This window comes from Sorghum bicolor, chromosome 10 (assembly GCF_000003195.3).
Source record: "Sorghum bicolor cultivar BTx623 chromosome 10, Sorghum_bicolor_NCBIv3, whole genome shotgun sequence".
In the NCBI taxonomy this organism is placed as follows: Eukaryota; Viridiplantae; Streptophyta; class Magnoliopsida; order Poales; family Poaceae; genus Sorghum; species Sorghum bicolor.
In genome coordinates this window covers 57,898,201-57,968,299 of record NC_012879.2, presented here as the reverse complement: position 1 = coordinate 57,968,299, position 70,099 = coordinate 57,898,201, and the positions used below count along the sequence as shown (strand labels likewise).

General features: G+C 46.2%; 6 protein-coding genes across 7 annotated transcripts; 1 reads left to right on the top strand and 5 right to left on the bottom strand.

Moving 5' to 3' along the window:
* On the top strand, positions 9,418–10,249 carry LOC8063772. The gene has a single exon (XM_002438851.2). It carries the CDS (start codon positions 9,528–9,530, stop codon positions 9,804–9,806), a length of 279 nt encoding a protein of 92 aa, XP_002438896.1. The 5' UTR covers positions 9,418–9,527; the 3' UTR covers positions 9,807–10,249.
* Positions 10,714–16,107, bottom strand: LOC8063771 (probable serine/threonine-protein kinase At1g09600). The gene is made up of 6 exons (XM_002437432.2): positions 15,484–16,107; positions 11,919–12,236; positions 11,604–11,825; positions 11,437–11,519; positions 11,285–11,345; positions 10,714–11,127 (listed from the first exon to the last, which is right to left on the bottom strand). The coding sequence occupies exons 1-6, from the start codon at positions 16,090–16,092 to the stop codon at positions 10,714–10,716; spliced, it is 1,707 nt and encodes a 568-aa protein (XP_002437477.1). The 5' UTR covers positions 16,093–16,107.
* Positions 18,290–21,160, bottom strand: LOC8063066 (probable serine/threonine-protein kinase At1g09600). Its single transcript, XM_002437431.2, has 5 exons — positions 20,692–21,160; positions 19,678–19,995; positions 19,366–19,587; positions 19,168–19,250; positions 18,290–19,076 (listed from the first exon to the last, which is right to left on the bottom strand). The coding sequence occupies exons 1-5, from the start codon at positions 20,860–20,862 to the stop codon at positions 18,422–18,424; spliced, it is 1,449 nt and encodes a 482-aa protein (XP_002437476.2). The 5' UTR covers positions 20,863–21,160; the 3' UTR covers positions 18,290–18,421.
* Positions 23,498–34,671, bottom strand: LOC8061641 (probable mitochondrial intermediate peptidase, mitochondrial). 2 transcript variants are annotated; one of them, XM_002437430.2, is made up of 17 exons: positions 34,295–34,671; positions 34,120–34,201; positions 33,971–34,023; positions 33,833–33,887; positions 33,470–33,608; positions 33,332–33,386; positions 32,270–32,474; positions 26,840–26,935; positions 26,577–26,696; positions 26,330–26,455; positions 26,020–26,175; positions 25,445–25,561; positions 24,961–25,083; positions 24,813–24,880; positions 24,552–24,687; positions 24,286–24,451; positions 23,498–24,192 (listed from the first exon to the last, which is right to left on the bottom strand). In XM_002437430.2, the coding sequence occupies exons 1-17, from the start codon at positions 34,438–34,440 to the stop codon at positions 23,954–23,956; spliced, it is 2,082 nt and encodes a 693-aa protein (XP_002437475.1). In that variant the 5' UTR covers positions 34,441–34,671; the 3' UTR covers positions 23,498–23,953. The 2 variants fall into 2 exon arrangements, with proteins under 2 accessions (XP_002437475.1, XP_021304795.1); XM_021449120.1 differs by lacking the exon at positions 26,840–26,935.
* On the bottom strand, positions 36,199–38,993 carry LOC110430912 (protein YLS3-like). The gene is made up of 3 exons (XM_021449121.1): positions 38,510–38,993; positions 37,545–37,571; positions 36,199–36,627 (listed from the first exon to the last, which is right to left on the bottom strand). Exons 1-3 carry the CDS (start codon positions 38,826–38,828, stop codon positions 36,515–36,517), a joined length of 459 nt encoding a protein of 152 aa, XP_021304796.1. The 5' UTR covers positions 38,829–38,993; the 3' UTR covers positions 36,199–36,514.
* On the bottom strand, positions 40,672–46,079 carry LOC8065093 (U4/U6.U5 tri-snRNP-associated protein 2). The gene is made up of 9 exons (XM_002437429.2): positions 45,579–46,079; positions 44,601–44,845; positions 44,415–44,499; positions 43,809–43,994; positions 43,540–43,710; positions 43,240–43,452; positions 41,768–41,939; positions 41,509–41,680; positions 40,672–41,423 (listed from the first exon to the last, which is right to left on the bottom strand). Exons 1-9 carry the CDS (start codon positions 45,888–45,890, stop codon positions 41,330–41,332), a joined length of 1,650 nt encoding a protein of 549 aa, XP_002437474.1. The 5' UTR covers positions 45,891–46,079; the 3' UTR covers positions 40,672–41,329.

Below are 70,099 nucleotides of genomic sequence, written 5' to 3'. Positions count from 1 at the left end.
AAAAAAGACATCATAAACATCGGTAGACTAGAAAGCACCGAGTTTATTAAAACTAAACGGCCTCCTGTCGAGAGCAATTTTCCTTTCCAACCACTGAGTCTATTTTCAATTCTATTCTCAATTATTTGCCAATCTTTATTGCTTAATTTTCTAGTATGCATCGGTATGCCTAAATAACAAAAGGGGTATGTCCCAATATCACATCCAAATAGTTGCGAATAGAACACTTCTTGCTCTTTTGCTTTACCAAAACAAAATATTTCACTTTTATGAAAGTTTATTTTAAGTCCTGATAGTTGCTCGAAGGTAGTAAGAACCAGTTTCATATTTACTGCCTTCTCAACATCATGGCTCATAAAAATCACTGTGTCATCTGCGTACTGGAGGATAGACAAACCATCTTGAATAAGATGAGGGATGACCCCTTCTACTAGACCTGCTTCCTTTGCTCTAGCAATCAAAATGGCCAACATATCCACCACTATATTAAATAGTATCGGGGACATTGGATCTCCTTGTCGTAAACCTTTTTTTGTTTGGAAGTAGGATCCTAGATGATCGTTAACCTTGATATTAATATTCCCGCCTTGCGTGAACTGCTCAACCCAGGTACGAAACTTTTGTGAGAACCCTTTCATCCTTAGAGTTTGTTGTAGGAAGCTCCATTTTACCTTATCATATGCCTTTTCAAAATCTATTTTAAAAATGATCCCGTCCTGTTTTTTTGAATGTAACTCATGTATTGTTTCATGGAGAATTACCGCTCCCTCCATGATATTTCTTCCTGGAAGAAAGACTGTTTGAGTTGGTCTAATGATCTTTTGGGCAATAGTATTCAGTCTATTGCCCAAAATTTTTAATTTCATCCTTAATTTAGTTTTTTATTTCATACATGATTCAATAGCTAACATAAATTATACGATTTCCATGTACTCTTTAATTCCTATTTGCCTAACTTGGATATGAGGGAGTACTGCTTAGCCACCATCAATCAATCCAAAAGCATAAACTCAAAAACTTATCCAGCTTGTTATATCTACAAACCATAACCAAATAGTACACGGGTTGTCTTTAATACAAGGCAAAATTTGTTACGGGATACTGAAATTGACCTTCTTTTGTTGGTGGACATCGAAAATGACAAGATTTGTTGAAAGACATCTTACTAATGGACACCTAATAAAATATTCATTTATGGCTTCGAGAAGAGAAAGGCAGTGAGATATCCTTTATACCTCTCTCTTTCTTCTTCCTCTCTCGTATTTTTTTGCCCCATGGGTTAACCGCGACCTAGGCAAAGGTGGTGTGGTTGTGGCCTCGGCTAGCACCCGTGGCGAGCAAAGAGACGTGCTCGCGCCAGTGAGATGTGCTCAGCTAGGCGGGTCCACACCTGTGACTCCTGCGTGCTCACCGCGGTGGTGGCTGGCAGCGGTTCCCATGCCCAAACCTGCACCTCCTGCCTACTGTCCAGCTGTGGGCAGCCGGTAGCGGAGCTCGCGCACACGCCTCATGCGTGCTCACTGGCAGTGGCGGCCGGCAACGGTGCTCCTGCCCGGGCCTGAGCGATGAGTGGGGGAAGAAGAATAGGGAGTGAGAAAGAATATAGAGGCAGAGGCATAAAAGACATTTCACCACTCTTCTCTTTCATAAACGCCCCTTCATAAAAGTCATAAACAAATATTTTTATTCGTTCCGGTGCCTAACAGTAAATTCAGCAAATCTTACTGTTTTCAGTGTCCACTAGCAAAGGGACGTCACGTAGTAAATTTTGCGTTAATACAATGTACCCTTACTACCCCAAATTAGCGTTAAGGATTGCGTGATTCATTACATCAATAGTTAATTAAGGGAGAATAAATGTCCCAAGTCATGAACGAAGAGGAACTAACAAATTATCCAAAAGAAAGCCAGATAATGTACTGAACCGACACAATCGACTCCTCTAAAGGCAACGATGGAATGGAGCTTTGAATCACAACAATGGCTATATATGACAGGTTCGTGCAATGTAGGCAGCCAAAAGCAGACGAGAGAGACTGCTATTGATTTTGGTAATTTCTTTCGTGAAATGCAAATGGACACAGGAACAATAATGGAGATATAGATATTAATGGGCAGGTTAATTGTTTGAATCTGACCAAAAAAGAAACACATATAAATGCTTGACAAAAAGTTTCCTTGCATCTCCCGGCTTGCTACTGCCTGAATGAATTCATTGGCCCGCGCCAAGATGCCAAGGTTCCTGTTCGATTCAGGCGGGTTTGAAACTATTGCAGACATAATAAGAAAAAAAAAACATGCGAGCGGATGCTAGACATTGTACAATAATTCTTGCAGTAGCATTATTAGAATGTTTTGCTCACATTGTCCTTAATACTACTTCTTGTCAGCATCCATATATCAATATATGCATATACTGGTATACCTCCTCTAGTGTCACAACAGTAATGGTTAATACAAACACAAAGCTGATAACAATGATCTCCCTCCCTCATACCCAGGATATTTCAAAACACTTTGTATGTTTGTTTTTGCCTTTTCTATACCCTGGCAGTTTTATGCCATATTTGTCAAATTGAAGAAAAGTTCTATACTGCACTTTCTTTTTGGAGAAACTCTGCTGATCCCTCAAAAGAAAATTGAAGAAAAGCATTTTTTTTTCTTTTACTCTACCGTACCTAATAGAACTCGTTTTGCTTTGTTTGATTCATCAAAGGTAGCTAAACTATCTTTTTGGAACTGGTGAACATCAAATCATTTTTTACTGAACCACAAACCTTAAGAGCATTAAGCTGAATTTTTCCATATAGCAACCCACGGGCAGTCAGCCCAGTATGACGTTGGCGTGTTGAAAAGAAAATGAGTTTGCTCCTCGCTAAATATCTGAATAATACTTTTCCTCAGTCTATCGTGTAGGACCTTATCTTCACTTCTTCAGAGAGTCTTTAATTCAAAGCTCCAAAAACAATCTTTATTTCATATGTGGGATGTCACTCAAACCCCTTGGTAGCTGTCTTCCAATTTGGTACCAGAGAGCATGACCTTTGGTTTCGTACCTAATGCCAAGAATCTACTTTACAATGATGCTGACCATAACCTTTGTTCATCCTTTTTTGGATTTTTGGGCACAACATCATGAGAAAAAAAAAATCATGTCTCTGTTTCAATAGGATTTTGTTATGCTATTTTCTAAGATCGCTAAATGTTCTTATGCAAGCCTTTGCTTTCTTGCTTCAAACATTGCTTTGAGATCACTCTAAAAATATCTGGATCGAGGTTTTGCTCAATCCAAAAATTTATACACATCAGTGTGACAATTGTGATTTCATTGTCCTGGTATGATGAGTCCTGTATTTAGACCGACGATTTTATTATCATGTACATTTGATTTACTTTTGACCAATTTTTTTCTTTGGGCACGTTGCAGGGAAACTCCGGTCCCATTTTGATTCATGGAAAAAGAAACTTCAGCTCATGCCCTCCTGACAGTAAGAACATTCGTAAGGTATATAATCTTCCAGCCACATTTCCTTCTCTAGCAGTATTCGGCCTTCCAACGTGTATACATTGTTTTACTTGATTGCTATTGCTTGATAAGGAGGGATAAGTACAGTTGTCACAGGAACTGAACACCATCTTCAGATTCTGACAGACCATTCCACGTGCATGAGTATATATTTAAAAGTAGTGCTAGTATGAAGTGACGTGTAATTGGTATAGATGCAGATCTGGACCTAGATTCCTATTCCTAGGAAATACTAGTGCCAGTTTCATGTCAGGCTACACATTGCTAGCTCTTACATTATGTGACGAATTTAGAAGCTTCAGTTCCCATTTGTTTTGCAATGAGAGGCATGCATGAGTCTGAATCGCTGTGTATGCATGTAAGTATTACCTCAGATGGATGCAGGCAACAACAAGGGATCCAGTGGACCGGGAAGTGAAAAGAGTTCAGGAGTGAAAGGGAGACTCTGATAGCTCAAGGTAAGTTGGTGCTCTCTACCGTAGTGTCGTAAGTATTCACATATAGGAGTACTTCGCTCGCTCTAGGTCGTGTTCCGAGGAGATAGAAAACCTGAGGCTCAAAAAAGAAAGAAGGATAGCAAACATGTTCAGAGTGTGAGGGGACGGTTTCTTCCTTCCTTTCGCAAAAGATCTCGCGTCGCTCGACACTCGACAGATATCAGAGTGCTTTTGTGTGTGTGCGCGCGCGCTAACGAAAAGTAAGGCCTTGTTTAGTTCGCAAAAATTTTCAAAATTTTCCATCACATCGAATCTTTGGTCACATTCATAGAGCATTAAATAAAGATAAAAATAAAAATTAATTACACAGTTTATCTGAAATTTATGAGATGAATCTTTTGAGCCTAGTTAGTCCGTGATTGGACAATGTTTGTCAAATAATAAAAACGAAAGTGCTACAGTAGCCAAAAAAAACCAAAATTTTACCAACTGAACAAGGGCTAAGAAACGGGTGGATCATATCCGGCCGGAGCAGCAGCAAGCAACAGCGGCGAGAAAGTTGGGTTGTTGTCGTGATGAGCTTGGAGCCTTGCCCTTCCTGGAGCCCCTTCCCATCAAACACCTACAAGTGGCGTCCGACGCCGACCCAGTGGCCCCAGGCTAGTGGACTCCGCCGCGATGTTGCCGCTGACGGCGACTCGGGGGACATCCTGCCGTGCCGTGCCTCGGCTTTCCAGGCGACAGCCCGGAGCTTGGCATGATCCTCTGCTGACTGCTGAGAGGATCGGATCTTCCGGTGGATCGATCCTGCTCCTGCACGGATAGAGCATCCGCGTCCATGCTCCATGCTCCGTACGTACGCAGCGGCAGGCAGGCCCAGCTGATCGACAGACTGAGTAGCTGATTGATGGGTGTCGCCAACTCGCCATCGGTTGGCTGGGCCACTGCCGGTCGTGTCCGTCCGTCCATAAGCCATTGTCGTTCATCACAAAAGAAAAGGATAGGCGTGGAGGCCACTGGGTTTTATCGCTTGAACGCGAGGAACTCACTGCAGAACGTTCCTACATCCGTCGGTCGACAGAAGGAATAATATTTCATTTCACGGCACAGAAAACACACCAGTCATCTACTCTAGTACAGATAGGAATATTTAAATTTAATAAGACCGGTTGTTCCATCACCAGTGGGATGCAGATGCAGCAGCAGCCTAGACGGTGTGGTTTGGTTCGTGACGTGGAAAGCCCAGCAGCGGCAGCGGGAAACGACCGGCCGGTGAAGCTCCCACGCCGCAACGACGGATCGGATCGGAGAGCCCCAAAGCGTCGAGAGGCCACCGGCAACTCTCACTCGTGGATTTCGCACGAAACAGCGCAGAATCTCCCGTGATCGGCCGGGCCAAACGCAAACCCCTCTTCCCCGGCCCGCTGGCCTTGCAACCAGTTTTCCGGCGCGGAGTTTTAGTTACCCGTACGCGATACCGTAGCGGTACTAGTCCTCGCTAGTCGCGGGCGGACTCGTGGCTTTTCGTTGGTCCGGTAGCGGAAAACGACGGCGCCGGCGCGGCGGAGAAACTGCTCGAGAAGGGCCAGGTATTAGGCGACGGCGGGAGTTATAGTAGCAGTACGGTAGGAGAAAGCGACCGATGGGGCTGGGCTGGACTGGATGCGACGGGGACTAGTGATGGGTTCGGTCGAGGTCGACGAGGCAACACCACACCGATGGATCGATCGGGTGCATGACATGAGTGAGTGGGAGACGCGTCGATCCAGCACCACTCGCTGCATGTCCGCTGGTCCGTGGCGGCGTTTGCGTTACCGGATCAACCGATCGCTACCAGATCTTCCCCGTGTCGATCCGTGCACTGAACCTGACCGGGATGTCGGCTTGCAATTGCTCCGATCCCCCGGACGCACCGTGGTGGATGCGCTCTCTCTCTCTCTCTCTCTCGCCTTTGTTGGTCTCGGGGACACCGTACACTGTGGGTGGAACGCACGCACGCACGCCGTTGCTTAGCAATGCCATGCTTTACCGCGCGCGGGCGACACAGATGATCGACGACCGGTCCGTCCGTGGATCCAGGCATTCGTTCGTCAGCACCTTTGCTTGATTGCTTCGCCATCACTTTGGTACAACTCTCTGTTTGTTTAGTACTCCTCCTATATACTTGTATATACCAAGAAGATCTAGCACTAGGGACCTGTTCGGAGATCGCACGAGCCATGCTTTGACGGACCGTGCTCTCACTGACCAGTGGGTCCACGGCCACCGATGTTCCGGAAGTCGCCGGCTCGACAAGTCTGAATCTTCGCCGATGCGCAGGAAGCGTCGTGAAGATCGGCCCGGCGGGACCACGGCCGCCGTGGTGCGCGCCCAGCTGACCGATCCGGCATCCCGGGGTCCGGCGCTCCGGCCTCAACCTCGGGGCAGGCAGAGGCAGACGCAGCTTGTTCGCAGTTGGGCCAATCGAATCGGCCCGGGCCGAAAACGAGAGCAACCGTCTGGACGGATGGCGGCATCGCCCACGTCCATCCATGCCAACACCACACGTGGGTCACACGAACGGGTACGGTGTAGGGACGACCGGACGAGCGTGCCGCCCCCACTCCCTCGATCGACCTCTCTCAACATGCTACACAGGCTCTTCTACAGCACAGCACAGCACAGCTCAGCTCCGCCAAGCCAAACAATGCAGGATCCCTGATAGTCGAACGAATCAGTGGATGGCCGGCAGGATCGCGGAAACACGCCCGGGCTTGTCCAGTATTGCGGAACGCCTTTCCCCGACGATTATCTTTAGCATTCTGCCCAACTTTTTTTAAAAAAGACTGGCCTTTTGTCATGTAACGTGCGCGCGGTACGGACTGTGGTTGAAAATTGTAGGGGAGGACAACTGACATGATGAGATGTGGCCATACGATTCAGTATTAGGCATGGGAGCCTTTCAAGGAATTCTTAATAAGATGATCAAACGTTTAGATCCATGGAAAGGCAAGTACATGACCTCAGGGGGGAAACTGATTTTAACGAATACTTGTTTGAGTAGTTTGCCCATGTATGTTATGGGTTTTTATTTTCTACCAAAGGGTCTTCATGCCAAGATGGATACAATTAGATCTAAATTCTTTTGGAGAGGAGCAGATGACATCTTCAAATATCATATGGCAAAGTGGATGGCAGTGTGCAGACCTAGAGACCATGGTGGTTTAGGAATTATCAATACTGAAATCATGAACCAATGCCTCTTAACTAAATGGATTTGGAAAATTGAGATTGGATCAGATGAACTGTGGTGCAAACTACTTAAAGCTAAATATATACATGCAGGCAATTTCTTCTGCTCAAACCAGAAAGGGTCTTCTCAGTTTTGGAAAGGTTTACATAAAGTGAAACACTTATTTAAGTGGGGTGCAGAATACAAAGTTTATAGAGGTGATAGGGTCAGATTTTGGCATGACTCATGGGTTGGGAACATGCCACTAAAAACTCAGTTTGCAGCTTTGTATGAGATCAATGAAAATCAGCATGATCTGGTTTGTGACATTTGGGATGGAGAGGAATGGGGTTTAACTTTCAGAAGAAGGTTGCAAGGCACTTGGTTGGAGGAATGGGTAGGCTTACAACAGATTTTAGAGGGGGTTCATTTTGATTGTACTAAGGAAGATTCTGTTAAATGGGTGGTAGACAAATCAAATCATTTTACTACTAAATCTCTATATTACATAATAACCCATGGGGGGGTGAGGGATCGGCTTTGTGGCTTGATTTGGAAGAGTAAAATTCCTCTTAAAGTCAAAATTTTTCTTTGGCAAATGTATCATGATAAACTACAGGCTGCAGTAACACTAAAAAGGAGAGGGTGGCAGGGTAGTCCCCTTTGCTGTGTCTGTAACGAACATGAAACTGTTAATCACATTTTCTTTGAGTGTTGCTTTTCACAATACTTATGGTGTTGTATTAGAGATGCTTTTGGGTGGCATGATTTCCCGACGTCAAAACAGAATTTCTTATATGGTTGGCTGCCAAGGAGGCTGGGAGTCCCCCAAAGAATTGTGTTAATTTTCTTTGCTGCTCTTTCATGGGCAATCTGGAAAAATAGAAATAGTATGGCTATTCAGAAAATCTTTCCTGCAAATCCTAATGTGGTTCTGTATAATACTATCAATCTTCTTCAGATGTGGAGAGAGCTTATGAAGGATGCCGACAAGATATACTTATCTGAGATGGTGGAGATCCTTGGGTCCTGGATCAGCAAGCGTGGCCGTCTTCACACCTTTAATTCAGACATTGTTATCTTGTAATAAGTGTGTGTTGTTTAAGGAGTTTAGCACTAGCAGTGTGAGCTAGCTTCTTTCGTTTTTTGCAATATGGTAAACTGGTATCACCAGTCTGTAAAAACTTTTATTGCTTTCTCAAAAGCAGAGGTAATCTCCTTTCAAAAAACAAAAAAAAAAGATGTGGCCATACTATTTATTATAAACAAAAGCGGCGTATTTGTGATGCCAAGGATGAAAAAATATACAGAGGATTTGGAACGTCAGACTAGTTTAAGTTTCACTTATAGATATAATAGTATCAATGTTTATATCTCCGATTGGTTTAATTGCTATGAGAATATATTTCATACTTGATCTAATAATATTAATTTGGCATCATAAATGTTTGTAGCTTCTCATTAAATCTAGTCAAACTTTTAGTTGCTTAACTTCACGGGAAGTGAAAGTTACATTCCTTTTGGATGGAGGGAGTAGATAGAGTTTATTGTAGAGTATATAAATGGGTATTGTGTTAGAAAATGGTTAGATAGAGACATACTGTAAATATAACTAATTTGATTACATGTACATATTATATTTGTACACAAAACTCTCAATATAATATATTTTCTTTGTTCTAAACTATAGGGTACAACATAAAATTTTAGACCGTACTACAACACAAGTTGATGGCCTAGTGGACAAAATCGGTAAAGCATCAACCATCGTGGAGAAAAGAACTGACCAAACTTTCTCCAGTTTTAATCAAAACCATAGACAGAGGACAAGGACAATGATCACTAACCTAGCTAGTGGTTGAGATGCGTACCCCTGGACCCTTATGGCAAAGGCCGTATATTCTTCATATGCAAATTAATAATTAATTAAACCATGAAACTGTTTTTGTCCCAAAAGGACTAACACAAAATTGTTACTATGAATTATGAACTTCTATAGTGCATCCTATACAACCTTTAGTGCTCCTAAAACTTTGTTGAAAAAGGCCGTAGATTCTTGCGCTAAAACTGCAAGGAACCTGCATGATTATGATTAATCAAAGGGACACGACACGAGCCCATCAATCCATGCTCTCCGGTCGTAAAGGAGAACCAAATGGACCTGCTTTAGCAGAGCTACAAAACACAAGGTGGTCGATGCAAAACCGCCTAACAAATCAAGTAGAAAACCCCACCCCCTTTATCACGTTCCCCACTCTCAATTAGTAGCTTCATTCATTCATCACCCACCCCCTCCCCTCACTCATCATCTCCAGCACACACACACATCCAAGAAAGAAGAAGAGGAGGATCCATGGAGAAGTGCAGGTCGGTGCCGCACGAGCACTCGTCGGTGTACTACGGGTGCGGCGGCGGGTACGACTACGAGGACGTCGGCGGCGGTCCCGGGCAGGCGGGCAAGTCGTACAGCTTCAACGGGCCGAGCGGCCGCGACGACCCGGAGGCGAAGCGGCGGCGCCGGGTGGCGGCGTACAACGTGTTCGCCACGCAGGGCCGGATCAAGACCACCGTCCGCAGCAGCGTCAAGTGGCTCAAGTCCAAGTTCTCCGACATCCGCTACGGTGGCCTCTGAACATGAACACTCAACCTGCTACCTGCATGCAATCCATCCTACTCCTACTCCACCACATATATATGCATGATATATATACATGCATGAGTATATCATGATGCTCATATGAAATTACATATGCACGCATAAGTATATGTGTGCTAGCAAGGCCAACGGCCAAGCTAAATAGCTGCTGCATATATATATGGAGGCAATACTGTGTACATGCTATGTTTAGATGCATGTGTGCGTGTATGAACTGTGTGTGCGTGTGCATGGTTGGTCTCAAGTCACTGTGTGCTTGCTTTCCAGATCGGCCCGTGTGTTTTCAGTTTGCTTTTACTCTGTCAGGAAAGAAACGGTGGTTGGTTGTACTCTGCTTGAATCTGCAAATCAAGTTGTATCATCAGTCCTCCCTCTAAAAAGAAAGTTGTATCATCAGTCATCATGCCCTTGCTTTGATCTGATTTGCTTTTCAGTTTCCACCACAGTTGTTTGTGTTTTCTGTTTTGCAAGTGGAGGATTTCAGTTTCAGACTTTCAGTGGTTGAAATTCGGCCTTGCTGATCTGAATTCCGGATGGTTTATTTCTCTGGCAAAGGCGAAAGCCGAAATCTCTCTTTTTGATCGTTGAAAAAGGTGCTCTTGAGCACAAACGACGCAGGCTATTGGCAGCAAAGATCGATCAACCAGCTCGATCTGAATGAATAATAAAACTAATGGTTCATCTTTTCTGAAGAGATGATTATTGGTACATGTAATGATATGAGGCATCCGTGCCCATAATTCAGAGGATGCTCAAGCTCAACCGGAGAAGAACAGCCGCGCGGCCGGCGTACTGCTTGGAAGAAGGTAATTCGTCCGATCTGTGCAGCGCCGCGGCGGCCGCCTCGAAGTCCGACACGAAGGCAGCCGACCTGCTCTCTGGTTCACGGTGCCGCCACCGCCGCTGCCGGACGACAGCTCGCCTTTGGCCTACTCTTCCTCCACGCCGTCGTCGCCATCATCGTGGTCCGGAGCCGCGACCAGTTGGTGGTCCTCGGCTCCTCGCCGTCGTCGTCGCTGCCTGAGTGGTGGGAGGTGTTTGCCGTCGGCACCTGCTTCTGATCTTGCGCTGGCTTCTGAACCGGGCTCGCTTCCTGAACGACCCGGCTACCCGAAAACTGTTTCGCGATTGTGCTGGATGAGGCGCTGACGATGTTTTTTTCGTCGTGAGCGCTGGAGGAAGCATTAGCAGCACCTGCTGATTCTTGGCCTGGATTTCCTGTGTTAATCACTGGTTCTTGGCCTGAGTTCGCCGTGTCAGTCAATTCATCATCAGTCCATTCATCACTCTCCTTCTCCTGGTCATGGACACGTGTGTTGCAACAGAGCCCAAAGACAGAGCACGCAGTCAGGATAACAATGGCGGAAGCAGGGATCATTCATTTGTTCCAGCAAGAGTTTAGTTTCGTACTATATGTAGTAAATATAAAACGGGCCTAAAAATGCTGGGTTTACCTCGACCAATTTCAGGGGGCCACCTGGAACACGAATGAACTTCAGCGATAGCGGTCTCCTCCTGCACGCAAGATCAGAGAGCGCTCGTCAGCCAAACAAAGAGGCGTTTTCCGCAACTTGCCTGGGTGGTTCTCCACGGCCACGGTTCTCACTTCCTCGGGTCGACGCCCTCCTCCACCTTGTACACGACGGGGAGCTCCGAGAGGTCGCACGGCAGCGGCGGCGTGCTGAAAAACTGCAGCAACGGCAGCAGCAGCACTTGTCAGCAGGGAGCAACAAGAACAGGAGCGAGCCAAGAAGTAATCAGGTGACGACGCACGGTGCTCTGCAGGGCCTGTCCGGCGGTGCCGCGCGCGGCCGGGTCGAACGCGAGGAGCGTGGCGAGCAGGCCGATCGTCGACGGCGGCAGGTCCCGGAACCGCTCGGCCGTCGTGGACTTGTACGTCTCGGGGGGCTTGAGCGACGGCGAGAGCTCCATCTTCCGCCAGTAGTCGTCCGGCGGCGACCCGAACAGCTCGAAGATCTTCAGCAGCTGATCCTTCTGAACGCACCAAACAAAGCAGGGGCAGCCCCAAATGTCCTATCACAATTTTGCAGGACGAGAAAACGAGAACAAGATGAGCTCTCAGCTCACCTCGCCACTGCCGTGCATGAGAGTCTTGCCGAAGAACATCTCGGCGAGGAGGCAGCCGGCGCTCCACAGGTCGACGCCGACGCCGTAGTTGGTGGAGCCCAGCAGCAGCTCCGGAGCGCGGTACGGGAGCGAGACGACGCGGTTGGGGGCTGGCTGCCAGCGACCGGCGCCGTAGTCGCTGGAGAGGCCGAAGTCGCCGATCTTGAGCACGCCGTGGCGGTCGATCATCAGGTTGGCGTGCTTGATGTCCAGGTGAAGGATGCCGCGCTCGTGGCAGTGCTGCAGCCCCTCGAGCATCTGCTGCATGTAGCACTTGATCTGAAACCGAGCGAGCATTGACAACCATCAAAAGAAGAGGTTTCAAATGTGCTAGAATTTCAAAAAATAAAAGTAATATTGACATTCAAGGAGCTTAGCTTATATAACTTTTTTCTCGATCACGCTAAAGGTTTACGCGTCATTGTACTGAGATAGAGAAAAAGTTTGATCGGCGCCCTAGGTGGTCATAAGAGATATACATGGACGCTCGGATCCTCCCTGATATACTGAAAGCTATGCTGATCAACCTGAGTTGCGGCGTTAGCTAGGAGAATATGCTCGGGCTATCGAGCGGCAACGATGCTGTTTGTGTGGACCCACATCACCGTCCCATGGAAACCACTCCTATCTATTACTGGGGTCCCCGCTGAAGATTTCATTGTACGCTTCAGAACTGACGTCAAAGGAAACATTATCCCGCTAGTTAATTCCATACGCTTCAAGATAAGGTATTCACCTCTTTTGTATGTCGGGATATATGATATGATCTACACCGCTATCCATATACTCCTCTTGGGAAGCGTGGACGGCGTACATCTGTAGTGGGCTGTGACATCGGGTAGCTCAGGAGTGGTCGCGGCAGAGGTCAGGGATAGAGTACGGTTGATAGCATCCTAGGCAGCTACAACCGTCGCATCGCCCAGGGGTGGCTGCCCTGACCAACACTTGGTCAGGATGTGTCTCGACTGGCACTTGTGACGGCCATGGACCTGCCCGTACTGGATTAGGCGATCATTGAGGCTGGCGGCGGTGCTCGTGGCCCAGTGCCGGCATCCATGGGCTAGGAGGCTGCGGCGACGGTGGCTTTGTGGTCTATGTGCACATTTCAGGTGGACTAGGACTAGGTCTACTTCTACAGCTTTGTTTTGTTTTATACTAAAAAGTGATTGTAAATTTTATGAGAATCATGCATTGGGCGTTTCGGAAGCAGGTTATCAATGATAAACTAAATTTTACCTCTAAGAGCATATGCCCTCACAATATGGACCATGGGATTTGCACTAAGATTCGTGTCCGCCTTTTTCTATTGTCTCTTTCTTGCTGGGCACGAATCTCAGTACGAATCTTGTGGTTCACATTGTGAGGGCATGGACGAAAAAACTGCTTTTGGTGTTTGCAGCTTGAGCAGCAGAAATAAATTGGAGTACCTCTCACTGAAATTGGCTAGTTCACATGTGCCACAAATCATAGATGTGACCAAGACATGTGCAAACAATATGCCAAACATAATCGCTGTCAGACAATGGACAACAGGAAGGTTGATAGCGGCCATGTTCGTGTAGAAAGTGACGGTGGAACATCTTAGTGTTCCACGTTTGGATACATAGGGTGTGTTTGGTTCGTGTCCTCTATAAGCCTGGCTAGTAAAATTAGGCCAGGCTAGCCCAAGCCTGCTTGTAACAAGCCAGGATGGACTTGTTTGGTTGTATGTATCAACTAAGCTTGGCCAATAACTAAATGTGTTTGGTTGTCTAATTTGCACTGCATACAATTACCTGTTCTTTATTCTAGTGAGCTCACTCCCTCTTAGACATTTCATCGAACACCTGGTCTCCTCTACTGTGACTGAGCTGGAGCTGAGCCTTGCTCGTTGGTGCGCACCTCGGCGAGGATGAGCCGCCCCCACGGCGCTCCGTACGCGACCCGCCGCCCGCCCGCCATGGCAGACCACCTCGCGACCCGGCCGCCACTGAGCTTCGCGGGCGCGTGCTCCTCTCCAAAGCCCAGAGTGCTCGGGAACGGCCATGGCGATGCGGTCCGCTGCGCGGCAAGCCATATTCTCTCCCCCGCTCGGGCCCCGCGGTCTTGGCCCCTTCCTCTGTGGTCGCTCCTTGCCTGTCGCTCCTCGCGTGGAGCCGTGCCGAGCGTCGAGCTCCGCCACCGCGCCGGCCGTCGAAAAGCACCTCCCTCGAGCTCCGATGATGGACTGGACGGACAACCACTATCGGACGCTCGCACGGCTCATCTCGCGGCATGCCTGGCTCTACACGGAGATGGTCGTCGCCGAGACCGTCATTGCCGCGCTTGGTGGAGCTTCGCGAGCAACTGAGCTTCCCGAGAACCGTGGCAGCGGCAGGTGCAGGCGCGCCGACGCGGAGGCCACACCCCGCGTGGCGGGGGGCGAAGGCGGTCGAAGGAGACCCCGCCGCCGCGGCGGAGGAGCAGCGGCACCCCCCTGCACCACCCCTGCAGCGACATCCCGCCGTCGGCACCACGATGCGCATCCCGCCGTTGGCGCGCGACATCCCTCCACCACCCCCTGCAGCGGCACCACGATGCGCATCCCACCGTCGGCGCATGGCCGCCGGTCGCGTGACGGCGACGTCGGCGCCGGCTTCCTCCTCGTCTTCGTCGCCCGAGATGTCGCAGGGGAAGGAGAAGGAAGATGGCGGAGCTCGGAACCACGGGAGCATGCGGAATTCGGAGATGAGCAGTCACCGGTAGGTGCCGAGACGGTGACGGAACGACCACGGGGAGCTGGCTCGGGCCTGGCTCCACTTGAACGGCCGAATCGGCTGTTCGACCCTAGCCAGGCCCTGAGCGTACGGCTGGCTAGATTGGGCCTAGCCCCGGAGGCCGAACAAGCAACCAAACAGACTAAATTTGGCCCCAGCGAGCCATGGCCAGGGCTGGCCACCAACCAAACACACCCATAGAGTAATATGGGGATGTTCGAGACGGCTCTGTTCCACGTTTTTCAGTTTTGATTTATATTTTTTAGCCAAACAATTTTAACTCCACGCACTAAATTTAAGAAAAAAAGTGGAGTTGTGAGAGCATCTAAAAAGGTACTCCACAAACTCCAATTTTTTATGAAGCTGTTCCACGTTAGAGTTTGTGGAGCAGAGTAAATCTTTACGAAACACACTTAAAGAGTAATTAGTCTATGATTAAACACTAATTACCAAAATAAAATGAAAACACTATAGTATTTGTTAAACTTTTAACACCATAACCAAAAGTGTATTTCCCAGACGGTGGAACATCCCAGTGTTCGATCTTCACGGACACAAGGTGCGCAACATGGCCGTTGGATGGGTGGGTCAAAAGGGGAAGGACAAACGACCACAGGCGCCACAACAAGAAAAAGGCGGCGTATCCAAGGCGAGTGATGAGCCGTGGGCGTGGGCTCTCTTCTGGCGATGACGGCCACCCGGCCGCCATGGTCAGGTGACCGTCGACTCCTCGTCGTCGTGGTTCATGATCTCCGAATGAAAGAAAGGAAAGGGGAGGACGACAACGATACCTGCGGCTCGGTGAGGCACTTGCCGGAGCGGAAGACGAGCCTGGCGAGGTCGTCGTACATGAAGTCGAAGACGAGGTAGATGCTGCGGCGGGAGGTGGCGACGCCCTCCAGCTTCATCACGTTGGGGTGGTCCAGCCGCCGCAGGAACTGGATCTCCCTCGCCATGAACCGCACGCTCTCCGACTCCGACCTGTTGAACTCCACCTTCTTCAGCGCCACGATCCGCCCCGTCCCGCGCTCCCGCGCCTTGTACACGCTGCTGTACGAGCCCTCACCGACCTTCTCCATCTTCTCGTACGCGAAGACGCTCTTGGGGACGATTCCCTGCAGCGTCTCGCGGGGCACGTTGTTCAGCAGCCACGTCGGCCAGCCGTCCACCAACTCGTCCTCGCACCGCGGCGGAAGCGGCGGCGGGGTCGCCGACGTCGCGGCTGGCGCCGCCTGTGCTGTGGCGTCGGCGTCGGCATCCGGCGTCTTCCCTTTATTAGAACGTGCCCCTGTCTGATTGCTAGAACTATTTTGGGAGGATGTTTCTTCAGTGGTGCTCGCTTGGGGCGCCAGCACGCCCATCACCGCCACCAGCGCCGCCGCCGTCATCCGCATCGCCATCTCACTTCTGTAGAGGGTGGCACTAGATAGTGGACTGCCTCTCCTCTACTCTCCGCAAAACTGATCCATTTCCCTTCCAGCGTCGTCTTCTCCAATTCATTAACGTCAACCAGCAGTGCTTTGGCTTCTTGCGTCAACACAGCAGTCTTCCAGTCAGCACCAGGTAGCCTGTGAGGCCTTGTAGCAATGACCCTCACCTTGTTCAAGCAACTCTTGAAATCTGGGACATTATCCCTCGGACACATAGTACTCCAATTTTGCAGCATGGGTGTTACCTTCAGTAACAGCACGCATCCATCCTTCCAAAGAAGACCCTGAAAGCAAACTGTTTCTCAGTTTACAAAGCCCCCACAGCTCAGCGGCACAGAAAGTATTAGCAAGTAGCACCCACAAATTTCTTATTACTCAACCACATAGTTTCTAAAGAAATAAAATCTGATCCCACCTGTCTATTTTAAACTTCATACATAACAGCCCACAACTTTTTATAGCATCCACACAATCAAAGAATAAGTTTGAATGGGTTCAGCCTAAAAGGCTTCAAATCCAAGGCAAGTCAGCAATTTTATGCAAGGGTAACATCCTCCAATACCGCAGGGCAATGGCGCCAAGGCGAGATGCAGCTGAACAGCAGTAGACAGCATTTCATTCCCAGCTGTTTTCAGGTTTTCTTTCCTGTTATTTTCTGCTTGGTTTTTGCCAGTGTACAGTTTTGTCTTAAGTTGTTCAAGTAGAAGTAGATGGTGTTCGGTCTGTAAAGTCGAGTCTGTAAATTTTCGCTTCATTTTGTCTTTCTATCGTCTAATAAAATCATCGACAAGCTTTTGCTGTCCCTTCTAAAAAATGGATTCAGCCTCTGAGCAAAACAAACAAGAGGGATCATCAACTTTTCTCCTAATGCTTAAGTTATCTCTAGTTAGAAGCTTATTCTTAGAAAGCAGCCATAAGAAAAAAAAAATGAACCCTTGGTGGGACCTTTGAAGCCCAAACTGCAGGAACATGCACACGAGTCACTGTTCGTTTGTCTTATAAGTGCCGGTCAACAGTGTTTTTCTCTCACAATAAATCCGTACTTTCAACCATGACTTTTCAGACCAGCGAACATATTGGTACAAGGATTGGGAGGAATACACTCCCTGGGAGTTAAACTACCAAACAAGAGAATCCTCTTCTTCTGTAAAACTAATGGTAGATGCTAATTGAACTACTTCTAACCAGAGGTTAAACAATCTATCATCAATACATCTTCTTAAGGCACAAAATATCAGTTAGCATTTATAACCCATTTTACCATTAGTTTAACTTCTACCATCCCAGAGAGTAGCAACTGTTGCATCCTTTCAATTGACGACCAGAATGTAAATCTCCTCAGTACTAGATAGCCAGACTAGAAGTTCCTAACCAATAATCTTTCCAAAACTTACACTTCTTTCCATTTATTATTCGCCATTTATAACCCATTTTGGCCGCAGAGGCAGCCCACATCATACCCTTAAAAGCTCAGAAGCTCCACAAGTTGAACTGTAAAGATGTTTGGCCTATCAGTCTCATATTCAAAATCTAAAAAAACTTGCCATAGCAAGCAGAACACTCCATGAACAGCAGTAGGAGATTCGGCAGTCACCGTCTGGAATTTGCCAACGGTCTTCTTGAGCTGAGAAACAAGGAGAAGCCATGGGCTCTGGCTCCTGTGGGCTCCTCGGTACAAAAAATGCTTCGAATGAGCATAGGCGTGAGTTTGAGTCATGGACATGACTATACTCATCACGTACTAGTGTGCTACTACTCTTAGTAAAATCGATCAAGCCTCGTATATATAAAAAGTGGTGGGATAAACTTATTGAAAGAGAGTGATGGACCAGAATTTGAAAAAAAAAGAGAAAATTTTCCTTTTAATATTAATTACGTCGGCAAAATCAAGTTGATGAACCAAAGTTGTGTCGTCATGCCCTTGCTTTGATCTGGTGTGCTTTTCATTTTCCACCACAGTTTGTTTGTGTTTGCTGTTTTGGAGGTGGAGGATTTCAGTGGTTGAAATTCGACCTTGCTGGTCTCTGGATTCGGATGGTTTATTTCTCCTGGAAAGGCGAAACCCGAAATATCACTCTTGATCTTTGAAAAATGGTGCTCTTGAGCACAAACGACGCATGCTGTTGGCAGCAGCCAGCAAAGATGGATCAACCAAGAACTGGATGAATGAATAATAAAATAAAACTAATTATTCTTCATTTCTGAAGAGATGATTATTGGTACATGTAATGATATGATGCATCAGTCTCCACAATTCAGAGGATGCTCATGCTCAACTGGAGAAGAACAACCGCGCGGCCTACAGGTGATCCACAAGAACGTACTGCTTGGAAGAAGGGAATTCGTCCGATCCGCGCAGCACCGCGGCGGCCGCCTCGAAGTCCGACACGAAGGCAGCCGACCTGCTCTCCGGGCCGACGCGCTTCACGCTGCCACCGCCGCTGCCGATGCCGGACGGCGGCTCGCCACCGGCCTCCTCCTCCTCCTCCTCCTCCTCTCCGTCGCCGTGGTCCGGAGCCGCAACCAGGTGGTGGTTGACGTGGTCCTCGTCGTCGTCGCTGCCTGAGTGGTGGGAGGCGTTTGCTGTCGGCAGCTGCTTCTGATCTTGAACTACCATCTGAACCGGGCTCGCGTCCTGAACGACAGGGCTAGGCGAAAACCGTTTCGCGACTGTGCTGGATGAGGCGCCGACGATGGCTTTTTCTGATGATGCGTCGTGAGCGCTGGAGGAAGCATTGGCAGCAGCTGATTCTTGGCCTGGATTTCCTGTGTTAGTTACTGGATCTTGGCCAGGACTTACACGGATGGTAATGTCCGACGGCCGACTCCGCATGGGCTGCGCCTGCGCCTGTTTCTCAGGAGGAGACCCGCTGTTGATCTCCGACTGCTTCTCCTCCTCGGCTTTCTGCTTGCCGTCCTTCCGCCTGTGGCTCTGCGAGCGCGCTCTCCTCGGCCTGCACGCAAGATCAGAGACCACCCGTCAGCCAACGAAAGGGCCTTCTCCGAAAACGTGCTTGTCTGGTTCTTCAGGTCCACGGTTCTCACTTCCTCGCGTCGACCTCGTCCTCCTCCTTGTACACGACGGGGAGCGCCGAGAGGTCGCACGGCAGCGGCGGCGTGCTGAAGAACTGCAGTAGCAATGGCGGAAGCGCTTGTCAGCAGGGAGCAACAGGAACCGACCGGAGCAGGCCAAGAAGTAAAAGTAAATGAGGTTGCTTGGTTACTCAGGGCCAGGGGACGCACGCTGTTCTGCAGGGCCTGTCCGGCGGTGCCGCGCGCGGCCGGGTCGAGCGCGAGGAGCGTGGCGAGCAGGCCGAGCGACGACGGCGGCAGGTCGCGGAACCGCTCCGCCGTCGTGGCCTTGTACGGCTTGGGGGGCTTGAACGACGGCGACAGCTTCATCTTCCGCCAGTAGTCGTCCGGCGGCGACCCGCACAGCCTGAAGATCTTCAGCAGCTGATCCACCTGCAAGTATCAAAGTCCCACCACTATTTCTCAAGAAATTTGCATGATGGAGACGACGGCGAGAACGAGATGGAGCACAGCTCAGCTCACCTCGCCACTGCCGGGCATGAGGGGCTTGCCGAAGAACATCTCGGCGAGGAGGCAACCCGCGCTCCACAGGTCGATGCCGACGCCGTAGCTGGTGGAGCCTAGCAGCAGCTCGGGCGCGCGGTACCAGAGCGTGACGACTCGGCTGGTGAGCGGATGCCGGCGGCTGGCGCCGTAGTAGTTGGCGAGGCCGAAGTCGCCGATCTTGAGCACGCCGTGGCGGTCGATGAGCAGGTTGGAGCCCTTGATGTCCCGGTGCAGGATGCCGCGCTCGTGGCAGTGCTGCAGACCCGCGAGCAGCTGCTGCATGTAGCACTTGATCTGCAACCGACCATGCATTGGCAACCATCAAGAGAAGATGTTTCAAATTTACTAGTCTGCTAGATTTTTTTTTTAAAAAAAAAGAACTTCAAGATGCTTAGCTTAGATTATTTCTGGTCTGTGTGCACATTTGATTATACAAAGTACAGAGTGGTAGTAAATTTCATGAAATTCAGGCCTTGGGCGTTACACTGTTCCGGAACCAGGGTTCTCTGCCTCCATTGGCAGAATTGACAACAAATTGCCAGCAGAGCAGGTCTAGACTCTAGAGTACACCTCTAAATTGATCGGTTCACGTGTGCCACAGACCATAGATGTGACCAAGATGTGTGCTAACAATATGCCAGACACAATCACTGTCAGACAATGACAAACAGCAAGGTTGATTGTGGCCGTGTAGCTTCGGAAAGTCTATTTCCATACGGTGGAATGTCCGAGTGTTCGATCTTCACTGACACAAGATGCCCCAACATGGCCATTGGCCGGCCGGTCAGATGGATTGGATGGGTCCAAAGAGGGAAAGACAAACCGCCAGCCAGAAACAGGCGACGTATCCAAGACGAGTGACGAGTGAGTTCTGAAGAGGACGGCCGCCATGGCCTATGGCCAGGTGTCCGTCATCGTCGTCGTCGTCGTCGTCGTGCGTGGTCTGCGAATGAGAGAAAAAAAAAGGAATGGGAAGGACGACGACGATACCTGCGGCTCGGTGAGGCGGTTGCCGGAGCGGAGGACGAGCCTGGCGAGGTCGGAGTACATGAAGTCGAAGACGAGGTAGATGCTGCGGTGCATCCGGGAGGTGGCGATGCCCTCCAGCTTCATCACGTTGGGGTGGTCCAGCCGCTGCAGGAACCGGATCTCCCTCGCCATGAACCGCACGCTCTCCGACTCGGACGTGTCGAACCGCACCTTCTTGAGCGCCACGATCCGCCCCGTCCCGCGCTCCCGCGCCTTGTACACGTTGCTGTACGTGCCCTGCCCGACCTTCTCGATCTTGTCGTAGGCGTCCGCGCTCTTGGGCACGATGCCCTGCAGCGCCTCGCGGGGCACGTTGGCAAGGAGCCACGTCGGCCACCCGTCCACCAGCTCGTCGTCGCGCCGCGGCGGGTGTGGCGGGAGCGGCGACGGGGTCGCCGACGACGACGACGCCTGCTGCTGTGCCGCGGCGTCGGCGTCGGCGTCGGCGTCCGGGGTCTTCCCCCTTGGGACGGCGGCGGCGGCGGCGGCGGCTCGGCGGGCGTGTTCTTTGGCGGGCAGAGCCGGAGCGCGCTCGACGGCAGCGGTGGCCGGGAGCGGGTCGGAGAGGCGGGAGACGCTGGAGCCGGGGAGGTAGGCGTTGTCGCGTTTCAGGCGGTCCACGCCGCGGCCGTCGCTGCGGGCGGGCGAGCCCCGCGAGGGCTTCCCCTGCGCGCACCCCATGTCGCCGCCGCCGCCGCTGCTGTTCCCGCGCCGGCGCCGGCGCCGGCCAAAGGGAAGGTGGAGCTGGAGGAAGGACACGGAGGGAGGCATCAACGAGGCGGGAACCGGCCACCCAGGTCGCGCCAAGCTTATAACGCTCGCTCGCCGCCCACTTGAATAATAGTATTCACCAGCGGCCGGCCGGCGCCGGTCGACTCGCGAGCGCCGCGCGGCGGCAGAGCGCGCGCAAGCGGACGTCGACGTCGCGGCCTATGCCAGCAGCCGTGTACGTGCCCGCGACCTGCGTACGCTGCCGTCAGTGGCAAGGTCAGTGCAATGCAAGACCAAGGCGGTGCTCGGCCAGCTCGGAAATGGGCGGACGCTGCGGAGGCCATATGGCGGCGCCATGCAGCCATTCAGGACAGTCCAGGGGCTGGGCTCGGCGACGCATTAGCGTCGCTCGCTCGCGGCGTTCTCGAGGCTTGACGACGGGGTCCTATGGTCCGATTTTTTTTATTTTTAATTAATATTTTAACAATAACCATTGTAAAATAGATATTGCAAAGAACTGATCCTTTTTGTCACGCCAGAGCGGGTGGCTCGTTATGGTGGGTTATGCTATATGTCAACAATGCTTAAATTTGCATTAGTGTTTTATCACGTTCAACAGTTTGCGTGGAAATCTTCTTTACATACGAAACAGTTTGCGCCCAATACAATTTGCTTCCATAGGAAATGGTGGACACGGGCCGATCTACAGCAGTAGCATGGCGATGTAACTGTCCCTACAAAATTTCTTAAAAAACATCTAATATATATACCCTTTAATAACATGTATATATAGTATATTTTTATATACAATTACTACTCTGCTCAGCCCATACAACAGCCTCAACACTCTATATTTACAACTATTTTATTATCATTTACTAATTATATTATGTCTATATTGATGAACTATATTATTTTTATCCGTACTCCCATGATTAAAATCTTAAATCCGCCACTGGTGGACACTTATGTTTCCAAAAACATGAAGAAACAAATTGTTAATAAGACCCGTTTGGTTGCTCTCGATAAAGTTTACTGCTCGTCACATCAAATGTTTAGACACATGCATAGATTATTAAATATAGACTATTTACGAAACCAAAAACACAGCTAGAGAGTAATTTGCGAGACGAATCTTTTGAACATAACTAGTCTATGATTAGACACTAAATGTAAAATAAGACGAAAATTTTATAGTATCGGTTAAACTTTAACACCTCCAACCAAACACCTCATAAGTGGAGCACATAGCCTCACTTGGAGTGACAAAGTCGATGCCTAGGGTGGGACCCACTGCCGGTCACGTGGGACCTGGTTAAACCTGCACGCCACGGTGGACACCTTTGTCGTGTCAGTGCATGTTGCGCGATAGCATGGTGCCGTTGTGCCACCCGCGCTGGCACGACCAAAGGGGTCGGTTCTCCCAATATCTATTTTACAATTGTTATTATTAAATATTGATTAAAAAAGATTAAAAAATCCCCTACGGTTCCACTGTCCTAGGATGGAAACAGCAGTGCCATAGGAGTATAGGACGAGCCCTACGGTCTCAGGAGCAGAAAGCTGGACTGCCAGATGGGGCGTAAAGAACGGAAGGAACGTTTGGCAGATGCTGGTGAAATTTGTGTTACGCATGGACTTCTGGAAGGAACAGCAGGTGATGATGTTTTATGTGGCTGTGCTGTGTGCTGTCAAGGTGCAATTTGTGCTGTTTTTTTGTAGACAAGATGCCTTCGCAGGGCAGTTCGTCAGCCCCTTGCAGCTGTTGCCACGGTGTTTTTGTGAGAGGGCCTGCAGCCGCTGCAGCAGCAACGGCTGCTTTTTAGCGCGGCCGAACATTGATAACTACAAATTAATTTATTATAAAAAAATACATATTTTATAATTAATCTGATCATATTTATTTGATAACATAAATATTGTTATTAATACCTTTTCCTTATTTATAATTGACCAAGCCTAACATACTAAAATTGCATTCTTTTTTGGATGGGAGAGTATATACTCACTACGAATAAGCACCGACGACTCTACTGGGACAGGCTGTTCAGGTCGGTGATAAAGAGCTGAGCTCCATTCAAAATCTTTTCCTTGTTCAAAAGAAACGAGCAAGGTATCAATCACACTCTTCTGGTCACCCATTTCACTCTTATGGATCAGAGTTATAGCTAGGAAGACCTATAGGCATTGAAGGAAAAATCCCAGAGAACGGGAGTAATATGGTACCGTCATGGCGTCACCTCTAGTAAAATTTGACTGACAGATTACAAAATCATCCGCAGGTGAAACTATGAAGATAACGTATGCCTAGGGGAATAACCCAATTCACATCAGGATCCTGTAGGGATAACCAATTATCTTGCCAAGAATCCCAGAAGAATATATCACCTTCATCTCTTCCGCTAGCACCACCGATGTATGCCGAGAGGTCAAGCATCAGAACTCCAGCGACTCTACCCCTTCAAGGTTAGCTAAAGCTGAACGACGCCAGCCTCCGCCCCCACGTGGTATTTCACAATCCAATTTCTTTACATAAGGAACCAATGTTAGGGATTATTCCACTCCCAGAGTTTCTAATGATGGCATCACCTGCAAAATCCTTCAGCAGGGATGATGGGTCCTTTGACCCGCCGAACCGCAAGAATTTGTTCCTTATGGCACTGCCTGCACTGCAGGACAATGGGTCTTCTTGGCATACTTCTTGCCATATAGTTGTGGCAAAACATCTAGCATAGAGATAGCTATAGTAGCCTGCAATAGTGTAATATAATTAATGTAGCTATAAGTCTATGGGAAGTGAAGAATGATGCAATTCACGGACTAAAGGACAGCTCGAATGCTTACCAGCACCATAGCTTATGAGATGAGTAAATCGAGTATGCCAGTGTGTGCCTTCTGCATATTTCCAACTTGTATGCTTCCTTCTCAAATCAGCGACAGTGGAAATCGTGTCCATAGGCTTGGATGTTTGCTCCCCAAACAAGGTTAGGTCCATTATAGAGTAAAAGATCTGGGAAGCGGAGCATAGCAACACTAAGTGAAACAAGAAATATGATAACAACAAGAGTTCCTACTTCCTAGTGGTGTAAGAACTGGAAAGAACAACATACCTGCCTCTGGAGCTCAGTAGCAGGAAACATATTCCGAGAAGCATTTAGTGCCTTTACCAGCTTTTCTGGTATTGCATCTCCAGTTGTTTCATCTAGAGCAAATGTCTTCAAGACACGATAGTCCCAGGCATAATATCTGTAATGTGGCAAAACTTAACTCAACAGGGTTGACAATAAAAAGATCTTATTTGGATAAGCCAAAATAAGATGTGCTACAAAATAAATTGCCGTCTTAAGTAAAAACTAAAAACTCATACATACTCAAAGAGGTTTGAGGGGGTTTCAGCCACATCAAGAGCAACCCTAGTACCAGAGAAATGCTGATATTCCTGCAAATATAGTATACTACCACATAATTATAGTGAAGGTAACAGCAGAACTAATATATTAAGAAGAACAAGCAAAATACCGTTCTTGACAGCAGAGAATGAAGGGCATGCCCAAACTCATGAAAAAGAGTTTCAACATCCCCATGGTTAAGCCTTGCAGTTATTCCAGAAGCACGTGAGAAGTTGCATACTAAGGCGATGATCTGAAAAGTGAGCATGGATTCCATAGGTTAAAAGACCAAATGAAGCAATTTCGTGAAATTTTACTAGAGCAATATTCTATGATATATCTATTCTGATTTTTACTTTATTTAATGTCCTTCAATATAATGTACGAGCATAAAGTTATGCAGAACCTGTAAAAGTTGATCCACATAAGGTACATATCCTAGGAGTTTACTGAACTTCAGATGTTTAGCCTTACAAGCTGTGTAAAACAACTACCAAGCAAACTATTGATGCTTTTAGCTACCATTTCCTTTTATGGAAAGACTTGATCTTGATAGAAGAACTTTTCATATTGTCCAGCAACATGGAATAAATAATGAACAAGAGAATACATACCGGCAGTTGGTAGTTTGAGTCTGATAATCTCCGGCCCCCTTGGACCGCAAAATGAGCGCATCCTGGATGTTTACCCTTTCTGGAGTAGAGGTCAAGATACATGAATCCTAAATCACCCTGTTCATGAGACATCATAACCTTTAGCTACTTTTGGCCCAGCAAACATAAGAATAGGTAAGAAAATAAGGTAGTACACTATGTCCAAGTAGTAGTGAAGAGGATCCTTGGTTAGATTTCCCCTAAGCATTTAATATTTTATGAAATTTGCATGATTACAAAAAACAAAAACTGAGAAACATTACTAGATAATGATCTCCATCATCATCAAGATAGCACAGTGTAAACCATCACTGTCAAGCAGTCTAATTTTAACCGTAAAGTTGGGAACCATCTACTTAGCCAAGATGAACACAAACAGGGCAAGACACATTGTAAGGATGCTCGTTCAAGCCACCGAGTAGGTGTTTGAGCCTTAATCTACGATCTGTCATTTCAGTTTTGCAGAGAAGCTGAAAGTATTTATTCTATATTTGTTGTAGAATTATCATTAAAAAGAATGCTTGACACAGTTGTACCTCATCAGGATGATGGAGACAGAGCTTTATCACATCTGGATGCCATGACTCCCCATCCCTCATAGGAATTTGATGAAATGTTGCACCAAATAATGATTCAACCAGAACATTTAGCCCTTTTAGGCACTGTGACAAGGGAAAGTATTTTGCAATGACCTGATAGATACCAAACAGATGGGGGTCAATAACTTATCCAACAAAAGGGTAAGGACTATACAGGCATGCATGCAGTATATGTCAAACCAGAGTTTAACATTAGCTTTAGGTACAGTTATTTCATCTTGGAAATGCTTCTCAGTTTAGCACATACTGAAGCGTCCAGATCATATACAGATGATTTCATCATTCCAATGAAGTAATCCTCATCCCAGGGTTCTAGATTGGTGCTCTTTTCATTACACGTTCTTCTCTTGAAATTTTGTATGATCTTGAATTCCTGCATTAAGAGATGTTATCAAGAGAGAGATGGTCATAGAATTTAATGATGCATTTCAACAGACAGAACACCGCAATGCATATTGCCAAAATATGCCAATATTAATTTAATCCATTCAAACCTCTTCAGCTTTATGCTTAACAATGTTGCTCAAATCTTCAAGAAATGACATAACCACATCGGCTGATGCGGCCATGTTAGGACGAATAGCAAATTCAGCATATGATTTGCATCCCATAATCTGTAGGGCCACGAACAGGGGAAAACTATGTTACTCAATTACTTAGAGCAGTTGTGCACCATGAGTTACAGTTAAGATCAATGCTAAGATTTGAATAATACCAATAAACTTCATAGTACGATTGTATGAAGAAGACACATTACCTTTGCAAGTTCATCACGAGCATGTATAAGTTCATTAAGAATGCCAATATTTTCACGAGGTTCAGAGTTCCCAACAATGTATACCTGTTTTCTGACCTTTGGAAATTTTAAAATAGTTAGATTTCCACTGGCACTAGATTGATAATGTCAAGAGCCTGGTAATCTAGGGTAGCCGGCCCCTGACTGCGTAGTTCGTAGTCCGGTGCCGTGTCTTCCGATCGCGGAGGTTATGCCCCTCTCGGCGGCTCGGGCTTGAGAGTAGTTGGGAGAGAGAGAGAGTTTAGGGTTTAATCATTGCTTAATCCTCAAAGTCCCACCGTACAGAATATATATGGCCTTTGGCCCATCAATCTAGGAACTAACTTAGGAAACCTATTATTTGGCAACTAACTAATGCCGATCCCCTAGCCACTAATTGCGGCCTGATCGGCCTCCAGGCGCACGCGGCCCGCCTGCTCAACCGCCCTGCGTACATCGCGGGCACGGCTGCGCCTAGTGTAGGTCTTCCCCCACATGACATCTCCCTCCCCGCCGAGACTCAGCTCGTCCTCGAGCTGGAACTGTGGGTACTTGGTCTTGAAATCTTCGACATCTTCCCAGGTGGAGGAGGCGGCTGACTGTCCAGCCCACTGGACCAGGACCTGACGAATACCGCGGGCATGCCTGAAGCGCACCGCACGTTCTGGCTGCAGTGCCACTGCTCCAAAGTGAAGAGGTGGCAAGGGCGGGGCAGCTGTAGGCGGCGTGCCATGGAACTTCTTGAGAGTGCCCACATGGAACACATCGTGAAGGCGAGCACCCGGGGGCAGCGCAAGACGCACCGCGACGTCGTTGATGAGCTCCACCACCTGATAGGGCCCGTAGAACCGAGGCTTGAGCTTCCCGGTGGCTTGCAGAGGCAGTGAGGCTGGAGCCCGGTGGCGAAGGCGCAGCAGCGCCCAGTCCCCGACCTGATAGACCACCGGCCTGTGGTGGGCGTCGTAGTACTTCTTGTGGACGGCCTGTGCTTGCTCCAGCCGGTAGCGAACGTCCGCGAGGAACTCCGCCCGTTCCTCCATGCTGCGGGCGACCGCCGGCACCCTGGACTCGCCAGGCTCATAGGACCGGATGGTTGGGGGGTCCCGGCCATAGACAACCCGGAACGGCGTGTCGCGCAGGGAGGACTGGAAAGCGGTGTTGAAGACGAACTCCGCCCATGGAAGCCAGCGCAGCCATTGCCTCGGTCGATCACCAGTAAGACAACGGAGATACATGACGATGACCCGATTAGCCGACTCGGACTGGCCGTCGGACTGCGGGTGGAAGGCCGTTGACATGTGGAGCTTGGTGCCGAGCAGGGACATGAGCTCGCGCCAGAACGTCGAGGTGAACACCGGATCGCGGTCCGACACGATCGACTGCGGCACTCCGTGGAGGCGGACGATGTCGGTGAAGAACGCCTGAGCCACGGACTCCGCCGAGTATGGATGCGCCAGCGGAATGAAGTGGCAGTATTTGCTGAAGCGATCGACCACCGTGAGGATGACGGACTTGCCGCGTACACGGGGCAGCGCCTCCACGAAGTCCATCGCAATGTCGCTCCAGACCGACTGGGGTACTGGCAGGGGAAGCAGCAGCCCAGCCGGGTTCATGTGTTCAGACTTGTAGCGTTGGCACACTACGCAGCCCTTGACGAAGTCCTGCACCAGCCGCTTCATATCAGGAAAGTGGAAGTCACGGCGCAACCTGTGCAAGGTGCGCTGCACACCCTCATGGCCCTCCTCGTGCACAGCCTGCAGTATCTCCTGGAGAAGAGGGGAGGCCGGCGGGATGTACAGACGGCCCTGATACTGGACCATGCCGTCCACCAGCGACCATGGCGCGCCACGGGTGCCGGCGGCAACCTCATCCCGGAGCGCCACCAGCCCGGGATCCTCGTCCTGCGCGCGCCGCAGGCGATCCACGAAGTCGAACCGGGGCGCGGACAAGGACAGGATGGCGCCGTCCTCCGTGTCACGGCGGGAGAGGGCGTCTGCCACTGCATTAGCCGCGCCCGGCTTGTACTCCACTGCAAAGTCGAAGCCGAGTAGTTTCCCCACCCAGTGATGTTGGGGAATTGTCGCCAGGCGCTGGTCCAGCAAATACTTCAAGCTGTAGTGGTCGGTCCTCACGAGAAAACGTCGTCCCCACAGGTACGGCCGCCAGTGCCGCACGGCGTGGACAAGACCGATCAGCTCCCGCTCGTAGGCCGCGAGGGATCGGTGGCGAGGTGCTATCGGCCGGCTGAAGAAGGCGATGGGGTGGCCCTCCTGGATGAGCACGGCACCGAACCCGTGCGAAGATGCGTCGCACTCGACGATGAATGGCTTGGAGAAGTCCGGCATGGCGAGGACGGGCGCCGAGGTGACGGCCGCTTTGAGCGCCGTGAACGCTGCTGCGGCGTCGTCGTTCCAGCAGAAACCCTCCTTCTTCAGGAGAGCGGTCAGCGGGGCGGCGACGGTACCGTAGTTGTGCACAAATTTGCGGTAGTACCCCGCAAGACCGAGGAAGCCACGAACCGCCCGCGCCGAGCGAGGAACAGGCCAGTCGACGATGGCCTGCACTTTGGCCGAGTCCATGGCGACACCGGACGCCGAGATGGTGTGGCCGAGGTACGCGACCGAGGACTCGCCAAAGGCGCACTTGCTGCGCTTGACGAACAGCTGGTGGCGGCGCAGCTCCGAGAGCACATTGCGGAGATGGCGAAGGTGATCGGTCCAGGAGCTGCTGTATATGAGAATATCATCAAAAAAGACCAAAACAAACCGCCGTAAGAAGGCCCGGAGTACGTCGTTCATTAGTGCTTGGAACGTCGCGGGCGCGTTGCACAACCCGAACGGCATGACGAGGAACTCATAGAGCCCATCATGCGTCCGGAACGCCGTCTTGTGGATGTCTGCTGGCTTCATGCGGACCTGATGGTACCCAGACCGTAAGTCGAGCTTGGTGAAGAACCGGGCACCGTGGAGCTCGTCGAGTAGCTCGTCGACGACGGGGATCGGGAACGCGTCCTTGACCGTGAGCGCGTTGAGCGCGCGGTAGTCGACGCAGAAGCGCCACGAGCCGTCCGCCTTCTTGACGAGGATGACCGGCGAGGAGAAGGCGGAGTCGCTGCGGCGAACGATCCCGTGCTCGATCATGGCGGTGCACTGGCGTTCCAGCTCGTCCTTGTGCGCCGCCGGGTACCGGTATGGGCGAACAGCCACCGGCGGAGCCCCCGGTTTGAGGACGATGCAGTGGTCACGGGCACGCTGGGGCGGCAAGCCACGAGGCTCCGCGAAGACGTCGGCGTAGTCGGCCAGGAGGTCGTCGAGGAGGGGCGCCGACGACGTCGTCGTGCAGGAGCCGTGGGTGCTCGTAGGAGCCACCCCGGACCAGCACACCGTGCGGCCCTGCCGCGTGAAGGCGACTGTGCCCGCCCCAAAATCCCACACCAGGCGGCCCAGGGTGGCCATCCACTGCATCCCCAGGACGACGTCAAACCCAGCAAGAGGCATGACGAAGAGGTCGACGGCGAAGACATCGTTCTGGACCACGAGTGGAGCGTCCCGGATGACCCCCGGGCACGGGACTTTCTCGCCGTTGGCCACCGTGGCCGTGAGTCGGGGTCTGGACTGGATGGGGAGGCCGGAGCGCACCGCCGCGTCTTCGGCGATGAAGTTATGGGTCGACCCCGTGTCGAGGAGGGCGATGAGGGGCGTGCCGCCGACGGTGACCTGAATCTGTACGGTCCGTGCCATGGGAACGCCCGCCACTGCGTGAAGAGAGAAAACAGGGGCCTCAGCGTCCCCGTCTTCAGCGGTGTCCCCGCTGTTGTCGCCCCCCCCCGCGTCGATCACCACGCCGTCGACGAAGAAGAGACGCCTGCACACACGGTTGTGACCACGGGTATATTTCTCATTGCAATTAAAACATAACCCGAGGCGGCGTCGTTCTGCCATCTCGTCTGGGGTCAGGCGACGTTGGCCCCCGTCCCCGCGCCCCTGTTGTGCAGCCGCCGGGGGAGCTGGTAGCGCCAGGAGTGGTGGTGGCGCCGGTAGGGCAGCCCGCGGTGCTGGGGGCGGGTGACCGCGCGGTATCGCCCGTGGAGGAGGCTGCACCGGTCGCTCGCTCTCCATCAGTTCCACCTGGCGAGCCAGGCTCATGGCAGCAGCGAGAGTCGCCGGGTTGTGGAGGCGCACGGCGTGGCTGAGGGGAGGTAGCAGACCCCCGGTGTAGAGCTGGACCCTCTGTTCTTCATCGAGACGTCCCGCACGCGGGAGCAGGGCCTGGAACCGGTTGGAGAATTCCTCCACCGATCCTGTCCGCCTGCACTCCGCCAGCTCGAACATAGGAGCGGATCGCAGGGGGGGACCGAACCTCAGGTTCAGCAACTCCTTAAAACGGCCCCAGGAAGGCGTGCCATCGTCGTCTTGCAGCTGGGTAAACCACAGCTGGGCGATGTCGTCCAGGTGGTAGGACGCCATGAGAACCCGCTCCTCCGGCATGGTGCGGTGCTGGCGGAAGTACGCTTCACACTTGTTGAGGAAGAGGAGCGGATCAGCGGTACCATCGAACTTGGGGAAATCCCACTTCTTGTGCTTCGGATGGAATTCCTGCCCGCGCGGGTCTCCTGGACGTCGGTCATCGCCGCTGCCCGACGAGGACGCGGACTTCTCCTTCATCGAGGCCACGTCGGCCTTGAGGGCGAGCATCTCGGCGCTCATCGTCTTCATCTCAGCGAACAAGTCAGCGAGCGTTGGCTCTGTCATGGCCGCGGAGCGCAGTGTGGACTCGGTGGAAGACGACGGAGACGGCGGCTGCGGATCGCGGTGATCGCCGGCGGCTGAGGACGACGCAGATGCGGAAGCAGAGGAACGTCTGACTCGCGATACCAGGTTGTCAAGAGCCTGGTAATCTAGGGTAGCCGGCCCCTGACTGCGTAGTTCGTAGTCCGGTGCCGTGTCTTCCGATCGCGGAGGTTATGCCCCTCTCGGCGGCTCGGGCTTGAGAGTAGTTGGGAGAGAGAGAGAGTTTAGGGTTTAATCATTGCTTAATCCTCAAAGTCCCACCGTACAGAATATATATGGCCTTTGGCCCATCAATCTAGGAACTAACTTAGGAAACCTATTATTTGGCAACTAACTAATGCCGATCCCCTAGCCACTAATTGCGGCCTGATCGGCCTCCAGGCGCACGCGGCCCGCCTGCTCAACCGCCCTGCGTACATCGCGGGCACGGCTGCGCCTAGTGTAGGTCTTCCCCCACATGACAGATAATAAGCAACCGTACTCATTGAATCAATCAAGAGGAAAAATTAGTGGTGACATAAGAAATACAAGAATTGGTCGATGCTATAGAGACATCTTTATCCAAGTTAAAATTTTGGTTCTATGAATATTAGAGATGTTTTGCAAGTGGAAGAAAACTTACTTCCTCATCAGAAATCCATCTTAGTGCTGATGATAGATTTCCTGATTCTGTTACAATCCTTAGGCCTTTTTGCTTTTCAGTGTTCATCTGTTTGCTAGTATTAAAACGGGAAACAGACTTGAAAATATGCTGCATATTCCTTGGAATCCGTGAAGCTGGATATACATCCACAAAACCTGGTTTGTTCATTACATTTTCATTGAACCTGGCACAGCCAAAAAAAGTATACACTATCACCAAAAGGCAGTATCGATCGATAATCTCAGCATAAATTCTGAAGCAACTAGTCAATTCACTAAAACAAGGCATTGCACAGCAAAGGGAAAGAAACAGGATCCACGGAGAGATGTAGTCAAACTGTCCATAAAAGTTTCTAGTAAAACAAACAGAGTTCCACTCCACAGTTTAGAGGGTTATTTGGCTGACAATGGGATCAACAAGTTGCACGCATAATAGGCGCACAACAGAGCAAAATACTTTAAAATCAACCAACACCATTTTTTTAAATTTTGCAGCAGTAAATGAAAAATATCAAAGGCAATCATCAATTTTTTTCTGAATAAATTAATAACTCAACACATACTCTTTTGACCTGAAAATATTCAATGCATGGCATTGCATGCAACCCAATTGCTTTAAGAACATCAAGGTTACTGGTCATATAGAAAAAAAATCCCAATATCTTCAAGCACTGAAAGAATAAGAATCAACTCGTAGGATATTCCAAACATCTCAGTTATCTTTCATCATTTAGCAGAACTGGCAAACAAGCAAGCAGAAATCTATTTTTCAAGACAGAAGTGACTCTAGGGCTTGTGCAAACATCAAGAATTGGAACATATATAGCTTACCAAAAAAGCAATGTCGTTAAGTGATGAAATTATTTGCCAATAGATAGCTTGAAAACATGCAACTAAAAATACAGATTACAAAGCAGTTCAACAGCACAGATGGTAACGACTATCAACAGAAAGTGTCCAACTAATTTTTTTTTTTTGACAGAGGTAATGCCCAGCTTTAATAGTAGAAAGCAAAAGGAAAGTGCCCAATTAATGTACCTACTTTCTACCCAGCTGGGCAATCTCAAGGTTCAGCTGATTAGCATTCTCAAGTTTATCTGCCAAAAAGGAGAACTATGATTTACTTTAACAGTCAAATGTTATTAGTAGAGAAAAATAAATATAAATTCAGTTGGGAAACCTTCAGGAAGATGAATCCCTCCTTTTTCAAAGTCAATACGCAAGGTAGTTGCTGCTCTTCGAGCCTCCTCCGTGAGCAGGACACTTTCACCCTCAGCTTTCAGTATAGCATTGTACAAAGTAGTGTTTGTATTCAGGTACTGCAGTGAGTTACAGAAATCGAAAAGTTACTATAAATTGATCGAGTGATTCGATTTCAGATCTTTTGCAATTAGCTAAAGGATGGCAAGGTTTCACAAAAGTGTTTGACAATCTGTCATAATACTTTATGATCACTATATTATGCAGAGATGTTGATTGTTTAAGCCATTATTACAGATAACAGTCCAAGTCCACATCAAGCAATGTTTGATGTCAAGCTCACCTGAAGATGCTCATAAATCCTCATCGACGCCTTATCTGCCTCCTCCACAAACTCCCTAGCACAAAAGTATATCCTCAATTCAAACGAGAAGACACATTGCCACCCAGCACCCAAACTGCATGAGAAGCACGAACTCACCTATCGGGATGGGTATTCCTGCACAGCTCGGCCGAATCAATGACAGAGCAAACCTAACAACACCATCAAGACATAGACACATCAGCTACGCCGCGTCAACTCAAACAGATAGATTCAGAAAACCACTAGCTGAGAAGGAGGTGGATTACTGTATTCGAAATCTCGTCCATAGTGCGGACAATCTCGATGGACGACGGCAGCCGCGCGACGTGTGCCACTAGCTCGTCCGACCTGCGAGTTTGAGCAAACATTCAATGAGGTTTAGCATCCAACAATTTGAAAGGGGCTGGAGAATGCTGTAAGACTTCAGGCTTCCCCCCTTACCGCTGGATGGCATCGTCCACGAAGCGGCGGAACCCCTTCGCAGTGCGCAGCACGTCGAAGCCGTATAGCCCCGTCTCCGGCTTCTCCGAGGCTGTGGAGAACGCCGCCGCAGCGCCGCGGCGGATGGCGGCGGCGCGCGATAGCATTGCGGCGGGCGCTCGGTTGGTCAGCTTTGAGGGCTACTTTAGAGCTTCCGTGTTGGGTCTCCCTCTGCTTTTAGCTGATATATACCCTCGCGATTTGTGTCTACGGCGTTGTGCTGCTCCTCCGCCTCCGTCTCCGCCGCCGCCGCCGCCGCCGCTCGCCGGAGCTAGGGAGCGACAGAAAGTGGGATGGGGAGGACAGAAGAAGCCGGGGAAGTCACTGCAAAATGAAAGGGTTCGAAGGTGCTTACGCAAAAGACCCCTTTGCCGTTTGCTTTTGCTCAATCAAGGACGCCTATGGTTGATCGAGCGGTCAGCGTTAACTCCTGTTTGGATGGCAATTATTCATCGGGATCCAAATTGTGAGCAGTGCCGGCCCTAACAGCAACTCCAACAACAGATATGCTATTTATGTTGTCTAGGCTATTTTTATATTTTTAAAGCAAAAGTTAAACTCCAACAGATGTGCTATCTGGTTTGCTAAAATAGCAAGTTTGCTATTCCTAAACTTTCGCTTGTCATATATAACATGTCGTTCTCACTGGCTATCCTATACAAAAGCTGTTGTGGAACTCTATACTTTGAGTGAGTTTTTTATTTTACACAATGACTAAATATAATTTTAGCTAGTCTCTTGGAGATGCTCTAAGGAAGGGCAGAAGGTGCGATGGCCGAGGGCGATGGAGGCCTAAATCTAACTATATAATACAATATATCTTTTAGCTATAGTTCTTGTTTATTAGTATATGCATATATATGGTGCAACGGTCTATCATAAAAAAAGTTGTGAGTCAAGAAGCCGAGTCACCAATGCCCGTACACGCGCTGCCACATATAGCGATCATGAGTCGTGACTTCTAGACTTTCGGCGATACGATCACCACTGTGCGATCCCCGGCTGCAGTGGATAATACCAAAACCACTCCAACCCGAGTTAGTCTTCCAAAATTCAAACAACAGCGACAACTAGTTGGCAGGGCTCGACAAGGACTACGAAATGTGATCTTGATTATTTTCTTCTACCCTTTTAGTTTTTGTGATTTATGAATGTTGGTTCTCATTCTGAATTAGTCCGTGTCCCAATGGTCTATACACTAGTTTTTTTCTTGTTCAATTTTTGTCTAGTACTTTGTACTCATATAGTCATAGTTTTCTTATAATTTAGGCCTAGTTGTTAGAATTTTACACCTAAAAAACATTTGTGAGGGACTATGAAAAGAAAATAAAAAAGACAAGAAGAGCAATTTGTCCATATATGATTGAATTTGTTTTTCTTTTACGAATAAAATTAGCTTATATTATTATAAGATTTTATACTTTAGAGGGATCGCCGCGATGAATTCACCAGATTTTATATTTTAGATGGGTCGCTGCGATGAATTCGCCAAACAGCCCTCAAAATTGTAGGATTGGCGCTGATTGTGAGGTCTTATACGGAAATAAAGAATAGCTTGAGGTCCTCGTACGGAAACGTCCTCCGCTTCCCTACTATTCGATCTGGGCCGCATAATGCCGCATCGGACGGCCGAGCAAAAAAACCCTTAACAGTTGGAGCTCCTAGCCGTCGCTTGCCGGAGCAGAGCGCTGCCGTCAGCCGGACCTTTGTGGCTGCTCGCCGGATACCTAAATCACCGGCATTCTGCAGTCTCAGCCTCCTGGAGGACACTCGCCTTTACTAGAGCTCTAGTGGCTGCTTCGTGTTCCATATGGAACTAGTGGTTCAGTAATCTGTACTGGTGAGTAGTAATGATGAGACAGTAATGGTAGCAACCAGCAAGAACCTTTCATTTAATTGTGCAAGAGTCTAATACAACACCATGAAGAAACCAATGAGAAATTCTGATTCAGATACACCACTCTACTGGCTGACCATATATGAATACACAGCAGCAAAACAAATTCTGATTCAGATACACCATTCTACTGGCTGACCACATCAATACACAGCAAAACAAATGTTTAATTGTGTCGGAATACATACAGCCTAGCATCACCATCTCAGAACATTGTAGGTGCAAATCATCTACCGCGGGATAAGACAAGAGTTGTCCACTGCAGGTCTGCAGCGTGCTAGACTTTATGCCAATGCAGACCACAAAGCCAAGAACAAGCTCATCAATCCTGGGAAACCGACAGATAGAGTGCGATGACCGGCGTTGCTGCCACTGCCACTGCCACCTGATGGTGAACCTGCAAGTACAAAGGAGTTTTTGAGGCCGAAATCGCGTGCTGTTTGGAAAAATAGAGGTCTATTCAAGGTCTCTTCCTGTTTGAGATAAAGTTGAGGTTGACATATATGATGAGAGCTAATTCAGTTAAACAAGTTTAGTTAATAGTTCCATTTAAACAGTCAGATGTGCAGTGTTTCTTTTTGGTGTGTAGGTGGGTGTGGTGCACTGAACCACTGCTTCGAACTTCAAAGTTAAGAGCTGGAACAACTAACCATAATTACTACAATGATTCAGGTAGATACTTCATGGAAAATTAGCAAGTTTGGTGACTAGCATGTAAAAGCAACATCAATGAAACACTACGGGCATCACCCTGTTAGTCAGTCCCAACAGATTGTTAATATAGTTCCATCTTAGAACAAACTGTTCATGTGAAGCAGTATTGGGCAACCATCAATTACGATGAAATAATACTCCTGCATAGTGCTCGACTGATCTCTGCAGAGTAGTTGTTTGGTAGCAATCCTATCACCACTATAAATAAGCAGGCGAAAATTCCTACTTTGTACTGCATTTATTATCTGTTTCAGTAGCTGGTGGCTTCTGCTAATAACTGGTTTTCCAAATGGGTATACACATACAGAAGCGATCCAATCTGCAAATGAATGCACTACATTGTTGGCAATAGTAATCCTTGGGACCATGCCTAACCATACTGAAACTTCAAGCATGCTAGTGCAATCGATGTGCTTTCACTTGGTTAGGTGTCGATTCGAAAGTGCTTCACCCTTTGCTAATCAATTTTCCCTAAAATCACACTTGAAATTTGAACACGTGAACCTTTTATTTGGTAATTGGGGAAGTTCCAGTTAGCAAGATATCACAGAACAAAGTGTTGTAACCAAGCAAAGCAAGGGAAAGAGCACTATAGTTTACCTGGAGGAGACTGTGTAGGAGAAAGTCCTGTAAAATGAAAGTTTATAGACGTTTATCAGAAAACAAAAGATACACACCAAATTATTTGAAGAAAAATCTATGTGCAGTTAATGTAGAACAAAAGTGGAACACCTGGATAGATACAGCGCACCTAATACCAAAGTGCAAGGTTTGGGGTTTCGTTATGTGGCTTTCAGAGTAGAATGTCTGAACCCCAATGAAGTTCGACGCACAGTACGAAAGTCCTAATCAGAACCAAGGGTCTATTACGTCGGGTCATACACTCACACTACATATTTTCTGAACGGGCTTGTAAATTGTAATATGGGCTGAGAGCATGAGGTCATGGTATTTTGATGGAAGACAAGCTGGCACACAGCTAGATTAGGACAAAGCTCATCACGGGTTTGAAAATATGCTCTCAGCCTAATCAAAATACCAAGACTGGGCTGAGAGCATGAGGTCATGGTATTTTGATGGGAGACAAGCTGGCACACAGCTAGATAAACTAAGCACATCACGGGTCAGAGTCAGACTGAGGAAAACATACAGCAGCTATATATTAATTTTAATGGCTCTGAGCATTTAATCAACACCGACCATGGATCTCATTTCAATGTTCGCATCTACTAGATGTTTCCCTGCAGTTGCAGTTGACCTGATGGAGATGGCAACGTATCCAACATGCCTACGCCACTAGCAACAAACGCGGAAACGCAAGTCACGGGCCCTTTGCACACTTGTCCCGGCCTCGCGTTGCTCTGGCATGCTGCTTGTTGCTTAATCACTTAGCTGATGTTTACTTTGCGCAGATCGACCACTGAGCATGACAGTTTGATCGCTAAAGATGCTTGCTTTACCTACTTTTGCAACTGATCGCCATTAACCGGATGCTGGAAAACCTCATGTGAACACATAGAGGAAGAACATTTAATTTACTGCGGTAAACGAGAAAGTAGAATTACCCTTGCAGGCGGTGGTGGTGTCGTCGAGGCCGCAGCGCTTGGAGACGCCGAGGGCCGCCTCGATGCTGATGTTGAAGGCCTTGAAGATCTCCGGCGTGGCGTAGAGATCGCAGAGGCACTTGAGGTCGTTCTGGACGGCGTCCTTGAGCGGGCTGCAGCAGGTGTCCGGCGGCGTCCCCGTCGTGTTGATGTACGGCGAGCACGGGACCAGCTTCGCCGCGCAGTTCGGCGTCGTCTGCGCCGCCGCTCGGGGCGCCAGCACGCACATCACCGCCACCAGCGCCACTGCTGCCGCCGTCGCCACCATCCGCATCGCCATCTCTCTCTTCTGTGGAGCGTGGGCACTGGACTGCCTCCCCTGCTCCTCTCTCTCTCTCTCTCTCTCTCTCTCTCTCTCTCGCTGTGTCTTTGGGGAGGAGAAGGTGGTGCCTTTTTTTTTCAAGTGCTGAGTCCTGAGTGCTGACTCTGGGCGGTAGGTGTGCTTTGGACGGTTTTGCTTTTGGAGAGCAACAAGCACTTGTAAAAATTAGTTTCCAAAATTTTTCAGATTTCCCTTTATATCAATTTTTCAGATTTCCCCTTATATCGTATCTTGTGGCATATGAATGGAGTATTAAATATATATATATAATAACTAATTATACAGTTTAATTTACGAGATAAGCCTAGTTAATCCATAATTAAACAATATTTGTTAATACAAACAAAAGTGCTATAGTATCCATTTTGCTGAAATTTTTAGAACTAAACAAGGCCTCAGATGTTTATTTCTTTAAGGAAATATTCAAAGATGGTATGCCTACTTTTCTACTTTTCATTCCCATTTGTATTTCGCGGGAGTAATACACTCATGGTATATGTATTTTTCAGTCCTTTTGTCCTTTGAAAGTTCGGCAAATTAGCCTATCATTTTTCTACATTGGTACTCTTGGAAGCTGACAGGTTGCACTCTTTAAATATTACTACTACTCACATCTGAGTTTTTGCTTTTCACATCATCAGCAAAATTTGTCCTAACCAGAGTTCTTTGTGATTTGTTGGCTTTTTCCCTGCGTCGATAAAAGCAACAACAAAACTGAGCGACACAAATCGAATTTGAACTCAGAAAATGCATAGATATTTGACACCTAAAATTCATGTGATATTCTGAGACAAGCCGCCGTTCTCAAATCCCAGCTGCAAATTGCCAAATTCCATTTATCTCTATCTTGTCTGAACTTTATTGTCATTTTGACCGTTACATGAACTATAGTCAGCTTCATGAAAGAGGCAATCATGTTTAGGTCTTGTTTATTTCACGACAAATTTTGGGTTTTGGCAATTATAACATTTTCGTTTGTATTTAATAATTATTGTCCAACTATGGACTAACTAAACTCAAAAAATCTGTCTCGGAAATTATAAATAAATCGTATAATTAGTTATTTTTTTTATCTATATTTAATATAAAGAAAACACAGGATCGATAGGCAGCTGTTATTGCCTTATTGGTCCAACGCATAGTCAGTTCTGACCTCTGACCGAGCCTTGCAACGAGCTGCCTGCCACGGGTCCCAGGCGAAGCTGCCACCTTAGACTATCTCCAAAAATCGTCACCCAAAATACAAGACCCATTTGTTCTTTGGGTAGCGTTACAGTTAAAAGGTTCCATACCTATTTTTAGTCTTCTCCAACAACAAGACCTAAAAGACAACACTCTCTGCAAATGGGTCTCGAGGAGAGAGGATACCCAAATTTGGGTTATGCCTCCCCTGATACCCAAAATGGGTTTTCTGTATGGATACTCTGTTGGAGGCTATAGGTATTGCGTTGAAAACATATTTTGAGTTTGGGTTCCCAAATGCATATGCTATTGGAGACAGCCCTTAGACCGAGGACGCAACGGGCAAATACTTCGCTTGGATTTTGTGCTCCGTTCCATCCATGGCAAGAAGAAAACCGGCAGAGCTGGAGTGGCTGCGGCAGAGACGGCACGCAGAGCGTGCATTTCCACGAGAAAACGCCGATGATCCTCGTGTAAACATGTGACCAATTCTGCACTTTTACTGAACAATCGAGTGGGAAAGGAAAGCTAGGGAGAGGAAAATTATTGCTACGGAGGGACCTGCGGTTGGTCACGGGTCAGAATTGTAGAGCCTAGTCCACCTCAGAATCTCAAATCATAATGACAATAGTAAGATATTGTACTAATGCTGTTCATTATCCATGGATCAAACAAACAACGGTGACTTGTCGAGACTGACCCGGTTCTAGAACTCTAAAGGGCCCGCCTCCTCATCAGTCAACTGATACGTCTTCTCCACATCATCGCGTAACACGATGGCTGAACTATCAAGTATACACCAGCTAACACAAATCAATATCTATCTATCTAAAGCATAGCAACAAAGCAGCAATGAGTCATAGTCTATGACTCATAGAGGTAGATGGCTTTACCAGAACGAAATTGTTGACCATAACATAATCCCTGAGATGCATATAAAATTACACTTTATCAGCTTCAAACGTTAGCTGGTAACGGTTGAACCTGAAAGCTTACTGATTCACAGCAGGCTGGGCTACAGTATGAAATATGTGGGAGGCGTTCCTCTCTAACCAGCCAGGTATCGAAGCAGCTCTAAAAACAATTCAGCACGTTTCAGCCTCCATAGCATCGACCTGACTGCCCAAGTACAGTTCCTCAAGCTCTACTTGTCAAGAAATTAAGTTTTGATGATGTGTGAAGATACAAAAAATGATCCAACGATAAGGATTAGTTCGCAACATTCTGATCTCTGTTAAGAAACAGACTGGCTATGTGATGATCACTGTCCATTACTCTCATTCGTGTTGCTCATATATTTGCATGTAGGTTTCTGAGAGAGCTACCATTTGAGGAAGAGTCTCGGTAACATGAAGATCCTGCATCTCGTACCTGAAGAGGCGAATATCAAATGATTACATCAAGGTTACTGAGACTCGTAAAAACAATTCTGTTAAGATACTGCTGAGGAACGTACCAGGCCTCTTCAGATTTCCGCTGTACAAATACTCTGTAGCACCCCTCGCCTGGTTTGCCATCATGGACAATGTTTGCTATGAGGTCATACTTTGAACGTAGCTTATGATTCTCTTTCGGCTTAGGTAATGGAATGTAGTCCTTCAATTCCAAGTTCTTCACAGGAAAATTAACTGTGACATTGAATATTAAAACATGTATTAGGATGAGGTACCAGGGAGCATGACAGCAAATTTAATCCAGCAAGCTCAAAATCTCACCTAGAGTAGGATTTTTCTCGACAAAGAAGTTATTTTTGGTAAACCTTCGCATATGAAGGATCAGATACTTCGGTAGTCTAGTGACTCGGTACCTCATTCGGGCAATGGATGGTCGGACGACCTCTGTCACAGTCTCACCATCAAACTTCTTTAGTATGTTAAATAACGGTACCTGAACAGTATCATAGATTTAGAATCCCAATATAGCCAGTCACAGCAAAGTAGACAACCCCCAACACACACACACACACACACACACACAAGGTTGGGGGAAAACGTGGAAAGAAATGAAGGTTTCAAATGGGGCGTCAGATTAAAAAAAATGCTTCAGTAAATGTGATTCACACAATGGGCTCAGTTAGGCACCATAGAGGTGATACGTCATTTGACCCAAAAAGCCTTTAACGTCATGGTATTCAACAATGACACAACTGATCAATATGCAACATAGACACATAAATATATTCTGTAACTGTAAGCATGTCTATGCTCCATAGAAATTTTTGTGGACTGGAAAGGATCAGATTAACATGTACAACTCCCTCGGTACCAAATTCTAGTTAACTTCGGCTTTGTCCTAAGTCAAACTTCTTTAACTTTACTCCGACTGAGTTCATAGAAAAATCCACCAATTACGTGAAAAAAAAAAGAAAAATTATCAACATCTAGAACATCAGATTTGTTTCATTAGATTCTTCATGCAATATGTTTTGATAAATAATTTATTTGAACTTGTAGGTAACAATATGTTTTTTTCTAAAAACATGGTCAAAGCAAGAGAAGTTTGACTTAGGACAAAGTCAAAGTGAACTATAATTTGGAAATGAGTACTAAGCAAGTATTCCCTCCGTCCCAAAATAACTGTCGTTTTGGGTTTCCGTGTCACAAGTTTGACTAGATTTATAGAAAATACGTACAACATTTGTATCTCCAAATAAATTTGTTAAAAACTAGATTCATAGATCTTTTTGATGATACCAATTATGTACCATAAGTACTAATATATATTTAGTCAAAGTTGTTTTTCGGGAAGCGAGAATGACAGTTATTTTGGGAAGGAGGGGGTAAGCATTACTCAAGCAAGACTGTAAGAGCAAGCATATCTTTATCCTAAACAAGAACAAAACTAAAAGCATGGGGTACAGTGAAGTTAAGTTTGAAGCACTAAGCAGTAACATTTGTATAAGCGATATCGTCTTACAGCTGTTCACAGGTGGTCTTATATACAAGGTGTAAGGAATATTGAAGAAACATCCTCCCAAAATAGTTCTAGCAATCAGACAGGGAAACCAAGTTTCACAGATAACTTGATGCTCAAGCACACTGTAATGTTATTTATTTTGTTCTCACGTCAATCCAAGAAATCTTAGCAGCCTACATCATCATCCTAGAGTCTTACTATAAGCATCAAAGTTAAACATCCACATGAGATCATAACCAGAAAGCTACATAGGTGCTTGTGAAAGACATACCTGTGGAATGATATTTTTCTCCATGGCATCTTTGAAAAGTGGTGGAGGTGGCAGGTCAAGACCGAGCATCAGGAATGGGACCTTAGATGTTTCAGTAACAATTCCATCTGCAGTTCCAACCACTGAACCTGCCTCACCATTCGGCTCATCGCCATCCTCTCTCTTTTCCATTATATGCTTCCTATGAACCTCCTTAACAACTTCAAGTTCTCCCTACAAGAACAGTTCCAATGTGACCTGATAAGTTGATGAAATGATATCAATTAAACTGTTAATGTCCACTTGTCCAGAAAAGCTAACCTGAAAACAATCATGTATTATGCTTCTGTTTTTCTTCTTTGAGCTTTTTAGTTTCGCATGCAGTGTGTTCAAGAGCCATGACATAAATTCCACTGGGTCTGACTGTACACCAATCTGAAACCGTTTGTCGCTGGCCTTCATAACTGCTTGCAGAAACTCATGTGGACTAACCTGAACAGCAAAAAAAGGGTTGCATTATTGGTTTACAAACAAATCTTCATAAAGAGGGATAGCATGAAACATGCTGCAAACTAATTTAAAAAATCAACCTGTCCCTTGAAGTTCCTAGCATGCCAAATCTTACGTGTCAATTCCCCAAAACGATGAACCAATGGTGATTTTCTATGCTGATAGTTTTCAGGGATTAGAAAGAAATTTCTCAGAGGCGTAACTCTCATTAATGACTGTATTGTGACATTCACAAAATCAGTTTCCTTGATGTTGTTAAGACCCACCTGCACAGAGCAGTGATTATTTAAATGAGATAAAAAGGCAACAAAGCATCAATAGCAAAAGACCTAATTCCCATGTGCAATTAAAGTATATTCTTGAGATTTGATATAGTGTCATTCATATAACGGAATAGTAAAATCCAACAGATCAACTGAAGAAATAACCGCTATGATCAGTTAAGTGGACAGTGTTTGTATGCAAGTCCACAACATATTCAGGGTTCACGGAGTATTGCAAAAAATCTTTAAAAATGCATTTATTAGCTATTTCATGATACACTAACAAACAATTTTCCCAGACCATAAAAGAAATATTTTGATAGAATTGATTAAGGAAGGTTCCAAAGCATGGCAAAGAAAGTGTAGCAGGTAACCCAAACAAGATCATGTAAGGGCCCTTGTGTCAATTTTAAGGATACATACCATTCCAGGTAGATAATTGGAGCCATCAAGTGCTCTAGACCACTGCTTATTTTTGTCAAGATTTAGAACCTGCTCTTTTGTAAACCTGCCACAACAGTACGCCAATTAACAACCTTCTCTGCCAAAACCATGCCGAATATCTTCAAGTGCTGTTGGAATGTAATGTTAGAAGCAATAGAGAAGCACCTTGGATTGAGAACATGCCGAATATCTTCTAACGATGGATCATTGATCTCATATCCATCAGGAAGACAGTAAGCCTTTTCGGTTTGAAGATTAATGAACACATGATGGCCTGCTTCAAGACTGTGTGTATATGCATGAGATTTCAACCCTCTTCCTTGGAAATATTTTCCACAGACCAAGCATGCATACACATTCAAATTTGACAAGGAGATTGAACAGAACTTCTCAAAATCAAAATCAAGAACCTGCAAAGTAGCACAAAATTAGCTCAGCTGTAAATAAACACGAGAAGTAATGAGCCAGCAGAGTACAGATTGTAGATACATAACATACACACAATACGGGCCTGTTTGGATACCAGGACTAATGTTTAGTCACCTAAAATTTAGTCCTAGGCCATCCAAACAAGTGAACTAATGGGTGGACTGATTTTTAGTCAATACCCAACTAACAACTAATTCACTGGTTAGCAAAGGGGAGCTAAAGTGGACTAATAGCTGTGAGTCCATGTATCCAAACAGCACATGCGTAATTAATAGCTGTGAATCCATGTATCCAAACAGCACATGTGTAATTAACAATTAGCCCTAGGTGATCCAAACAGGCCCTAAGAATAGTCATGCGTAATTGATATAAATAAACTATTATACTAGGCTGGACAGACTACCAAGACGAACAGGCATAGCACAGACAAATATCAGGAGCTATCAGGATGTTACTCGGCCATAATACTGGAATTCAATTTGAAGATACTGGTAAACTATATTGTATAATAAGTTATGATTGTTAGAGTGCATGTTAATCAACCATTTCAGATCACATAGATTATATACATCTCTAGCAAAATATCAGGAGTTAATAATTCAACAGCAATGAGTACTTCGTGTATCTCAGGTCACAACTGTGAACAAAATAGTGTGTTTCAGCCAGCTAATTGGCACCAAGGCACACGAAATTGACATATGAATGCAAGTGCACCTGTCTGTTCACGGTGTCGAGGTACGGGCAGTCCCGGCGCAGCTCCGCCTGCCTGGGCCTCCTCTCCGGAGCCCTCCTCACGTCGTCCTCCTCATCGTCATCCTCCTCCTCATCAGGCTCCACCGCGCGCCGGCCATTCGCGTGGCCCCTGGCCGCTTCGTCTTCATCCTCGTCCTCGTAGGTGGCCAGCCCCAGCAGGGACGCGCCCTCTGCGCGCGGCCGCTTCTCGGCGGCGCCCCCATCGGAGAGGTCCTCTCCTTCTTCCTCGCGGTCGCGTTTCCGCGTCGGGGATGGCTGCTCGTCTGCGCCCATCGGCCGCTACCGTGGGGGGGGGGGGGGGGGGGGGTCTAGGGTTTGGGGCGTGGGGACGGAGTGGGAGGAGGCGGGCTCGGAGGATGGATGGAGGGTGGATGCGTGGGTGTAGGTTAGGGTTTCGTGAGGACGATGGAGGGGCGTAGATCGCAGCGGCAAGGCCCGGTGCCACGACCAGCACGAGCACGAGTGTGCGCTCTGAACACTGAAGACGTTTCGCGAAAGATGAGATACTGTTCGTTTACTGTAGCATTTTCGTTTATTTGTGATAAATATTGTCCAATTATAGACTAATTAGGATCTAAAGATTCATCTCGCGATTTACAGACAAACTGTGTAATTAGTTTTATTTTCGTCTATATTTAATGTTTCATGCACGTGAGGCAGGATTTGATGTGACGGAGAATCTTGAAAACTTTTTTGTTTTCCGGGTGAACTAAACAAGGCCTCAAGTGTACAACTTGTGAGCTGCTCATTGCCAGAATAAAGCTGAAACCAACAAACAACTAGACGGTATAGCCTTTGCAATTTAGGCCTTGTTTACTTCATCTAAAAAAACCAAAAAGTTTTCAAGATTCCCCGTCATATCGAATCTTGCGGCATATGCATGAAGCATTAAATATAGATAAAAACAAAAACTAATTACACAGTTTGTCTATAAATCACGAGACGAATCTTTTGACCCTAATTAATCTATGATTGGATAATATTTGCCACAAATAAACGAAAGTACTACAGTAGCGAAATCCAAAAAAAATCGCATCTAAACAAGGCATTAATTTGGCCAAACTTACACGCTCTTGTTTTGTACTAAGAAGCCGAAGATGGATGAAGCTACTTATTTTAACTATGCTCCTACTCTATTTGTAGATCTTATGTAGAAAGCGCTCTTTGTATAAGTTATATAAAAAAAGCCACAGTCATCTTAAAAACAGTCCTTACAAAAAGTCTAAAAGAGTTGAAGCCACAAAACCGTGACTTTACACTTTTTGTTCTGATTAAAGTTTTTAGCTTCTCATTAGTGAAAAATCTCTAGTTTTGACCATATTTAAAGGAATATATAATGTCATCTATACCATTAAATTAGTTATTTTTATTAAATTTTTCATGAAGATATAATGGTGGTACATTTTTTCAAATTGTAGGTGTTACTATTAAAAAAACTATAATCAAGGTTAGAAAATAATAGTTTAAGACAATTCTAAAGTGAAGTGTTGTTTGAAATACAAGGAGTATTTTAACAAGTCTCATTGGCTCAATTGAAGTACTCCCTCTAGTTTCCTAAAAGAAGTCATTTTGAACAAAGTTTGGGTCAAACCGTGGGAGTAGAAATCATGAATAACTTTTAAGATTTTGAGATTAAAGATGTGAAAATTGTCTTGAAAAATACACTTATAAAAATATACACATCACTTTTCAATAAATACTTTTAAAAAACTAAGAAGTGACGGTTATGCTTTGGAGACTTTGTTACTATCCAAAATGATTTTTCTTAGGAACCTAGTATAGATAGATCTATTTTTGTTGTTTCCTTTTGTAGGCTTGTAGTTTGATTAGAGCCTTAGAACAAGTCTGTTCGCTTATATGAAAAGTTATGGCTGAAAATACTGTTCGTTAATTTGTTGCGAGATAAAAATACCGCTAAATGGTTGGCAGATAAGGTCAAACGAACAGTCATTCTTAAACTTGTTTTTCAAACTTTCATTTGGAAAACTATTTGAATAAAAGAAATTGATTTTTGTATATTTCCATCGTTTAACAACTTTTCTATATTTTGTGCACACTTTAGGGAGTCAGTATCATTCTCCATATTTAGTTAGCGAAAATAAAAAATAATAGATGACAATATTTAAAGATCTAATTAAAGAAGCTATTAGATGATATTTGGCCGCTTTTTTTTGATATATTGCAAACACGAAACCTTTCGTGGTGAGGTATGAATGGCTCTCTGCTCTATATCGTTGGCCAGGCCCAAGAGGACATACGCTGGAGCTGGAGCTCAGTTCTACGGGCCATACAGCTTGATATAGGCTACGACACCTAGAAGTTTGATGGGCCTTACGATTAGGGAAGCGGAAGTGCTATACGTTACATGTGGATCCATATGCATCGGTCCGGCCCACAGAAAGCTTCAGGCCTTGTTTAGTTAGAAAAAAATGGTTTTACCTACGGTAGCATTTTCGTTTTTATTTAACAAATATTGTTTAATTATGAATTAATTAGATTCAAAAGATTTATTTCGCAAATTATAGATAAATTATACAATTAGTTATTTTTTAATCTACATTTAATGTTCCATACATATGTAAGATTCGATGTAACGAATAATCTTGAAAGTTTTTTTGTTTTTGACGTGAACTAAACAAGACCTCAGAAAGCGTAGAGACGGCCAAATGGGCCTCCCAGTCCCAGCTTGAAGAGGCAAACCATCACCCCCGCTCTATTCCAGCCACATTCCTCGTCACAATCGTCTTTTTTCTGTTTTTTTAAGATTCTCACAATTACATTTTTTAGTTTAATTTCATATTGTGGACCTAGGGCTTGACGCCATTAGCACCATCCAAGCCAAGGGTGTGTAGCTATGCACGTGGTATGTGGCTTTGACGTCATTGCCACTGGCGCCAAACAACGCTAAGCCCTGAGTTCAGATTCTAAAATTGAACTGAAAAAGGTGTAATTGTGAGTTTTTCAAAAAAAGCTAGAAAACAAAAAAAGAGATGGTCGCGGCAGCCACAAAGTCGTTCTCATTCTCATAGATAGAGATGTCAACGGTGCCCCGTTCCGTGATTTCTTGTGGGAAATTCATCCATTAGGGGATAGGGATAATATAGCTTTTGTCCCCACGGAGAATTAAATGCGGCTAAAGTTGTCCCCGTCGGGGTTTCACAGAGCCGAGGATGGTATGCATGCCCCCATCCCCGCTCTCCGCGGAGACACGACTCTGAAAGCTTATATACTTGTAAGGTCCAATAGTTGTGATATATAAGCAAAGTTGAAACCCTAATTCTCACTTTCTCAATCTTAAATGTGAATCTTTGTAGAAAGAATTTGTTTGTATATCATTAATATGAATTCATGAATATGCGAATATTTGAAATCACATAAACTAATATGAATGGGGAACCTTATGGGGATTACTCCCCACACGAGGACGTAGATGAAGAGAAAATCTTCCTCGTGACATTTGGTGGGGACATAAATAGGGAAACACTCTCCGACCAGAAATTCCCCATTGACATCTCTGTGGTAGAGCTGAAATGACGACAATCTGGTCAGTGTGGTCGCGGGGAACATGGAGCGACACCAGGCGACGGAGCCTAGGCAGCTGACCACAAGTTTTCTGAACCCGACGTGCCTGGGGATCCCATCCAGACTACTGCAGGCACAGCACAGGAGCAGCAGGCATGCAGCCGATGGAGGCGGCGCGGTTTCCTCTCGCCGGATATCGGAGCGCGTAAACAAAACCACGACCGGGCCGCGACGGCCGGCCGCCGGGGTGCTCGAGCGTGCATCGCGGGCAGCAGCGGCAGCCACGCCGTGCGGCAGCTCGCGTCCCCCCGGCCGCCTTGGATCTGCCGCCGAACGAGACGTGTACTCCAGCAGGTGCACGCATGGTCGCCTAGCTACGACGAACACGGACCCATGGATCATACTACTATAATAATCCCACCCAGCACTGAAAGATAGGCGGATTTGATTAACTGATGGCGGTAGTGTTGGCAATGGGTAAATCCCCATCGGGTATGAATTCCCCAGACCCATCCCATGACAACAATATGACACCACGGGTATTCCCATATACAGTGATGGGTGGAGGAATTTCTCCAGACCCATACCCGGGTGGGTAAATTAGACCCGGCGGGTCACCCATACTCGCCAAACATCAACAATTCACAAGCACCAGTCATGTAGTAGCAATTCACAAGCATCGTCACATAACCATTCACAAGCAGCGTCACATAGCCACCTCACCATATACCTAGCAAATAGCAACATAATAATTTCTGCTGCAACCACTAGTCACAACACCATAATAGTTCATTGTCCATACAAATCACGTAGTAGAGAGTAGTACTTTGCTAGCACTACATAGGGTTTGCACTACATAGGGTTTTAGTGTATGGGCTGCCGGTGGACTGGTGGCTGGTGGGCTTCTTTAGTTTTGGGCTGGGTATTTTTCACCCATGGGTAAATGGGTATAGGGACTACTAGAACGTCCCCATACCCGCGTACCCAATGGGTGAAGGGTTTGCTCCGTTTGTATACCCATGGGTACTAGTTTCACTCAATATTAGTATCCTAATAGAGTAAATACCCATCGGGTCGCGGGTCGTGGGCTCCATTGACATCTTTAGATGGCGGCGCTAATCCCCCTGCTCGTGATATAATTACTTGCTGACTCCTAGATGCATGCATCGGGTGGCTTTTTCGCAGCCCAGATTGACCTGCCATTTACGTCATCTACGTTTTGTTTATTTACTAGTACTCGTGAGTAGTAGTATTTTGTTTGCAACCAAGGGTTAATTGGTAGGAGTAGCTATCTAAAAGTTAGCCTAAATTAGCTTTATATGAACAGAAGAGCTAATATATGAGCTCATTTTGTAGCTAAGTTTTCAACCAATTATTAGCCGACTAGCTAGCTAGTCAGCCAAAAATATTTTTTTAGCTCCAGTTACTAACTACGCTTATTATGCTCATGTTGAAATCATATAGAGTTTCGCTTTGTTGCTGGGATTCTCCAACTTAGTACGCACGGCGAGAAATAGTAACCACGGAGTTTGATTGACTGGACAAAAAAAAAAAAAAACTGGGTCCATAGTCATTGGCGGTTTCCTCTATATTAATATATTTGCCTGGCATTTCTGTCAGTATTTTTTGAAAAAAAAGTCATTGACGGTTACCAAAACGCAAAACACACCTCATCAGATCCTAGCAACCGCGCGCGTGAAAAAACAGGTAAATTCTTTTGTTTGAATCAATCGCAGGGTGTCTCTCGCTGAGTCACTGTCCAAGTTTGTCGATATCGGGGAGAAATAACAGCAGTGCATGTGTATGCGCTCGTCATGTTTATTTTTTTTCAAAGAAAAAATTATACTCTGCTAGTACCAGTGTGTACACTGGTGTTGTTTTTCTTTGCCCAGTTGACGGAGCTTTTGCTTATTGGTCGCCACATTGGAAAACAACGAGCGCGTACGCCAGGAAGTAGAAGTAGCCTTGCGAGTACACGGCGTACAAAATCGTTTGTATAATACTCTCCTAACTACTAATTAATACTACTCTACGAATGATTGTATATATGGTATACGAATGTCAAATTCTTTCACGCCATCGTGACGACGGCCGGCCGGCCGGCCGTACTTACATAGACGGAAGGGGCTAGCAGGGGCCATGGCCTCCCTAACTCCTGAAACTTTCTTTAAGAGTACATGCAAACATAGGCGGATCCAGAGCCCGGCGACCCTGGGCACTGCCCGGGCTCTGCTCGGTGACGGATATGAGCAAATGAAGGGCAATGTACCACCTCCGCAGCGTTTACGGTATGTTTGATCGAGACATGTAGCCAAAACGCGGATACCATACATGCATGTAGCTAGTACTAATTAATAATTGGTGTTATACTTAATAATTAAATTATATATATATATATATATATATATATATATATATATATATAGCCAGCGTATAATTTAAGTACCCATGAGCTTAGGTCCTGTTTGGTTTAGGAAGTTAAACTTTAATTTTCATCACATCGAATGTTTGGACACATGTATGAAGTACTAAATATAAATTATTTATGAAACTAAAAGCACGGTTAAGGGAGCAATTTGCGAGACGAATTTTTTAAGCCTAATTTGCCCATGATTGGACAATAATTGTCAAATAAAAGAAAAATACTACAAGTACGTGTTAAACTTTAACACCCCAACCAAACACCCTCTTACATAATGTATATTGAAATCCTTTTTAGCAATTCAACGTATAATTAATTTTAGTGTCATAGGGCATGTTTATTTTCTAGCTACAAATTGCTATCATTTATGACTCCCATAATCTATATTCTAGGGCTTGTTTAGACCTTAATCCACATGTGTTAATCTATCCTAACACATATGTATTAAGGTAGCATGAGCATCTAAAGAAGGCTTTATATGGAACATCATGTTTTTTCTTAATTTAAATATGTGAAACCTTAGTTCTTTGAGTAATATCTATTTATATCTATTATTCATAATATATGTGCTTAAATTTACATGTAATTATCATATACTGCTATTGGAATTCAACGTTCGCAATAGCACCCGCTATTCGTGATCCACTATCTTTAGTCCGCTACCAATCTACTATACTTTATTTACCGTAATATTCGCCCAGACTCTACAAAGTTTCTAGGTCCGCCACTGCATGCAAAGTTAGTTATTTTTAAGTGATGGAGCTTAAGCCAAGTGTAATCTTCATGCATATCTTCTATACTCGACCCCCCTATATATTTGCTCTGGTTCCGTCTCTGCGTACTTAGATCCCTTGTGTTTATTTATCGAACCTTTCAACAATGTTTTTATCTTATAACAAATCTGTAAATAGTATAAAAAAATAAAAAGTTTTTGTCGATAGCCAGCCTATACGGCTCTCGGCAAAGCTCTCCTTTGCCGATAGCCAGTCTGGCAGGCTCTCGGCAAAGATTTTAAAAAAAACAAAAAGTGTTTGCCGAGAGCCTGCGAGGCTGGCTCTCGGCAAAGACGACGTCAACATTGACGTTTCTCGACGGCGCCGTGGGTTTTGCCAATGGCACTTTTGGCCTTCGGCAAAGTCAGAGCCACGTGGCAGGCTCTCAGCAAAGACTTTGGTGAGAGCTTTTACGTCTTTGCCGAGGGCTGCCGGCTCTCGACAAAGAAGGCGGATCCAGTAGTTAACTATGATTTTTTAAACTAGCGGACATGCTTTTAATATATTGTTTGAGCATGGTACTTGGTATATATAAACGATACAATTTCCACATTGGCTTCTTCTATTGGCGGTAAACGGCCGTGGACCGTGGTACATGGCTGCGACAAGGACTTTTTGGCCATGATCACTTGATAATGATGTATGTTTGCCAAGTCATCTCTCTGTTCTTTTTGTCCAGTATATACACGTCAATGAAATACATAAAAAAAGTACACATACACGGCTCCATTCATTGTATACGTGTATAGATAGTTATATAGACAGGCAGACAGACACGACCGGAGTCGTTAATTAAGGTGATGAGAGTGATACTAATCGTGGTCGCCTCGATCATTCTTTGTTTTTATCGTTGGAGAGACAAGAAAAGGACTAATTCATCAGGTTGGAATATACTGACGACGGCCGGGTCACTACTACTTGTCTACTTGATGACGATGGTGTTAGAATTTGGTGGTCGACCGTCTAAACCTACTCCCTAGCTACTTCATTCTTGTTCCGGTTTATATACTCTATAATTTGACGTCACACTAGTACACAGATGCTCTAAGCCGGCGGAGGCAAAAAATTTTCACAGGCGGTTATACTTGTAACACGACTGTGTTGTAAATTTGTACGGCAAGATTTAAAAACCGCCTGTGTAAACAGGTCTTTACAGGCAGTTCACATAAGAAAACCGCCTGTGTTAATGCTCCATTTACACAGGCGGTTTCCTTATGTGAACCGCCTGTGTTAATGGATTTGCACAGGCGGTTCACATAAGGAAACCGCTTGTGTAAATGGAGCATTAACACAGGCGGTTTTCTTATGTGAACCGCCTGTGTTAAAGGATTTACACAGGCGGTTTTCTAAGCAAACCGCCTGTGCTATTCTTTCTATAAATACCCCACCCCTTCTTTCTCCTCGGGCAGAACTGTAGGTAGCAGCCACATTCCATTGGAGCACATCTTGGAGGTCCAGTTTTTCCAAAATACAAGGGGGGAGGTTTTGATCTTCATTTCTTGGAAGGAGGTGGCTAAGAAAGGTTAGTTGATGCCTCTAAAGGCTCTTTTTGTGCCCTCTTGCTCAATTAGAGCTACTTTTTGGATCTAGGGTTTCACCATGAGAGAGAGAGTAGAATAGCTAGGTATGGACTATATTTGCTCAAATGAGGTTGCTTAAGATGGTTAGATGATGTCTCTCCTCTCTTTTTTTCTATGTTTTCTTCTCTAATTAGTGAATCCAAGAAATATATATGTAGTGCTTTCCATGAATGGTGTTTCCATGCTTGGGAAGAAAGAGAAAGATAAGTTTTCTATTGTTTAGGATGTTCATTTTATGTAAATTTGATTTCATTATGCAATATGTATTTTTATATATTTCCATGTTTCCTTATCAAATTTATTATAGTGAATCAAGGTATATATTTAGTTGAATCCATCAATGGTGTTTTTCTACCTTGTCAATTTGATTTAGTTGTTAATTTTTTATTATTACTTAGGGTTTTGTCTTTATTTTTAATGTTAGCTCCGAGGTTTTCATCTTCACAAGTTGTTGTTTGAAAGGTTAGATGACAATTTTCCTAAACTACCTGTTTTGCATTGAGATCAATTAATTTACTAATTTTTGCACAGCTCATGATGGAGCGGTCCTTCTGGATGTATAACTTATTAAGACTAGATCCATCATACATACCTGAGGTCCATAGGTTTGTTGATGCTGCTAAGAACCATGCTTTGAGAACAAAGACGAAGCACATATATTGTCCATGCATCGACTGCAGAAATATTAATATTTTTGAAGATACTGAAGCAATCATTTCTCATCTGGTATGCCGAGGATTTATGAAGGATTACTTGATTTGGACAAAGCATGGAGAGGGTAGCTCGGCACCTTATACAATTGGGGACCCTGCGAATATTGATGTCGACGGTCCAGACATGCCTGATGAAGGATTTCAGTTTTTGCACGACACACACCGAAGTGAACATGTTGTGCCAAATGTCAGTGCTGGTGGTTTTGCTGGGAGAAATGCTGATGACAGAACTCATGTCTTACCAAATGATACAGCCGCGGAAGATTTTGAATTCTTAGAGGCAATGTTGCATCGTCATACTGAACCATCAATGTTATTAATGAAAGGGATGGAGGCCTTGAAGAAGGCGGCTGAAGAGCCTCTGTATGATGAGTCCAAGGGTTGTACCAAAGAGTTCACGACGCTGAGATCTGTGCTAAAACTACTGATGGCAAAAGCCAGGTATGGTCTGTCTGATGTTGGATTCGATACATTCTTAAGTATTATCGGAGACATGCTTCCCAAGGAGAACAAATTGCCTGCTAACACGTACCATGCAAAGAAGCTGATCAGTCCGCTCACTATGGGTGTCGAGAAGATCCATGCGTGCAAGAATCATTGTATCCTATATCGCGGTGATGAATACAAGGACTTGGATAAGTGTCCAAAGTGTGGTGCAAGTCGGTATAAGACAAATAAAGACTATCGACATGAGGATTGTGCTGCCTCCATGTGTACAGCAGGGAAGAAGCGAAAGAAGACCCAAAAGAAGACCCAGCAGAGTTCAAAACCCACCAGCAAAGATAAAGAAGAGGTTGATTATTATGCGCAGAAAAAGATTCCTGCTTTAGTGATGTGGTACCTTCTAGTGATAGATCGGCTGAGGAGTTTGTTTGCTAACCCTGACGATGCAAAACTAATGAGTTGGCATGCTTCGGATGAGCACAAAAATGATGGCAAGCTTCGCCATCCAGCCGATGGAAAGCAGTGGCAAGATTTTAATGAGAACCATCAAGACTTTGCCAGCGAACCAAGAAATGTTAGGTTTGCACTGAGTACCGACGGAATGAATCCATTTGCTGAGAGGAGCAGCAAGCACAGCACATGGCCGGTGATTCTCACCATCTACAACCTTCCTCCATGGTTGATGCAGAAGCGAAAATACCTTTTGCTAACCATACTTATCTCTGGACCAGTCCAACCTGGAGTTGACATGGATGTTTTCTTGGAGCCCTTAATGGAGGAGATGAAAATGTTATGGATACAAGGTGTTGAAATGGTGGACGAGTTTCGCAAAGATTCATTCACACTAAGAGCAATTATTTTTGTTACGATCAATGATTACCCTGCTCTCTTCACATTGTCAGGGCAATTCAAGGGAAAGGTTGGTTGTGTGGTGTGCATAGATGGAACCCATTATGTGTCCCTTAATGCATCTAAGAAAATAGTGTACATGAGGCATAGACGATTCTTATCAAAAGGGCACAGGTACCGCCTAAAAAAGATGGATAAGTACTTCGACAATAATGATGAAAGGAACTCAGATGCACCATCAGGTAATAGCAAAGGCCAGAGAGTTTTCAAAATAGTGAGCAACATCAACTTTGTGTTCGGAAAGAAGACAAAGGATGGAAAACCAAGAAAGGATGTCAAACCAACTCCAGGGGCAACATTCAAGAAGAAGTCCATTTTCTTTGAGTATTTGCCATACTGGAAAGAATTGGACATACGACACGCGATCGATGGTATGCACGTCCAGAAGAACGTGTTTGAAAGCCTAATTGGCACATTGCTAGATATCAAGACGAAGACAAAGGAAGGACTCAATTCACGCTTCGACATGGTACAGTTAGGTATAAAAAAAGAGCTTCATCCTGTTCTTCAAGAAAATGGAAAGTACCATCTCCCAGCAGCAAGCTACAACCTCAGCATAGATGAGAAACATGTGATGTGTGAGTGGTTGAAGAATTTGAAAGTCCCCTCTGGATTCTGCTCTAGTATACGAAGTATTGTGTCAATGAAAGACCTTACACTCACCAACTACAACTCACATGATTGTCATGTAATGCTGACTACTTTCCTCCCTATTGCAATAAGGGCTATCAATCCAGTGTTCTTGAAGATGGCAGTCACACGATTGTGCTATTTTTTCAATAAGGTCACACAAAAGGTAATTGACCGTGATGAGTTAGAATCCCTTCAGCAATTCGCAGTGGAGACAGTGTCACAGTTTGAGATGTGTTTTCCCCCATCATTCTTTGATATCATGGTGCACCTTGTGGTGCACTTAGTTCCTCAAATACAAGCATTGGGTCCCATGTACCTGCATGAAATGTGGACGTACGAGCGTTTTATGGCAATACTAAATGGCTATGTATCAACTCGTGCTCGTCCTGAGGCATCCATGATAGAGGGGTACTGTACTGAAGAGGCAATTGAGTCCGGAGGACCATTCTGCAATAGTGTCCTAAAAGACTAGGTCGCAATAGGTTTGCCTCCATCAAGGCATGAAGGTAGGCTGCATGGAAGTGGGAGGATTGGACGGAAATCATTCATCCCGCCAGATTACAATACAGTCCTTGAGGCACATCACAGCATCTTACATCAGCTCTCGATTATGGAGCATTTTCTCGGTCAACACTTGAATGAGCTTCGAGAACATAATCCTGGGCAAACGAATGATTGGATAATGAAGGAACACAAGAAACAATTGTACACATGGCTAAGGGAGTAGGATATTCCATCTGGGGAAACAATTGAGGAACAAACCATCGAGGCTTTGGCATCTGGACCATCACGCCAAGTGACAACATGGCAAACATATGACATAAGTGGATTCACATTTCATACCAAATCCAAGGATAAAAAGAGCATGACACAAAATAGTGGTGTTCGATGCGAGGCCATAGACGACGAAACTGGTGATATTATTACATACTTTGGCTTCATCGAGGACATATGGGAACTAGACTATGGTACATTTCAGATCCCCGTGTTTCGATGTCAATGGGTAGAAGATAAACATGTCACAGTGGATAATTATGGGGTCAGAGTTCTTGATCTAAGTAAAGTGGGATACAAAGATGACCCGTGGATCCTTGGTAACCGTGCTGCACAGGTGTTCTATGCTGAACAGATCCTTTCTAAGAATGAGAAGAAAACTACTGACAAGCTGAAGCATGTAGTTTTTCCAGGAAAGCAACAAGCAATAGGAGTTGATGGTGTAGCGGATCTGGAGGATTTTAACCAGTTCAGCGACATGTCCCTCTTTGTGGATGACTATCCTCCTAAGATAAGAAATGTTGAGCGAAGCATCTCACAAAGTTCTTTGCCTTGGGTGCGCGCTGATGGACAAGGAAGAATAGTAACTGCCTAGATTGTATTTGTCATTCATCATGTAAACTCTAGTCATCATGTAATCTCACTCAAATTTATGAAACTATATGTGAGACCTTTCGATTTCGATTTAGAACTACACTTTCGTAACGCTTTGTCAAATGCCACATAATTATGTTACAAATAATGTAGAAACAATATAATCATATTATAATATCAATATACAAAGAATATATAACACTAAAAATTAAAAAGAAATTTAGAAACAATATAATCATATTATAATATCAATATACAAAGAATATATAACACTAAAAATTAAAAATAAATTTAGAAACAATATAATCATATTATAATTATATTATAATATACATTAAATATATGATACAAATATATTTTACATTAAAAATAATGTAGAAACAATATAATATACAAGTTATTTTACATTATGTTACAACAAATAATGTACAAACAATATAATTGAAAAATATTTATACAGGCGGTTCACATAGCAAACCGCGTGTAGAAATGCATTTCTACAGGCGGTTCACATAGCCAGCCGCCTGTAGAAATGCATTTCTACAGGCGGTTGGCATTGACCACCGCCTGTTGAAATGGTTTCTACAGGCGGTGGTCAATACAAACCGCCTGTAGAAATGGTGCCCCTATATAGGTCGCACCCAGACCTAAAATTTTCCAAGTCCCGAAGGCGCCAGTTGAATTCAAATCGACGCCGTCAGGCTGCCGATTTTCGCCGCCGAGCTCGCCGCCGCTCCGCCTCCGGTCTCCACCGCCGTCGTTCCTCCACGCTCGACCTGGTATGCTCGCCCCCTCTCTTCTCCGGTATGAGTGCCCACCGCCCCTCTCTTCTCCGGTCACGGCCGCGCTGCAGCCGCCGCCGCCGCTGCCCCCTGGCCTCCCCCCCGCCGCCGCCGCCGCCCACCCCCACCTCCCGTTCCCCCACCCCCTCCCCTGCCCAGCGCACCACCGAGAAGATCCCCCACCCTCCCCTACGCAGCACGGCCACACAACCCTGCCATGCGCGAGGTTGAAGATATCCTGACATGTGGGGCCCACACGTCAGTGACCAGATGATTTTTTTGGGAAGGAAATTGTCTCATATTTGGAAAATCATAGTAAATGCTAGAAAAATCATAAAATAGCAAATATAGACTTTTTGAAATCCTTATAAAATTCTCTATGCAGTAGATCTATAATATTACATGTTTTTGTTTGAATTATTAGCTGTAAAGTGTGGGGCCCACACGTCAGTAACCATGTGATTTGTTTTTGGAATGATATTTGGAAAATCATAGTAAATGCTAGAAAAATCATAAAATAGCAAATATAGACTTTTTGGAATCCTTGTAAAATTGTCTATCCAGTAGATCTATAATATGTCATGTTTTAGTTTGAAATTTTAGCTTTAAAAATAGATTTAGGTAGTTAGGTTTTAATTGCTTATTGTATTTGTCTTTTTCATAACTGTAGTAGTAGTGCTCAAATAAATATGAAATTATTGTGATATGCTTTTCATATGATATTGGAGGTCTAGTAATTGTTTCATGAATTTAGGAATAGTAGATTAAGAGATATAAAAATAACTAATGCCCTATGTTGCTTTGCTCTTATTCTTAGTAGATTTGCATGTTTATATTGTTTGACTCAGTTAAGATGTGTTGCTTTGCTCTTATTCTTAGTAGATTTGCATGTTTATATTGTCTGACTCAGTTAAGATGTGAATCTTGCCTTAAGGTAAATATATGAGTTGTAGTACTTTTCATAAGCTTTCCCAAAAGCTAAACAACACAATTTTTGGTTAAGCACATGTGTAGTTATAGTATTTTAAAGTAATGTTTAGAACAAAGTTCACAATTTAGTAAGCTTTCTAGAAAACATGTAGCAAATATTCACTTTTAATTATTTATAAGTCAACTATTTATTAGTCAATGATTGACTTAGAGTATTATCTTCAATGTTCATACTATACTATATAACATTTCTGATAACATATATGCTTTAGAATCTTGCAATGACGACTTCTCCAAGTGAAAACACGGAGCAGGCACAAGGGTCCGGCCCTATGGAGCAAGCACCAGGGTCTGGCCCCACCGTGCAAGAAAAAGGGACAGACCACACCGAGAAGGCACCAGGGTCCGGCCCCACGGTGCAAGAAAAAGGGTCAGACTGCACCGAGAAGGCACCAGGGTCTAGCCCCACCGTGCAAGAAAAGGGGTCCGACCGCACGGAGCAAGAAAAAAGGCCCGAGCACGCAGAGAAGGAACAAGGGTCCCACAACACGGAGCAGGCAGAAGGGTCACGTGAGTCAACTCCTTCGTACGAGACCTCGGTAAGCGACATTCCTGATCCTCGCATAGAGAGGAACGCCCGTCGTGAGTACGCACGTGACCCCGATTACAACCCAGAGATAGAAGAGGTGAATTACTCGTTCATAATTATATGTTTCTATACTTTTATGCGCCTCATTCATAATTACATGTCTTTATATGAATAGGAGGTGCTATCTCAATTGAAAGAAATGGAGGAAATCCTATCCCAAGAAGAAGTTGCACATGAAAGTGCACCTGAGCCGACGACGGAGACGACCACTGAGACCGGGAACAAAAGGAAACGAGGTGAAAGAGGATTGAATCAGTTCCCAAAAGTAACTTATAGAGTTACACATGTCAGTGCGACTAGACAACCCTTAGCTCCAGCGGAGACCTTACCTAAGTGGCGTAACACACTCGGTTTCTTAGTTAGGGACCATCTTGACATCACAGTCAGGGAGTGGAAAAATGTGGACAACAATGAGATCACAAGAATGTGGAACAGGCTGCTTACGAGGTTTGTTTTACCTCAGGGTTCAGAAGACCTCGTAAAAGAGCACACATTGAAGCAACGGGGGATCATGTTTAGGAATTACAAGTCTGAGTTGAATTCAAAGTGGGCAAAGAAAGGGTTGGACCCGATAAAGAGGTATAAAATCACGGCTGGTCAGTGGCCAGTGTTTCTAGAGCAGAGGAATTCTGATGAGTTCAAAGCTTTGAGCGAATCCAAATCTGAACTCGCAAAAAGGAACAAGTACCACCACCACCTAGGCACAGGTGGTTACCAGCGCAAGCTTGCCCAATGGGAGCAAGAGGATGAAGCGCAGAGGGCTCAGGGTTTGCCGGCGCTCCCTGACCAACTTGGTCGCAGGGGCTCGCGGTGGGTTCGTGCTCGGGTACCGGCAAAGAATGCCAATTTTGGCTTGTCATTTGCTGACCCAATGGTCGAAGAGGCTGCGAAGAATATTTTCAAGGTGGCAGCTAAGCAGAAAGCAGGCGAATTTAAGCCACAAAGGGAGAAGGATGTTCTTACTGTTGCTCTGGGTAACTCAGAGCATCCCGGTCGTGTACGAGGTATCTCATCCAAGGAAGGATGGAAAGAAGGATTCGGACCAGAGTGGGAAGGAATGTATAGAAAACGCGATCGCTACAAGGAAGAATTGTCTAATTTTTTTAAGGAGGAGGCTAAGAAAGAAGTCGAACAGGTGATGAATAAAATGCTCTCCGATCCTCCTCCTGAGTTGATGCAGCGACTGGCGTCTGCAATGTCTAGCCAATTGAGTGGTCAGCCTCGCCAGATGCAGCTAGTGGTCGCCCCGACAACATCACAACAGGCTCCAGTTGTCCCAAGTAGTGTGGCGTCTACTGGACACAAGGACCGGTATCCAGTTCTCCCTAGTCATAAGGTACGGTCTTAACAATAATCGTACAAGGGAAGTAGCCACAGGACTTGCAATCCCGGGGCGCCAGTTTCATGGTAGCGAAATTCCAGAGGACTATTGTAGGGTGGAAGTGCAGACAGTTGTCCAAGGATATGAGGATGACATGCTAGACATTCCTGGTCCTGAGGGTATTGAGAAGCTGGGACAAGCTATCAAGAATTTCATTCTTTGGCCTCGACGAGACGTCCTGTTGTCTGAGGTACCACAACCTTCATCCCAAGAAGTACCACTGACTCAGGAGTCGTCCCTTCCAGATGTCGGTGGTAACATAACTCTTCCGAGTCTACCACCCTCTCCGATCTTCGCTCCACCATCCTCACCTATAATGCCTCACCCACCATCCCCACCACCATCACCTAAACCACAACCTTCGCCAGCACCACCAGAATCTTCCACACCACCACCACCCAAAAATGCCGAGACACCACCACAACCAACCAAAGATGACGAGACGACACCACCGCCACCAAAAAAGTTAAAATTTTCGGTGCCCAAATTGGTTTCGCCGTTCGAGCCAAAGAAGAGGAAGTCTGCTGGTACTGCCCTATTTTTGTCAGGAATTGCAATGAGCCGCACGACAAAATTAGTTGACTTGGCTGAGCACGAGAAGGCAGCGAAGAAGTCTGAACCAGCTTTGTAAATATTAGGCCACCCACTAAAGATGATTATAAATATGTCCCTAAGAAATATGAGTTGGGTAGGCCTCTACTCACTTGGGATAAACTTAAAAAGGTCCCAGCTGGTGTAAAAAGGTTCCATGACTGGTATATGAGAGCAGCTTCTGTTGGCATTGACACGGATCAGTGTAGATATACCAGCAGAGGCATTTAATAGTGATCATACAAGAGCAATTGTGACCTTCGAGGACATGTGGTTAATGATGAACCTACAAAGACTCGATGTGCAGCTCATAACTGGGTTTGCATTGTAAATGTCACTCATACAATGCTTTAAATTTGTGAGTTATTATTTGTGAGTTACATTAAATTTTAATACTAACATACAAGTGCACGTTGCAGAATGCAATATGAACAGCAACAGATGCGGTACGGTCCGGATCCAAGCACTAATGCGAATAAAAGGGTCGCGTATATGAGCCCAATGAGGATATGTGAGGACGAGCACACTTTTAGGATCGGAAAAGATCATGACTCCTTAAAAGGTTTGGATCCAAAAGAGCAGGAGGACGAAATAAAGAAAAGGGAAAAGAAACAAATAGCTAGTTATGGCCTCTACCTAGCCATGACAATGCTAGAGTTTCAAGACAGGGAATTAATATTCGCACCATATCACTTTAGGTAAGTGTCAGTTTGCATGCATCGTATTAATAGTTAAAATGCGCACTTTGATCACAAAGTTCATTCTCTCAGGGACCACTGGATCTGCTTAATGATTAATCCCAAGCATGGACGTGTGCATGTCCTAGACTCCGCAGACTATGAACCAACAACTTATGCACCATTCATTTCTCTCTTAGAACGGTAAGCTAAGTAAAATATGCATACAAAATTTTATAAGAGTTTGACAATAACTTGCAGAATGTTTTTGATATCATAAGGCCTATAGGTATTATAAGATTAAAGGGGGAAAGTGCGAGTCAGGAATACAGGGGCAGCCTTTGAGGTTCTTTTATAAGTGGCCGGTACGTATGAAAGTTTACCAAGTTATTCTCGCTAGCTATATACATAGAATACGCATCATGTTGCAACTCACAAATATGCTCTTTTTCTTTATATAGTGTCACAAGCAACCACTAGGATCGGTCCACTGTGGATTCTACGTATGTGAGTTCATGAGAGAGGGTGGAAGATATATGACTAACCCTTATAAGGTAATTAATGCTCTAAGTAATTAAGGTTGTTAATTATGTATTATGAACATTAAATATATGATGTTTTCTAACTTCCTGTGCAGCAAAAAGACTTTGAAAAGGCGAAGAGCATGAGTGAAGCCACTTTATACAACATAGTTGAGGACCTCTGCAAATTCATGTTGCGAGAAGTCATTCCCAGCGAAGGGAAATATCACGATCGGACCAGCGCCCTAGCAAAGCCTGAATACGGAGCGCTAAGGGAGATTAGTAGGCTTAAGCTAACTCGATCCGGTTATTAGAGCAGAGGTTTCAGAGGTGAAACCTCTAATGCATGTAACAGAAAAAACTTGATGTGTGATCATGTTTGTAATTAATGTAACCTTATGTAAAGTAACAGTATATATAAATGAATTGCATGTTGCAATGGTTTACATGATCTCTAGGCTTCAGTAGTTTGAATATTACGTGTATATATATATATATATGTTGTATGTACATATTAAAATATAAAATGAAAAAAGGTTCTGGTGGGAAAATTTAGAATTGGGCGGGAGATTTAAAATTTTTAACACATGCGGTTATATAATGAGAACCGCCTGTAGAAAGTTCATTTCTACAGGCGGGTTGCATAGCTGAACCGCCTGTAGAAATATATTTCTACAGACGGTTCTAGGTTACCCGCATGTGGAAACTCTTGATTTCCACAGGCACCCAGCGCAGGCAGTTCTCCAAACCGCCTGTGAAAAGGGATTGGGAACCGCCTGTATAGTGCTTCTGTGTACTAGTGTCACCATCATGCAAATAGCAATTGCAAAGCAAGCAAGGATGGTGACGTGTACAATTTGATCAGTTAGTTTATTCGAGCACTTGCTGCTGCTGCTGCTTTTGGCCACGCGGCCCTCATGTTTATTTTGATTGGGATGCTAATGCTAATACTGATTTGTTGTGAAAAAAAAGATTATTCTATATTAACTGATGTTAGCTGATAAACTCAAACGAACATAGAGGATGATAGCATGGCATGTCTACCTATATGGGTGCATTGCTGTTAGCATACGCTTTTGCCATGCACGGCATGACGGCACAAGCAATAATAAGAGAGACCAGAAGCACTTACTTGGACGTTGGACCATCAGAGTTCAGAGACTATCTATAGAGGGTTACTGATAATACCATTATATAAGGGCAAATACCAATTTTTTTTCTATGCATAAACACGTGTATGTGTTCGTACTGGACTATACGTCAGTTGCGCGGCTCTACTAGCATATACTACGGCCTTGTTTAATTAGTTTTAAATTTTTTTATAAAATGGAGACTGTAAAATTATACGATTAATTATTTTTTTATTCTTTATTTAATATTATATGTATGTGTCGGAAGATTTAATGTGACGAAAAATCTAAAAAAATAAGGCCCTGTTTGGTTCCACCAACTAAATTTTGGCTAGCTAAAATTATTTTAGCTACTCTTAGATGACTAATGAAACTAAACTATTTTAACTACTTTTAGTCAATGTGTTTGGACTTTAGCTACTAAAGTGACTAAAGTTTAGCTAACTAAAATTTAGTTGGTGGAACCAAACAGGGTCTAAATTTTTTGAAACTAAACAACATCTATCTCACGCTCCATATTTAGACTACAAATTAGTCAACGCTACTTTTTTTTTTTAGCCAAACGAACAACAGCACCGCTGCACCCCGCACCCGCCTCTGTCTCTCCCGTCCCGGGGATGCTGCGGATCCGCACGCCGCCGCCGATGCAAAGCTCTGCCGCCGCGCACTACACACAAAGGCACAAGATGCTGCAAGTGCACTGCGAGATACACGATTGCGACCTACGACAAAGCTGCCCTTGTTGTCGTCTAGCTTCCTCTGGTTGTCGGCTTCAATTTGTTTGCGTGACTGCTTGAAATACGTACAACTCCATCGTTTTTTATTTATGCGCTAAATAAAGCAAGGCTTTATTTGTTACGTGTGATCTTGACGTACTCTCACGTCGCCGTCTCTCGGGAGAGGTACGTGAGAACTGAGAACGAAGGTGTTATTGGTGTGTTTGTTGCCCATCCAATCGCAGTTAATAGCTTTTTGGCCTTTAGTCGATCGATGCGCGTCCGCTACCCAGTACTGTAGCTTGCTAGTTGCTGGTTATTCTACGGTGACACGGTTCGAGCTTACTTTGTCCCGTCATGTTTTTGTTTTACCTTTATTTTCCTGGCATGTCGCTACATATTTGGCAGATTATGTAGGAGTACGAACGTATACAAGAAAGCCGACGGCTCTTCAAGCAATCAAGCCACGTCGATCGTCCGTGTAGAATCACCGCTACGGGAACGTACGGATCGATCAGTTTTCCCAGCCCCTCACTGTCACTGCTGGACTGTGCAGAATGCAGAGACGACGTTGCACCGAGAATTCGTTCCTCACACCCCACCACACGTGACAATGTCCGTCGTTACGTGCACTTTTTTCTCGCCACAGAGATTTTTATATAATTAACCAATTACATGCCAATGTTCTGGTGGTTAAGTGTTTGGCAAAATAGCTTCACCAACTACTTCATGCATAGTTGAGAGAGAGAAATGAGGGAGAAGCTACAATAAGCTACTTTTTTTCAGTTTCATCCAACTTATGTTTTTGTGAGAGGAGGGGAAAAACAGCTTCACCTATGAAGCTGTTTTGAAAATAAGTGTTTGGCAAAAAAAACAGCTCACAACAGCTCATGAAGCTGTTGTGAGCTGTACCAAACAGGCCCTAAGTCTCATTATTTTTCCAGAGATTATTATATACTCCTAATAAACGAGACGACACGTTGTCCCCGTCGTTTGCAGCCCAGTGGCACGCATTAGTAATGAAAGCAGCGCGCGCTCCCGGGGCCACGACGCGTGACGTGACACGGCGGGGCGGTGTTAGTGTGTGTGGCGTGGTAGGAGAATTTACATGGATTCTTCTCTCCATATGGTATACCAATATATATTAGCCACATGTATTTGAATATTTGATATGGTATGGTACGTAAAGATTTTAATAGACTTGCAGTGCTTATGATCATATAATACAAAATGAACTTTAGAGTCACAGCTGTACGACTGATGGTAGAAGGTACACAATATCATTTAATATCATGTTGAAAGTTCATATAAGATTGAGAATTTTCTTCACAATTATATCTACGGACAAACCTCCTCCTAATGTGAAAAAACTATTACTCCCTTCGTTACCAATTATAAGTTATTTTGATTTTTTTGGTACATCCATTTTACAATACATTTAGATATAATATATGTCTAAATACATAACAAATTATATGTACTAAAAATTCAAAAGGACTTATAATTTGAGATAAACGAGGTATTAGGGCACCCATAGTGGTGGGTCGACTCATCAGTGCCACGTACACCAGCTTGATCCGACAGCTCGGAGTTTCGCGCAAGGAAACAAGACGTGGAGATCAAGCAGGATTCTAGTCGGTTAGAATAGGAATTGATATCGAATTATCTATGGCAATTGTAACCGACTAGGATTAGTTTCCAGATCTGTAACCCTGCCCTCCAGACTATATAAGGAGGGGCAAGGGACCCCCCTATCACATCATATTCTCTCAACACAAATCAATACACCAGACGCAGGACGTAGGTATTACGCCAACTCGGCGGCCGAACCTGGATAAAAAGCTTGTCCGTGTCTTGCGTCACCATCGAGTTCGTAGTTTGCGCACCGTCTACCGAAAAACTACTACCGTGGGTATACCCCAAGGTAGACTGCCGACTAGCTTTCGTCGACAGTGGCGCGCCAGGTAGGGGGAGTGCGTGCAACTTTTCCGGCGAACAAGATGGTCACGATCCCAGCTTCCGCGACCGTGCCCGAAGGCCTCACGTTCACCGTCGGCCAGGTCACGTGGACGACGTGCAGCGACGGCTTCGCGACCACGGTTCCGAAAGAGATCCAGATCCAATCTGAGATCACGCCGTCTCCGACCACACGCATGACGACACCAAGCTCCCGACCACCGTTCCCACTCTACAAGGGAAAGGAGATCGACTGCTCGGACCTCCTCCAAGCGCTCGATCGCGCTGACTCCAAGCTACTCGAAGTCTCCCAACTAATAGATGGAGTTCTGCGCCGGCCCGACCAAGCTGCTCGAGCGGATTTTTCGAAATCCCGCCGGCCAACTCGTGTCCCCACACACGAACGGCTGGGAACGTCCCTGACGATAACCTCAACCCCCTCAGGACGATCCGTCGAGCTCAAAAAGGAAGACTATCCTTGCGGCCTGAACAACTCGGCCTCTGTTTACTCACAGCATGTCCAATCCGTTTTCAGCAAAGCGGGCTGGTCGCCGACAAGGAACAACCGTCACCATGTCAACATGGTGACAATCCGAGAGCTACGGGACGGCCACGTTTCCAGCACCAACTCAAGCACCGGCTCCGTCCCCACCGAGGTTATAAACACCGAAGACGAGGGCTACGACCTGGATTTTCCTTCACACCCTCTGGATTTCGACCGATTCCCGATATTCCCCCCCGGCGAGGGGATATTGTGTTCAATGTCAGCGCCGACGAACCGGCTGTTGACGGAGAAACAGATGACCAGAGGCAACTCCGCGAACAGCGTAACGCCGATCGCGCCCGACGACGTGCGGACGAGCAACAACAGATGCCACCAAGTAACCTCAACGATGCCTTTGACATGGTCGGGGATCAGCCGGTCTACAAGACGCCAAGCGCCAACGTGGCTGTCGCCATGGCCAACCTGGATCGGCTTCCTGACACCCCCGAATGCCAGGGAGTCCGGACCAGCATCCGAGCACACCTGATCGCCGCAATGGGACAGACAGCTACCCTGCTCAAGAGAGTCCAGGACGTTTCTTATACGGAAGCCGCCTCCGACCAGACTAATCGTAGCCGGGCCTCACCCAGCAGGCGTCACCGCAGCCGCTCCCCCGACAACCGTCAAGGGGACTCACGGCGCGACGATGGTGGTCGGGACGCCGATGGCCGCCGCCAGCAGAACCGCGCACGCGGCCAAGAAGAAAATCAACACAGGGATCTCCGCCACAACATCCCTCCCAAAGATGCCCGGGACCGCATCAACAGGCGCGCCGCAGAGAGGGCAGTCCACGAAAACCTGCGCCGCATCGAGTACGATGCAACTCACGGTCCTGCGGGCCTAAGGCAGTTCTCCTCACACCTCCGCCAAGTCGTGTGGCCCCGCAATTTCAAACTCGAAAAACTTAAAAAATACGACGGCAAGGAAAATCCAGAGAACTGGATTACTCTCTATGAAATCGCCGTCCGATCAGCGGCAGGAGATGAGCACGTCATGGCTAACTACTTCCCCGTAGTCCTCGACCAGGCTGGTCATCAATGGCTTCTCGGCTTGCCCGAGGACTCCTTCGACTCTTGGGAAGAGCTACGACAGGCTTTCATCGACAACTTCATCGCCACATGCGAGCAGCCCGGAAACAAGTATGACCTTGAAAGGATAAGAGACAGGAAGAATGAACCTCTGCGCGATTACATCCGACGATTCTCGGATATGCGCCTCAAAATCCCGAAGATTTCTCATGACGAGGCCATATCAGCCTTTATCAAGGGCTTGCGTTTCCATGAAGCACTGAGGAACAAGCTGTTGCGTAAGCGCCCATCAACGGTAGCAGAGCTCCTCGCCACGGCTAAAAATTACGCCGATGCTGATGACGCAGAAAAACTAATCCGAGACGATGCGAGAGGCCCCGACCAGCCCTCCCGGCGAGATTACGGTCGTGGTCGCTACGACAACAGAAATCACCGCCGCTCCGACAACCGCGATCACCGAGAGGGTTGGGATCGGCGGCGCGACAGCCGCGACGACTTCAGAGGAAAGCGCCCTCGCGAATACGACCACGAAGTAAATACGGTCAAACGTCCCAATGGACGACGGGACTACCAAGACGACTACAACAAAACGTTGAAGGGACCGTGCCAGCTACACCCAAAGTCTAACCATACCATGGAAGAGTGCCGCGTCCTCAAAAGCATCTATACACGGCGGGCCGCCCAAGAGGACTCCGCCAAGAAAAATAACAAGCGCGACGGGCACGACCACGAAGATGAGGATGAGGACCAAGACAGGGACCCCCGACACCAATACGTCAGCCCCACCGACGTGGTCCACTCCATTTTCGGGGGCAAGGTCTCCACTGAATCCAAGCGAGAAAGAAAGCTGTTAAAGAGAGCCTGCCTCAACATAGACAACACGGACGGGCCGATCGCAGATCCGAAATTTCCCGCGTGGTCCCACAGGGAGATCTCGTTCAGCAGGAAGGACCAGTGGGCCGCTATCCCAGAGCCGGGTCGTTTCCCACTGATTCTTGATCCTTGCATCAATAGCATCAGATTCGAGCGCGTACTCGTGGACGGGGGAAGCTCCATCGACATCCTCTTCCGCAACAGCCTGCCCGCCCTCAAGATATCACCGGCGCAACTAAAACCTTACGACGCCCAATTCTGGGGGGTTTTGCCAGGTCAAAGTTCGGTGCCCCTCGGACAGATAACATTGCCTGTCCAATTCGGCACACCCGATTACTTC

What these genes read in the sequence shown, in the direction of transcription:
- LOC8063066 (XM_002437431.2), bottom strand. Translation starts at nt 20,862, where the DNA reads ATGGCGAGGGAGATCCGGTTCCTGCAGCGGCTGGACCACCCCAACGTG. An exon ending in ACCGCCTCACCGAGCCGCAG is followed by an intron (nt 19,996 to 20,691) that starts GTATCGTCGTCG and finishes GGTCGGTTGCAG; the next exon opens with ATCAAGTGCTACATGCAGCA. An exon ending in GACGAGGTCGACGCGAGGAA is followed by an intron (nt 19,077 to 19,167) that starts GTGAGAACCGTG and finishes TCTTGCGTGCAG; the next exon opens with GCCGAGGAGAGCGCGCTCGC.
- LOC8061641 (XM_002437430.2), bottom strand. Translation starts at nt 34,440, where the DNA reads ATGCTATCGCGCGCCGCCGCCATCCGCCGCGGCGCTGCGGCGGCGTTC. An exon ending in GGATTTATGAGCATCTTCAG is followed by an intron (nt 33,609 to 33,832) that starts GTGAGCTTGACA and finishes AACTCACTGCAG; the next exon opens with TACCTGAATACAAACACTAC. An exon ending in ATTGCCCAGCTGGGTAGAAA is followed by an intron (nt 32,475 to 33,331) that starts GTAGGTACATTA and finishes TGGCTGTGCCAG; the next exon opens with GTTCAATGAAAATGTAATGA.
- LOC8065093 (XM_002437429.2), bottom strand. Translation starts at nt 45,890, where the DNA reads ATGGGCGCAGACGAGCAGCCATCCCCGACGCGGAAACGCGACCGCGAG. An exon ending in TAATACATGATTGTTTTCAG is followed by an intron (nt 43,453 to 43,539) that starts GTTAGCTTTTCT and finishes CTGTTCTTGTAG; the next exon opens with GGAGAACTTGAAGTTGTTAA. An exon ending in AGAAAAATATCATTCCACAG is followed by an intron (nt 41,940 to 43,239) that starts GTATGTCTTTCA and finishes GATACTGTTCAG; the next exon opens with GTACCGTTATTTAACATACT.
- LOC8063771 (XM_002437432.2), bottom strand. Translation starts at nt 16,092, where the DNA reads ATGGCGATGCGGATGACGGCGGCGGCGCTGGTGGCGGTGATGGGCGTG. An exon ending in TCATGCACGGCAGTGGCGAG is followed by an intron (nt 11,826 to 11,918) that starts GTGAGCTGAGAG and finishes TGGTGCGTTCAG; the next exon opens with AAGGATCAGCTGCTGAAGAT. An exon ending in GAGGGCGTCGACCCGAGGAA is followed by an intron (nt 11,346 to 11,436) that starts GTGAGAACCGTG and finishes TCTTGCGTGCAG; the next exon opens with GAGGAGACCGCTATCGCTGA.
- LOC8063772 (XM_002438851.2), top strand. Translation starts at nt 9,528, where the DNA reads ATGGAGAAGTGCAGGTCGGTGCCGCACGAGCACTCGTCGGTGTACTAC.
- LOC110430912 (XM_021449121.1), bottom strand. Translation starts at nt 38,828, where the DNA reads ATGGCGATGCGGATGGTGGCGACGGCGGCAGCAGTGGCGCTGGTGGCG. An exon ending in CACCACCACCGCCTGCAAGG is followed by an intron (nt 37,572 to 38,509) that starts GTAATTCTACTT and finishes TTCATTTTACAG; the next exon opens with GACTTTCTCCTACACAGTCT. An exon ending in TCCTACACAGTCTCCTCCAG is followed by an intron (nt 36,628 to 37,544) that starts GTAAACTATAGT and finishes TTGTACTTGCAG; the next exon opens with GTTCACCATCAGGTGGCAGT.